The 72089-nt window shown below is 36.8% G+C and overlaps 1 protein-coding gene, 1 long non-coding RNA gene, 3 other non-coding genes and 1 pseudogene across 6 annotated transcripts; 5 read left to right on the top strand and 1 right to left on the bottom strand.

Moving 5' to 3' along the window:
* Nucleotides 1–5859: 5859 nt before the first annotated feature.
* On the top strand, nucleotides 5860–6020 carry LOC147508304 (U1 spliceosomal RNA). Its single transcript, XR_015219644.1, has one exon. It is a non-coding gene; the product is annotated as a U1 spliceosomal RNA (small nuclear RNA).
* A 38485-nt stretch (nucleotides 6021–44505) lies between these two features.
* LOC147508303 (uncharacterized) lies at nucleotides 44506–46221 on the top strand. Of its 2 annotated transcripts, none has more exons than XR_015216337.1 (3): nucleotides 44506–44862; nucleotides 45264–45324; nucleotides 46026–46221. It is a non-coding gene; the product is annotated as an uncharacterized LOC147508303 (long non-coding RNA). The 2 variants fall into 2 exon arrangements; XR_015216336.1 differs by having other exon boundaries at nucleotides 44522–44873.
* Nucleotides 46222–50002: 3781 nt separating this feature from the next.
* LOC147508302 (U1 spliceosomal RNA) lies at nucleotides 50003–50162 on the top strand. The gene has a single exon (XR_015219629.1). It is a non-coding gene; the product is annotated as a U1 spliceosomal RNA (small nuclear RNA).
* A 6175-nt stretch (nucleotides 50163–56337) lies between these two features.
* On the top strand, nucleotides 56338–56469 carry LOC147508301 (small nucleolar RNA SNORA69). Its single transcript, XR_015219672.1, has one exon. It is a non-coding gene; the product is annotated as a small nucleolar RNA SNORA69 (small nucleolar RNA).
* A 9284-nt stretch (nucleotides 56470–65753) lies between these two features.
* On the top strand, nucleotides 65754–65890 carry LOC147508300 (U1 spliceosomal RNA; annotated as a pseudogene).
* Nucleotides 65891–66775: 885 nt separating this feature from the next.
* LOC147508299 (uncharacterized) lies at nucleotides 66776–68709 on the bottom strand. The gene is made up of 5 exons (XM_086599120.1): nucleotides 68599–68709; nucleotides 68378–68473; nucleotides 67618–67721; nucleotides 67332–67468; nucleotides 66776–67069 (listed from the first exon to the last, which is right to left on the bottom strand). Exons 1-5 carry the CDS (start codon nucleotides 68656–68658, stop codon nucleotides 66987–66989), a joined length of 480 nt encoding a protein of 159 aa, XP_086455246.1. The 5' UTR covers nucleotides 68659–68709; the 3' UTR covers nucleotides 66776–66986.
* Nucleotides 68710–72089: the final 3380 nt, after the last annotated feature.

The raw sequence follows: 72089 nt of genomic DNA, 5'->3' as shown, positions 1-72089 counted from the left end.
GTTTAAATAAGTAATATGGAAGTAAGTTCACACTAGCTCCTAGGTCTAGTAGTGCAGTAGCCGTATATTTGTCACCTAAGGTGCATGGAACTGTTGGTCAACCAGGGTCCTTGTATTTGACTATACCATTATGTTCGGTGATGGATGGAAACTGTTTAGTGAGGAATGCTTGTTAAGGAACATTGTTTCTCCTTTTTGTGGTGCACATATCTTTCAGAAATTTTGCATGTTTTAGCAAAAATTTGAGGGCATAGAGAAAAGGTAAATTGATTGTCAAATTCTGAAAAGTTTCTCAAATTTCATCAAAATTTTCATCTGGTTTATTGTTTGCTAAACGTGCAAGAAACGGTGCCTTAGAGAGGAATTTGGCATAGGGGTCCACTTGCTTGTTTCCTAATTTCTGAGTTGTTGACTTTGTTGGACTTGGTGTATCCATCGTAGGTTCATTATCAAAAACGGATTTAGTGGAATCTTCAGATACCTTTGGTAGATCATCTGGCATACGTATTTGATTGCCCACAGTTTTGCCAGATCAAAGAGTAGTGATTGCGTTCACCTCACCCTGGTTTGGAGTACTTGTACTAGTTACATTGGTGAGTTCAAAGGCAGTGTTGGCTTGCTTAGGGTTTGGAACTTCTTGTCTAGGAAACACGCCTTTCTGACTTTTTTCTTGCGCTAATTGTTGAAGTGATTGTTGGATAGACGTTAATATTTGAGATTGTAGGTTCATGTAAGCTAAGAAGGTCTCGCTCGTCCTATCCGTAACGAGTGGTGCAGGTTGTGCAGTAGGTACTAGTTCCTGATTATTGCTGAGAAGTTGTTGATTATAGCCGGAACTGGGATTGGCTGGAACAAGGTTGCGGTTGTTTTAGTAGTTAGCATTGGAATTATTTTGAAACTAATTTTGACTTTGTTGGTACTGCTGATTATTTCCTTGGCGGTATGGAATAAAGTTGTTTGGTGGGCGAACAGGTGGATTTGCAAAACCTGGAGGAGCCATCTGTTGTGTATTTGGGCACCAAGTGAAATTCGAATGTTGTCTCCAAGGTGCAATAGGAATGTTGAATGCACAAGCCTCTTCTGATGGTTGAGAGGGGGAGGCATATAACAAGGGACAATAGGCATCGATGGATGGTCGATCGAGACAAAGGACACACGGGAAGTGTTAACGCTCGCGGACTTGTTTTGGAAGTTGGTCGTTTACTTGAACCGCTAGGGCATCCACTTTTTAGTCAAGGATTTCTATCGATTTTTTAATTTGGGATCTGGTTTGACTTCAAAAATAGATGTCGCTTTTGTAACAAGATGCTTAGATGATCTAGAAGAATCGGTGTTTCCCCCATGTGTACCTCTTGTTGCTTGTTTTTCAAGAAAGTATATGCTTCAAGAGCTCTTTTGTCCATGAAGCAACCACCGTTCATTATATCAAGTGTTTCTTTTTGATGATCGGAAAGTCCATTAAAAAATGAACGAACAAGGACAGCGGTGTCGAGCTGATGATGAGGACATTCTAAAAGAAGATCAGTAAATCGACTCCATGCTTCCGTAAAGGATTCATGAGGATTTTGATGAAAGAATTGGATTTTCTGAAGCATTTCATTAGTTTTCTTCTGAGTATACAATTGTAGCATGAAAGCTTGCACAAGTTTATTCCATGTTTCTATGGATTGTGGTTGTTGTCCTGCTAGCCACACTGATGGTTTATCAACTAAAGTGAAGGGAAACAACCTAAGTAAGACTTATTCGGTAGAGACAGATGGATGGTGAAATGTAGTGGCTACTTGTTGAATCCTACGGAGGTGATTGTATGGTTTCTCATGATCTAAACCATGATAAACAGGTAACAATCCAAAAACGTTAGGCGGGATTCAAAAATCGTCGGCAATATACTCGAGTTTGATGCATGAAGAAGGTCATTCCTATAATGTAGTATGGAAGTCCGAAAGGGGCTTCTCAGCTGGTGGAGTAACGAATGAGGTTAATGGCGACATAGGATCTTGATAAAGTTTATTAACAGATGAAGAACAATTTTGAGGTGAGAACTTACGCAATTGCCTATCGTATTTTCTCCTTCGATAGGTATGTTCAAATTCTTTAGTAGTACCAGATCATAATCTCATGCAAGTATCAAATTAGATTTGATGTACAGAAGGATCTTATTAGTACTTGAATTTTATTATTATCTGAAGCATTAGAATTGAACAACGTAGGCCTAAGCTGCTGCTAACATAGCAGTGAAGCTAGGAATACGTGTGTATAAACTAACAGCCAGGTCACAAGAAAGATATGAGGGAGGCTTTCCGTGCAAGCACGGTTCTAATTAAGTAACCTCAATCTTTCAAGTTTCCTAGACACCGTTGAAATGTGATTAAGATTTATTGATTTTTTTTTTAAAGATTTATGCAAGGTCCTAATTAATTAATTAATTATTATTATTTTTTAAAGATTTATGCAAAGGATACAGTACAATTATGTAAATACAACCTACTCATACATTACTAGATACAGTAGCATGTGAAGATACTCTACTAATACATATAGAAATAATAATAGGCAAGGTTGTATTATTAATAAATATTTCGATACGTACATGCAAATACACATCAGTAATACGTATATGTAGGCTAATAGGTAGATAGATATTACGTATACGTATGTTTACATTAAATGGCAAATTATAATTATTCATACGTATTAGAATACAGTAGCATGCGAAGATACTTCTCGTACGCTTATATATACTGATAAGCAAAGACGTAACAGATACGTAAAAACTAAACCGGCAACGTATTATGTAAATACTAATATACTACTCGTGTTTTGCATAATAATTCGATTTCGTCAATACTCATTAAGATTGCGAGTGTCATATAGAGAGCAACTTCACCCCATAGGGTTTAGAAATAACTTACCCAACTCAGATTTTAACCCTCGTTGGAATGTTCTCCTCTTTCTTGACAAAATCGACTTATTAAACAAGACCGTTCACTTATACGTAGATAAATACTAAACATGCAACAACAAGCACTTATACGTATAGATAGATATAACCATGCAAAATAGTACCATGGACATGTACATATACATTTAGATGTAATTCATAGTCACTCAACCGTATATAGATATTCACAGGCGTATTCACATGATTCATGCATATTTCTAACCTATTACGTAAATAATAGTCCATAAACGACTACATAATAACTACTATACATACATGTTACACATGCAAAAACAGTATAAAATTTGGAACCTGAGCGTCCCCAAGAATCCGCCAAGAAATGAAAGCAAATCGTTTCAACCCCGTCGACGTTCGAATCCCGAAGATATTTGAAGTTGCTTTACAAAAGTGAGAAGAGTTAGGCCTAATCATGGAACAATATAGCATAGGAGATGCTTGTGTTGAAAAAGGATCACCAGAGACCAATCACCCATACGCCGAAGTTATAGCTAGCGGGACGTGAGTCCGAGATCGTGCGCCAGAGGATTAGTGTCTGATCAAACCAATTTTTTTACAGCAGTCTTGTCTCAATGTATAGATTGTGCTCTAGGTCCTAACTTTTGGTTCCTGTAAGTGCAACCAAAAATCCAAACTCGGATCAGTACCAAAACGCGGGAAAATTTTAAAAAAATGATGAAAATGAAAGAAAAAGAAACGATGGATAGGAATAAGAGTGGGGGGTTTCCCCTTGGAGCAATTCCAGTTTGTAAGCAAAGGTCCTTGGGGTCTTTAGAATGGCAGCGGTGCCATTTTAATCTTCACACTTTTAGGTGTGTTAGAGATTTGATTTCTCTACTCCATTCGGTGTGACACAAATTCCTTACTCACGTGTCTTCGTTCGTTTAGTTTTGAGTAGGGATTCGAACCAACCTAAATTCTAGGACAACATACAACTTCCTTATGCTCTAAGTTTGGAAACTAGTGAGTAAGTTTCATTTTGATTTGCTAGCTAAGTTTGTTTTGTTTAAATCCTAATGGATGCTTAACATGTGAAACATGAAAACGGTAAAAAGCTACGAATTTTCACAAGATATTCAAAGAAAAAGAAGGGGTGGAGGATCATGTTACTCATGCAAGGTTTTATTATCTTACCTTAGTATCGGATTACTACCATCTCTAAGCTGTTTTGGATTCATTATAAAACCCAAACCGGCTTCAGAGTCAATCCCTAGCGAGATGAACTCATCTTTAAGTCCATTTCCCTAACATAAGGAGTTGAACTGGAATTTCATCTCTGAAACTCCATCTCAACTCCTGGACTCATAAAACCTAGTCTTGTCAAATATGGAATCATGAAGTTAAATAAGACCCCCACGCGCGGCTAGCCTAGGCATAAAAAGGGAGGCACACGCGAGTCCTTCTTCACTTCCAGGCCTCAAGTTTGCCTGGACACTACCATTTTGGGGTAGTGTGATATATGTGTCCTTAAGTCCAGGCAATGAATCCTACTTCTAAGAAATTTATACGAATCCTCACATGAGCATCATTAACCCTCCACCTAGGAGGGTTTTAGCTCATGATCCTTGGATTATTGAAGGCGACAAGATATATGTATGTAAATGAGAGAGAAAAGAAAGAAAAGAAGATTTAAGCACCTGATTTACCTAAGGAAAAATAAAGTTTATTCAAGAACTAACATGTTCTCCATTAACACTATTACAAGGTTTTACATAAAACAAAAACTAAAGAACTAAAACAAGACAATGAATGATAAAGGGAAAAGAAGTCAAGGAAGTAAATGGAGTGAATCCTTTTGTTTTGTTTTCTTCCTCTATTTGAAAGCATTCTCCTCTCATCCCACGTGAAACACACATATATTTATTTCCATCTTATCCACAAAGTTAAAACAAAGTGACACCTTGCTTTGTTTTCACTATTAGCACCTAATCTTATCTAACTTCATTAATTACATGCAAGGTGTCAACTTTGCACCAATTATTTGCCTTTGTCTTGACTTGCATGATGATTTCATCAATTTTACGAGACCAAGATAGTGGGTCTACATGCTGTGTCCAATGGTGGCCCGGTCTTTTGGCATTTTTACAACTTCCCGCCTTTGCATAGAGTTTGTTGCACTGATCGCCCCGAAGCAACTCACTTGTCGATTCGAGTCCCCGGTTCAAGAGATATGAGCTTCTGAAGTTTGATGCTTCTGTGCACGTAATCTCGTTTCTGACCTAATTCTATAATATTTGAGTCTTTGGGCTTTCGTCTGGATTTGTTGGGCTTCAAATGGGCTTAATCGGAAAGCTTATGTATACTCCCTATTTCGTGCTTAAACGCTGGCTTTATCATTATTTTTACATTAGTTGCTCCAACCTGCAAAAGCACAAAAATACGATTATTTCTTGGTTATTAAACACATAATTAACCAAATTTCTATGTCTCTATGGGGTTTAATATTACAATTTTTGGTGTTTATCAGTACACATAGTGTAAGTTTCATTTTATTTTTGGTAAAAGTAAGCTAATTTTTATCAAGTTTCACAAACCAGGGGGGATACCTCATTTTATTTACTTTGCTTGCATTATTAGTGCTAACTCAGGATCACCTCTGGAGTTACTTCTACATTCACACATGCATACACTAGTATCTCGCTTAGATAAGAGCTCTGGGCAAAGTTAGGGTCTTGAATCTGGTTCCCCATGGTAAACGGGGGAGATCTGGGCAAAGTTAGCGTCTTGAATTTGGTTCCCCATGGTCAATGGCTAGCACGTATCTAATGTTTTGTAGAGTGCATTTATGCACGTCTTCAGCAGGCAACATGTCAATCGTGGTTTTAGGCCCACATCGAATAAGCATACAGGATGTCATGTGAGACGATTGTGGAAAATCGAACTAAATAATACATGCAAACATACTTACCTGGACGGGGTCAATGGGTGATCAAGAAGATCCATGGCCAAGGTTAGTGACCTCCATTGCACTTAGGAGGGGCTCTCGCCTAAGATATCTCCAAGTGGGATGCTCTACATCATAATTTGTTGTAAAAGGGGAACGTGTTCGCGCAATCCCTGCTAAATTTGTATTTAAAGTTTTGAATCGTAAAATAACTAAATCCTCTCCTTGATTATGAGCATTATAGACTTTCTGATTGACAGGTTTCCAGATAAAAATGGTAATCTGTATCATTCTTTGTGAACCTAAACTCTCTGAATCATGGTAACTAAATTCTTTGTTTACGCTGGACTCAATATCAGATTTTAAGGGAAAAATCTTTTGAAAGGTTAATCAAAAGACTTCGATTACCTACCAACTACCAACTCGAAACCGAAAAATATTAGTTGGTATTTTTGTATCACGTGCATATATGGCTGCAATGTAAGTGATTTATTTGTTTTTCCTCATTAAATCTGAGGAATATATATATATATATATATATATATATATATATATATTGATCTCCTCGCTATGGACCGAAAATATATATATATATTGATCTCAAGCTATGGACGAGAACTTAAAATATTTTGATGGAGATCCATTGATCTCCTCTCTATGTAGATTAGTAGATCTGATGAATTGAAAGTTTTAACTTAATTTATACATTATTTGATTTCCATTTTCCCCGTCTCTAACTTGAGAAAATCCTTGATGCCTACCACATTGACTGATAGGCAATTGTGGGTTAGTAGCCTATGCCCACTTGGTCTAACTTTGGCGGTATCATGGGAATCAATCCATCCATATTTGTGATATATGTAATAGAGATTTAGCGATGTAATATTTTCATTCTTTTTTTAAAATAATAGAAACAAGATTCCACAAAGTTTTTATCCCTTCAAATAAATTTCCATTTGTTTGGTTTTTTTCTTTCCATATATCTTTGGGACTAGCTGCAAATTAACAAAAAGAAGGCCATTAAAAACAATGCTAGATCTCTACCGAGGAAGGTTCACATTTCATTAGTTTTTTATTGAGATTTTTTGAACATCACCCTCAATAGGCACTTATTTTATTTTTTTTTTCTAGCGGGAAGATAAAAAGCATCAAATAATTGAAGGAAAAAGCATTTGTTGATAACTTATGAAAGCTTTACTTTAATTACACACGAGAACAACATGAAAAGTGATGAGCAACGTAGGTCTAGGTGTGGTCCTTATTTTTAAAATCTCAGGACGAGGAATAATGGATCATGATGTTCCTTCCCTCAAGAAACTCTTACTTTCGTAATGTCTCCCAAATATTTGACTCGGTCTTACAGGGGCTTCACAATACAATTAAAAATAAGGACACCAATGAATATGGGAACAAGAGGTAATGCAAATTATATATCCTCTCTATTATTATTTTTTACGGTAATCATATACATTCTCTATTGAGGAACCTCAAGTAAAAGGTATAACATCAAATGCATGCCTTTTGTAATAGGGTCAAGAACTTGAACACTTGACACATGAAGTGGTGCCTCCAAATGAATATTCCACCCTCATGACCTTGCCCTTGCTTGATGTGTTTCTTCACCTGAAAATTTATATATTCCAATCAATTCATCTGTCACCATATTATAGATAAAATGCAAGAATTACGAAAAACAAAAGTATTGTTCTATAAAATCTGTGGTGGTAAAGAGAAATGGCAAAAGAAGTTCATAAGATCTTGGTGGAAATCAAAAGCTTTTGTATAATTGGTCAAGAAGTGTTAATCTTTTTAGGAAACTTAGATTTCAAAACTTTATCTGTAATTTGGATACTTTATATTTGTAAATCATTTTATTGTAGTTAGGTTATGTTGTAGGGTTGTTATTAGCCACCACTAGCAACCCTGCTAAGGATTAAGCTACTTTTTGGGAATTAATATATGTTTTATTAATCAAAAAAAAAGATGTAAGCTAGATGTGCCCTACTCCAGCAAATTGCAAGGTAGAAATTATCACATAAGTCGTTATATGTAGTTCATACAAGAAATATGTAACCGGGAAAGTTCCATTTTCTAGAAATTTCTTTGTGTCCAAGACTTGAATCGTATTCGAGAATAAAGCATGTTAAATAAGGACATCCTCCCCGGCTGCTGACGACACAAACTTACAAAAACAAGATCAAAGGGATAGCATGATTTTAGATGTATCGAAAGAGAATAAGAAAAGGAAAGAGAGATCCCTAAGACGAGGAAACTCGATCTTACCAAATTTTTGCCTTCAACAAGAAACACGATTTTGGAGAGCCGAATGACACGCTTTATGACACCGATTCGCCTTTATCTTTTCCCACGATTATCATCACCTACATAGCAATGTGATGAAAAGCGGGAGAAAAAAAATATATATATATATATATATATATATATATATATAGACCAAAATATCTATTGTTTTCTTTTACATATATATATATCAACATTCCCAATGCACCGGCGGAGACAAACATCCTAATTTCTTTGGTGCCAAAATAACCAACAAACGTGGGGGTTCTCCGTGTTTCGCTTAATCCACCTGCTCGACCTACCAATAATTTTTTATTCCATACCGCCAAGGAAATAATCAACAATACCAACAAGGTCAATTTCAAAATAATTCCAATGCTAATTATCAAACCAATCGCAGCCTTGTTCCATTTAATCCAAATCCCAACTATAATCAACAACTACCGGCGAATAATCGTGAATTACCATTTGCCTGACAACCTCAAGAAGAACGTTTTCCGGATAGGTCAAACGAGACTTTCTTAGCCTACATGAACCAATAGTCTCAAATTTTAACGCCTATCCAACAATCACTTCAACAATTGGCGAAGAAAGAGTCGAAGGCGTGTTTCCCGACAAGCGGTTCCAAACCCTAAACCAAAAAACACCTTTGAACTTTCTAATGCACTGGTGCAAGCACCCAATCAAGGTGAGGTGCATGCAATCACTACTTCACGATCTAGAAAACGGTAGATAATCAAATACGCATTATGCGGATGATCAACCAAAGGAATCCGAAGGTTCAATGAACCTATTTCTAATAATGAATCTACGGACGATTCACTAGATCAAATAAAGTCAACATCTCAGAATTTAGGAAATAAGCAAGAAGACCCTTTTCCAAATTCCGCCCAAAGGCACCGTTTCCCGACGCTGGCAAAGAATAAATCTGATGAGAATTTTATGGAAATTGAGACTTTTTAAAAATTTGACGATCAACTTGCCTTTTCTCGATGCCTTAAAACTATTACCAAAACATGCAAAATTTTAAGAATATGCACCACAAAAAGGAGAACTAATGTTCCTCGACAAAGCGTTCCTCACCCGAGCGGTTTCCATCCATCACCGAACACAATGGTATAGTAAAATACAAAGACCACGGTAGACCAATCCGGTTCCATGTACCTTAGGTGACAAATATACCGGCTACATTTATTGGACCTGGGAGCTAGTGTGAACTTATTTCTATATTACTTATTTAAACAACTAGGTCTTCATGAGCTCAAAACCTACCACCATGACTCTACGGTTAGCCGATCGTTCCATAAAGTATCCAAAAGGAATTGTGGAAAACGCCCATTAAAAGTCAAGACTTCTTCATCCCGTAGACTTTGTTATTTTAGATACAGAAGTTGCAGGTGATTCCATTTCTATCATCTTAGGACGTCCGTTTCCTAGCAACTGCTAATGCTCTTATTAACGTAGGGATGGTTCAATGACCATGTCCTTCCCGAAATCTATCGGTAGAGGTAAATGTGTTCAAATTGATGAAACAAATTCGAGGCCCCATTGATGGTGCGCAGGTGAATAGGGTTGACAGCATTCAAAGAGTATTTAACAAACTCGTTTCGGAAGATGAAGTGTACTAATTTCTTTCCTTTAGCTTAATCGAGTTTGAGGGGCGATGATTATACACAAGAAGTAAATGAGTTATTAGAGTCAATACCATTATTTGACCCTACGATCAGAATAATGTCCAACTTGGATGAACATCAATCGCTTCTTTGCATGGATGATGACTTTCCTCAAAGAATCTTTAATACCATCCGCCCACCCCCCGATTTAAAACCTCTTCCTTCGAATTAAAATATTGATAGCTTGATCCAAATGGTCATCACCCAGTTATCTTTTCTTCACAATTAACTGACGATCAGGAAGCTCATTTAATTAATGTCATTCAACAACATCGTTCTGCTATTGGATGGTCCCTCACTGACATTAAAGGCATTGCACCTGCTGTGTGCACCCATCGCAAAAATGCTAAGACGTCGCATGAACCGCAGCGTCGACTAAACCCTAATATGAAAGATGTGGTACGAGACGAAGTTTTAAAATTATTTTCGATCTGGTATTATTATTTACCCTATCTCTCGAGTGTTTGGGTGAGTCCAATACCGCGTTGTTCCCAAGAAATCGGCATTACGGTTGTGAAAAAATGATAAAGATGAATGCATTTCCGTGTTATTCCGGTGAAATGGCTTAATATGTATTGACTCCTTAAACTTAATGTCGTCACTTTCGTAGGATCACTTTCCACTCCCATTCATCGATCGGATACTTTCGAACGCGTTTAATGGGTCATGCATATTACTGTTTTTCTTGATGGTTATTGAGGGTTATTTTCAGATAGTCATATAGACCGGCCGATCAAGACAAGACCACGTTCACCATCTATTTGGTACATTTGCATATAAACGAATGCCTCGGCCTTTGCAATGCACTGGTACTTTCCAACGTTGCATGCTTCACATTTTCAGTGATATGGTTGAGCGTTTTATGGAAGTGTTCATGGGCGACTTCTCCATATATGGAGATTCTTCGATCGTTGTCTATCAAATCTTTTAAAAGTTTTACATCGTTGTGAAGAAAAACCTTGTTCTTAATTGGGAAAAATGTCATTTCATGGTTACAAAATGAATAGTTTTAGGACATATCGTTTCAAAGGGCGGAATCGAAGTCGACAAAGCTAAGATAGAAAAAATTGCTTCACTTCTTATACCAAAATCAGTTCGAGACATTGGCGCGATTTTTAGGACACTGAGGTTTCTATAGCGATTTATTCAAGATTTCTCAAAGGTTGCTTTCGACCTTTAACCAATCCTGCTTAAAGATGCCGCTTTTTATTTCAGTTTCAATTACAAACAAAGCCTTTGAAATTTTAAAACCAGATTAACTACCGCTCCCATAATTCAACCACCGATTGGTCTAAACCTTTTGAATTAATGTGTGACACGAGCTTAATTATGCTATTGGAGTCGTACTAGGGCAACGCGCCGAGAAGATAAGCCAGGTTGTCATTTACTATGTGAGTAAAACCTTTAATGAAGCTCAACGTAACTATACCACCACCGAGAAAGAGTTTTCGCCCGTTGTATATGCTTTGGATAAGTTTCTTCCTTACCTAGTGGGTTCTCTAACTATTGTAATCACATCGACCATGCGGTACCGTTATCAGTAGCGAAAAAAGATGCAAAACAAAGGTTGATCCAGATGGATTCTCCTTTTTTGCAAGAGTTTACTCTAGAAATTAGAGATAAAAAAGGTTGAAAATGTGGTTGCGGACCATTTACCGACTCTGTCGATTGATGTTGATACTAATACCGAACCTATCGTGATTCCTTTCGGATGAACACTTGTACTCTATTTTTCGTCCCTTGGTACACCCGACATAGTAAATTACTTAGTTACCGAAGAAGTCCCTTCATCTTGGTCTCGTAATGACCGGGAAAAAGTTCTTCTCCTTTGTGAAATTTTATTTCGGGATGATCCCTACCTCTTCAAGTATTGTTTCGGACCAACTAATCGCCCGTTATATCCACGATTGGGAAACACAATGATGTGTTATCCTTCGTCATGAACAATCTTGTGGTGGTCATTTTAGTGGTAAAAACTGCGGCCAAGGTCCTACAATGTGGATTCTATTCGCCAACTCTCTGTTTTAGAGATGGACATGAGCATTACAAAAGCATCTGTCCGCTGCCAGCCGACTAGGACGCATTACTCAACGAAATATGATGCCCTTAAATCCCATTTTAATTGTGGAAATCTTTGATGTATGGGGCATCGACTTCATGGGTCCATTTCCAAATTCACATGGCTTCCTATACATTCTAGTAGTAGATTGACTATGTATCAAAATGGATTGAGGCATTGGCATGTCGTCTTTAACGATCATAAAACGATCGTTTTGTTAAGTAAAGAAAAATATTTTCTCGATTTGGTGTTCCAAAAGCTATAATTAGTGATGGGGAAAACATTTACGCAATAAATTTTTGAATCATTAGTAAGAAATATGGAGTCACGACAAAGTGGCAACTCCAGTATCATCCTCAAAACCGATGTGGTCAAGTAGAAGTCTCTAATAGAGAGATCAAATCCATTTTGGAAAAACTATCAATCCATCTAGAAAAGACTGGTTCTACGATTATCCGATGCCTTGTGGGCATCTGAAACAGCTTTTAAGACACCTATGGGGATGTCTCCTTATCGCCTCGTTTTTGGAAAACCTTGTCAATCTGCCGGTTAAACTTGAGCACCGTGCTCTATGGGCCATCAAAAGCCTCAATTATAATAATAACGCTGCGGGCAGCGAAGAGAAAATTGTAGTTAAATGAGCTTGAGGAAATTCGAATTGATGCCTATGATCTCGGAAATCCTATAAAGCCAACATGAAAAGAGTGCATGACAAGCACATATTGAGAAAAAGAATTCAAAGTGGGTCAAAAAGTTTTGTTGTACAAATCAAGATTACACATTTTTTCCAGAAAATTAAAGACTTCGATGGTCGGTCCTTTCTGTCACTGCTCAATTTTTACGGGCTATTTCTTTGAAAACGAAAATGACAAATGTAATTTCAAGTAAATGGCAACGCTTTAAACATTATCATGAGTTGTGCTCTCCGGATGTCGAAGAGACTTCTTTACTCAATGACCAGTCTACATATACTAATAGATTCGATGGGTGTACTTCTTTCCATGTGTTTAAACAGAGAAAGTCGCCATTTGGGTAAAGCTGGGCCCTCTTCTATTTTCTTTTCTTGAAATCCCTAGAGTGTGTGGTTGGTTGCAGCCGGAACCATAGTCCACAAAAAACTCTACCGAACCGAGTATAAATGTCTTACGATAATCGAGCAAACGTGCCTCGCGGAAAACAATGGGTACCAAAATTTCAACTCCTTCTTTCTCCTCCCTTTTCTATTCTCTTCCTCATGAACTCCAACTCATCATTTGGTCCAAATCTCACCCATCTCGAATAGGTAATGGTTGTAGTACTTTTGTTTGAAAGCGACGGGCGAAAAGGATGGGGTGGTGTATGAACTGTCAAACTCCTTTTTGTCCAGGTCTTGATCTTCTATCCGAGATGAGCCGGTATAAGGTATATTATTGTCGACCGACATTTCGATGGGATAAACTTCGTCGTCGTCCCGTTGTTCCCACAGGTTGGGATTCATCTTGAGGATCTGACGTTAAAAGACTCCGATTCGTCTTGAGGATCTGACGTTAAACGACTCACATTCGTCTTGAGGATCTGACGTTAAAAGACTCAACATGTATATGATCGTTTTTCCCTTAGCACCAAGCATGGTGCCCAAAGAAAGTCATGATATGCACCATTGAACATTTCCTAGTTCGTGCAGGCAATGGATTCCACCAGGCCAACCCCGATCGGTTTTCTATGTGACTGTATCAAGGGGCGGTTTGAGGCTATACCATATGTACTAAGGGTAATATTATTACTAGACCATTGCACATTGGTCAGGGATGGTACCATCCTGAACCCTAGGCCCCTATAACATAAAGGTTAAACCGGGCCGGATCGGCAGAGTTAGGTTCGCCCAGCCGACATGAAAGTTGCCTCGAAGTTAAAGTCGTTGTGATGTGTTGTTTTATTTGAATTTCGGTGTTGTTGACCCGTTCCTTTTCGCCTTTGTACATTTTGTATATAAAAGTGTAAATAAATAAATAAAAATAATAATAATTGAGTTTGAATGTGATTATGTCATATTCCAGTGGATGGAATTTTTAATGCCGATCGTTTTGATATCTCATTGGTTCAATTTGGAGTTAAAGCTAATCGAAATTCCAAGTTTGAAATTCCGGAACAATTCGGGACATAAGGGAATTTCTGGAAATCATTTGGGCTTGGGCAAAATATTGGACCTAACCCATAAATCATCACTGACCAATACAAAGCCCACACGCGGGGCAACCACGTCCGTCCCTCCTCATTTCTTCCCCTCAAAATCCGGATCTTGGTCTCCCACAACCCTCGACCAAGCAGCGCCTCGCCCAGTTGAATGAATTCAGACGCTGGCCAAACTCCACCAAATCAAAAATCCTTCCTCCAAAGACCATCTCCTCCACCAATCCTAGCTATTTCAACCCTCAAAATATCATCACACCGTATGGCAGCACGAAGAGAATCACAGTTGAGAGAAATTTTGAAATCCTCTACAATTAGGGATGTTTCACCCATTTTCGATGAGGAAATAGCTAGTAGAGAGGGAATATCTCCATCGATCGAATTCCATTTCGGTACTCCAAAGATTTAGTGTTGAAATTTTACAACAATGGAGGTTTCGGGGTGATGAATTTTGGATTACGGTGGATGGGTTGGAACGTGAACTCCTTGGCTGGAGTTAATATCGAATACAAACCTGATTAGATAAACTCGATAGTCCGACTCATTATTGTCGAGTATCCGACTCTGAGGGATTTGATGTTTGACACACTTCTCGAGAGAGTACAATGATGGCTCGAACTAAATTGTACCGCCTTTCGACGAAACCAACTAGCCGTCCACTCAATGGTGGTTTGCAACGTCATTGGAACTTCAAAGACGCCCGGCGTGAACAAGACATTCTTGCACCTCTTTGTGGATCCTCCGGGAGAAGAAGCACACTTTTACGTATGGTCCATTTTCTGGGGCCATATTCTTACGACCACGTCAAAGCAGGTGACTCCTCTTGCTGTACTTGTCACTTTCGACTTATGCTTAATTTAGGGTTCAGGTCCGCTACTCCTTTCATTCCAACAAGGTCTTTTCGAGAATTTCGAATTTTTGAGACTTGTGTTACGGACCACTTGGGACCCAAAGAGCTAGAGATGACATTGAGCGTGATAACGCGTCTCCTCCTCCCCCCCTTCACCACCGATTGTTTTAATGAGACTACCATGCACGAATCAACACTCCATGGAAGCCTTAAGACACATGAACACTAGTATCGCGTAGGGATGTTTCTTCGAGGAAGAGATGATTACTTCCCCAAAATGACTTCCGGCCAAAGAAATGCGCCAATCGCCAAGGCCGTTTCAAGAGAATGATGTTGGCAAATCAGCTGCAATTCCAAGATCAATTGCTTCACGGTATAGCCACATTCGGACCGATCATTTCGGGTTCCGAAGTTAAGTTAAGTGGGCCATGATGTAGAAACCTGTGTTCATCTTACGCTAACCGGAGGATTCGAGAACTGTTTATTTCCCTTTATGCATTGCATTTTTAGTTTTCTTGTGATAAAAATATTATATATCGGCTGATTTCTCATAATTTTGTATCTCCAGACGTTTTAAATGAGAAATTATTTATGTTATGAAATTATTGTAATTCCTACTATATTAGTTGTCCCTTGATGCATTGGGCCTACTCTCAAAGCCCAACGGTCAGAACCAAACAGACTGATTCCAACGGTCAGAAATCAAGTTATAAATACAACTCTCCTTTTCCACTTTCACTCATTCCCTTCTCTCCCTCTTCACAAATTCTTTTTCACAAATTCTCAATTTCTTGAACATAATGAATCAAAGAGAGCGATGGGAAAAGGAGCAACGCGAATGGGCTATCACAGTATTCGTGATAACATTGTTTATCATTATTCTCCTGTCCTCATGCATAACATGATCCAGAACATCTAGATCTATGTAACCATCTCTTTTTCTGATTTTCATTTTGTATATTAGTATGGTGTGTTAAATAATTCTCACACATTTGTACGGGTTACGTATTAAATGGAGAAGTTCCGTATTAAATATTTGTGTATATTAGTTGTCTTTTCCTCTCTAAAAAAATAATAAATAAATAATAATAAGTAAATAAATAAACAAACCATAACAAAGAAAGGCCATCCAAAACTCACCAAAATAATTAATTGATACATATGGTGTTCAGAGAAGATCGCGCACGCTACAAGGTACGCATAACACTTGTCACACATGCAGCCCGATTATTCTATCCATATTCTATTACTGAGTTATGATCATCATTTCTGAAATTACGTGTAAGTCTAACTACCCTGTGAAACTTTCCTCCATATTTTCTAACATTGAACCATCTCATTAATTGTATTTGGATATCTGACATGAAAAGACTTACTGTGGATCCCCTATGATGTTGTTCATAATCACATGGGTCATTAACTACACTTGGACTCCAAATTGGTACAGACTCATAGATTGGCTATAAATCTCTTCTTTTTCAGCCATTCTTATTCAAACAATTTTCCCTATCCTTCCCGCATTAATACTACCAATGGATCAACCACTTAAAAAAATAGCTAAGAGAAAGACTACCCGAAAACTTTTCGAAGATGGCGGTTTTCTCCTTATTTTGACACCGAAATCATCGTCAGCGGATGGACGTCTCTTCTATATCATTCAAGAAAGCTGGTTATTCCCGACAATTGGTTTTGATGTTCTACCAATTTAGCGGATCTGAAAATGGAAAATTCTACTTCAATGCCTATGGACAATGTTCGGAATTGACTAAGGAAATGATCTCCGACATACTTCAAATCCCGGTGAATACCGGGGTCCCTTTTTCAAGAGTCATCATTTGATTCGCCAAAAACTTTACTACGCTACCACGTATCTCATGATGAAGTCGGAAATACACATCACATTGTTTCAATGCTCTTTGAAACATAATCAACGTGTTGTGCTCCACTGGTTGGGACACAATGTGGTAGGTGCATCACACCAATCGAAGTCACAAAGCCTCAACTTCACCTACTTTGGATTTTGCGGACTCAAAGAGATGACTTTTGTCTAATCCAACACCTCGGAACGTAATCACCAAGAAAACAAGAAGGTCAGCACCCCTACCCACTTTAGTAACGCAGATTATGATGCGTTGGGGTTATCCAGTAATTTCTCCAGAGACACCCCTTCAAAGAGCACAAATAAAAGTACTCCAAACAGATTACTCTGTTGGTTTTGGACTCGATACCGACGATAGAGGAACGTAAGCGACCCAAGCTCAAATTATGACCATTTATTTGATGAAAATGTCATCTTTGAACATTATTAATCCCATGGAAGGCATTAAACTTCTTCATCAGCGTTTGAGGGAACTACACGCTCTTCAGAATATCATCATCACAACTCTTGAGATTTCCAAGATCGTCAAGTAATGCATGATGTTGAGCGGGGAGGAGATCTTGGAAAATCATTCTCAGTCCTTGCAAAATCACGCTCTCCTAATGGAAAATCAAACCTGTACTCTCTGCCGTGGGCAGGGGACATTCGGATGCAACTCGCCAACAAATGGAAGAACTAAACGAACGGTGCGATATCGTCTCCAAGATCAACATAACAATCCATAATTTTCTACTATTACTAAGTCCATAAATAAATACTCATATATGTTATTACATTTTTTCGTCGTATTATGAATTTTGTCTTACTTTTGTGTCTTCTTTTGTATGAAATGCTTAATAGGATTATCATCATTTGCGTTGTGACTAATATAATTTAACATGTGCTTACAGGAGGGTCTATTCTCTTACATACTCATTTATCTATCCAGTTTGCCTTTGTCGTTACCTATTTCTCTACTTTATCCACTATGGCATCTTCATCAATTGCATCTTCATCAAACGTGGTACCTCCCAAACTCATTCCTGAGCAATCCTTTCAGTCTATGATGGATTCCAATACCTATGGTCATCTCTTCCGTGACTACATTACAAAGATCGGATGGTCTTCCCTAATTCTTCAACCTGACCAAACTTATTCTCCGAGTTTGGTTGCATACTTTTATGCTAATATGGAAGACACACCAGCATTTAACAATGTGCATGGTTTCTACTTAGACGGGTTCACAATCCAAGTTGGTGACACACCTCATATCTTTTCGGAACAACAACTTGCACTAACTTTGGATCTTCCATATCACGATCCTGTTGCATCATGGCATTACATCTATCATAATTCTTACCGTGCCTTTCAGTGGCAAGCGTTTCATGAAACTTACGGTGATGGTCTTGAGATTAAACGAGAAGGAAATGGACATGTAGCATGGCGTTATGTCACCATTCCCTTGGCAAGCATGACCATGAACATGGGGACTGCGATGTTATTTGTACTCCTGAACATTATGGGAGATTGGCATTTTTCTACTGCCAATGAGGCTGCTTGCGTTGTATTCGATGCCCAAGCTCAAGGTCATACATTATTTAACATCATAGGTTGTGTTATCTCCAACCTAAAATGAGCTCGCGACTTTTCGGGATCAATTATATACTCTTACCGGTCACGCTTGCCAAATTATGAAGACACATTTCCCCACGGTTTGCAGCTACTTTTCATGGTAGGTCAAGATAGATTCTATGTGCCCAAAGAAACGGAATCATTCGTTCATTGAGGTTTAGGCAATGGGGCGTCCTTTCGGTACACGAGGCATGTTCGTTGTTACCCAAAAAGATGAAACTATGAAGACACATTTGAGGAAAGCTGGAAACGAAGAATGGGCAGAAATTTGGCGGACTATTATCTTTTGGCGTGATGCTAAGGAAATGCATTTCCTTCAAGAGGACCTTGGAGAACTTCACATCCTATTTGGATGGTAAACTTGAGTTTGCCATTGTACATATATCTAGCTAAACCTTATGTTTGGTGTGCTATTATTTTTTCATGTTTCATTATGCTATTGTTTTTATTTAGGTGCTATGTGTTTAGTGTGCTATTGAACATTTTCTTGTTCTTTTTGAATAATATATTATGTTCTCCAACCTTTCTATTCCAGCAATCTAGCCCTAATTTTGCTCATAGTTCTCAGGTACTTTCTCTCTTTAATTATTGATACTTCGAGGACTAACCATCATTCTGTTGGGGGTGCTTTAACCCTGTAGCAAATATTAGGCAAATTGTAACATGTATATAGTTTTTATTTCATGTTAATAATTGTACTTAGTGACAAAGTCTTGTTTCCTTTTCAATGATGAAAATTATCTAGAAATCTCACATTAGTATCCGAATTAGGATTTGTTTTTTAAGAAACTTAAGATAATATGTATGCAATAGTTTATACATCTTTTCATGAACATTCATGTACTGAGTATCATTGATTGTACATAGCAGTAAGTTTCTTGAACCAACGGTTAGTTACTTAAACTATAAATCCTGTGAGAATCTAACCAAAAACCTTGACATGAGTGATTTGTGTGTGATGACACAAAAGAGTAGTTTTCCCGATTAGAGAAAATCACGCGATCTACTTACTTGATCACCACTAACCCTAAAGCGAGAATTTAGGCCATCTTTGGATCGACATAGCTAAAATTCTTACCTGTTACAAATTTTACCGCTAGTCACTCCTAATTGAACCTTTCATCAAACCTTTCACTTTCAAAAAAAATCCTTACCCATATATTAAACCAAATAAAATAACCTACCTAAGTGATGAGTATGAGAAATAGGATGAAATGTGGAAAGAATAAAGAGAAAGACTTGTCCCAAATAAAAGTCGGGTTATTTGCTTCGGGGAAAGAAAAATAGAATCATGTTCTTAAGTTAAAAAAAAAAAAATCATTAGAGGCTTAGGAACAAGGTTGGAAAACTTCGGTTAGAAGAAGGAAAGAAAACAAAGATTTCTCTAGTGTAAAAATATATGAAGACCCTATTCTCTCATACTCATAAATTTTAATTATCCATTTCCATTTTCTTGTACACTATCACCTAAGCCCCACAATACCTAATAAAGACCTCTAGCTCAATTAGGAGTAGGGTGGTGTGATAATAAGTAGTAGGCGTGATTAATCGACATCATCGGCTTCTCGATTTGTCATTGAGATGTGAGGAAATGTGTGCCCACCGCACACCTTTGGAGTTAACAAAAACCCGAGTGGAAAATTTTTTGAGTGAAATTGTGTTTTGACACATACCGTGAGAACCCATTTAGGTACACTCTCCAAAGGATTCAAAACAACCCCGCTAGTACATTTCAATGAAAAGTTCGCTGCATGCATGATCATATGTAGATGTTTTAATTATTGAATACATATTAACTTGAGTTTCAAAGAAATCAATCCTCGTTCCTGCTAAGGAGATGTATGGATATCCGAGATTAATTTAGGAAACGAGTTTACATCCGAGTCGTTGTTGTAGTATAAATGAAGTTTGTGAGTATCTTCTCTGGAAAACTCTCACGAGAGGCTATAACTTCGTCCACTAGGAATTCCTAGTGGTTTAAGACCTTGTTGCATATGGTCAATGCAACCGCGCACTCTCTGAAACGAGAATTAGTTAGGACTACACATTTTGGGCCACTTATCGTTTTAATGTCTCTTCTTTGCGAGGACAAGCAAAAGGCCGCTGTTTGGGGTAGTGTAATAAGCACCCAAAAGTGTATTATGAAACCCCCGTTGAGATATATAAATTTGGTTAACTATGTGTTTAATAATCATAAAATAAATATGTTTTCATACTTTTGCGGTATTCGCGATAAACATGGAAATATGGTTTAAACCTCGCAATAAAGCACGAGGAGCGACATGTATATGAATTTTTCCAAATCCGCGCGAAGCATCAAACTTCGAAGCTCCTACCTCTTGAACCGGGGACTCGAATCGCGACAAGTGAGCTACTCGGACAATCGTATGATGAACTCACGATAGGTGGGGAAGTTGCAAAATTGCCCAAAGACCGGACCGCCCATTTGGACTACACATAGTACCACTATCACAGACCCACAAGATTGGATGAGTCATCAATCATGGAGCATGTCAAGAAAAATGACAAATTATTGGTGCAAAGTTGACACCTTGCATGTAATTAATTAGATTAGGTGTTAATAGTGGAAAAAAAGGCAAGGTGTCACTTTGTTTTAATGTGGTGGATAAAAATGAAGTAAATGTGGTTTGATGTTTCACATGGGAGGAAATGAGATGTCTCTCAAATGAAGAAGAAAACAAAACAAGGGGGGGACACTCCATTTACTCCCTTGACTTCTTTTCCTTACCTTGTATTATTTTAGTTCCTTAGTCATTCTTATTATTTTTAGGTTTAGTTTTTAGTAAAAAAGCTTGTAATAGTTTTAATGGAGGAAAACTTTGGTTTTCTTCTAGAGAATAAATAAAAAGCAAGTGAGTTTAGTTAGTTTTTCTTCTTCCTCTTCCTCTCTCTCTTTTGTTCTTCAAGTTTGTAATCCTTTATTCCAAGGATCATGAGCTAACTTCCCTTTTGGGGAGTTAATCTAACTCATGTGAGGGAAAATAAGTGTTGTTGGCTTGGTAGGTTGTTAGGAAGAACAACTAGCACTACATCCTATCCCAAAATGATAGTTGGTGTAGTGTCTAGTTAGGAATCAAGTAATGAGCTTAGAGATAAGTCATCACTTGATTCCAATTGCTAACATGTATGAGTTTAGAAATGAGCCATACATGTTAAGGATCAAGTTTTCTTCCATTAGGGCTTGTCTATGAGTCTAGGAAGAATCAAATGAACCTTTTCAAATCAACAACTAAGTGTTATTTTCACATGAGGAGGATTAGCTCTCCACCTTTTCTTTGTTAAATTGTATTTTGTCTTAGTTTCATATTTCGAATCTTAATGTTTTTCTTTAATGTTTAGGAAATAAACCTAGTATTAATATAAACTTACTCACTAGTTCCCTAAGAGTAGCAACCAAGTTGTAGTTGTCCTAACCTTTAGGTTGGTTCGATCCTTACTTCCACTTTACGATACGAAAATCTTGAGTAAGGAACTTTGAGTTCGCTTTTGCATCAAATTAGAGAATCAAATCTCTAAAAACATAGAAAAAGCCAATATCATTGCCCAAAGCATAAAATTCGACATGGTATTGACGTGATGCACGATGAGGAGAACGTGGCAGAACACGTAATAAATGCGATTCTTGACAAGAAAGACAAAACAAATGATACAATTCAGGCACGAGAGGATTTGAAGAAAATAGGGATTCATAGTGGTCAATGGATGCAAACAGACCCAATCACAGGGAGATCTGTTAAACCAAAGGCCCCATTTGTCTTGAATAAAGATGAGAAGCTTGAGTTCTGCACAGTTTTGAAGAACTTGAAGCTTCCTGCAGGTTTTTCATCGAACTTAAAAAACGTTGTCACTTTGAGTCCTCTCGGTTTGCTTACAATGAAATAACATGACTATCACGTGATTATGTGTTACTTGCTTCCAGTTTTGCTTTAACATGCTTTTCCAAAACACCGCGATTTGCATAGAGCTATTCATCAGATTAGCTTATTTTTTAATCTTCTATGTTCGAAAGTCTTAATCCGAAAGGAAATCCAAGATGCCAAATACATGGTTGCAGAGGCATTGTGTGTATTGGAAAAGTATTTTCCAACCGCTTTTTTGATATCGCGATCCACCTCTTGGTGCATTTTGGGTGATGAAGGGCTGATTTGTGAACACTCAGATATCCTAGGTGGATGTTTCCATTTGAACGGTATGTAAAATGCCTTTACTTTTATTTCTTATTTAGTGGCAATTATTATTGACGAAACTACAAAGTACAATTTTGGTTTTGTTTATTTTAATAGGGCAATGAAGGAGTGTAAAAATATTCCGAGCAATAAATGTTATGTTGAAGGCTCCATTGCAGAGTCCCATATTGTTTCTGAGTCTGTTAGGTATGTTATGGAGTACATGCCAAATTCTCGGGATGGAAATCACTAAGCTACTCGTGAGGCGTTTCTAGATGAAGATGGAAAGTATAGTGATGAGGGGCCTATACTTGAGGGTAAAACCGTGATCCTAGGCAAGGAACAATGGATACAAATCCGTAGGTAGGTTCTTTTTCGACTCGACATCGAAAAGCTTGATGAACATTACAGATTTGATTGTTTTTGATAGATTTGACTCAAACATTTACTAGTCTAAAAAGTCATAATAAATAGTCGTGTCAAACTACATAAACAAATTGTAGTGAATATCGTGCCTTGCAAGCAACTGCACGTGTCAGAGGAAAAGGGGTAGCAAAGACAGAAGTGGAGATACAGATTGAGTTTATTATGTGGTTATATGACAAGTTATTGTTTTATATATAATTTAGTTTATTAGGATATTACAATTAGTATTTTAATTTTATCTTTCTAATTGTCGTTTTTTTTACTTCATAGTTGTTGGCTGCAAAAGACACAGATTGTGACTTATGGCGATTTGTCCAAGGACCATTGTTCAAAGCTAAAACATATAAAAAGTACAGTGTTAATGGTTTTGTGTTCTCTACTAGGTCGCATGACAAAACAGTTTCCACACAAGATAGTGGTGTTTGCATGAAAGCAATCACTACGTTTACGTCGAGTAGGAAAGACAAAAATCCAAGTGGTATGGGGTTATCAAACAGATAATAGAGTTGGACTATACGACCTTCCAGCATGTTGTCTTTTACTGCAATTGGGTGAGGGTGGAGGACAAGACCAATGGCTGTAAACTTTGTCCAGATTCTAATTTGGTGATGGTTAATCTCAATAGGCTAAAGAGTGTTGATGAGTACTTTGAGCCGGTGATTCTTGCTTCTGAGGCTAGTCAGGTGTTTTACTCGAAGGATTTGAGAAATCCTAACTGGTGGGTAGTCATAAATTTGCCTAGGTGATTAACAAGTCGAGTTGATGAACTAGATGCACCAACTGACTTCCAATCTATTCTTGAGGACCAACCTAATTTGCAGCCGTTGATTGAAAGTCTAACCTGATTGTAATAGTTGCACTATCATATTGTGAGATTTTTAGTTGCATGCGAACTTCTCATTTTCTACTTTTAGATATATAAACTCTTTCTATTTTGAAGTTTGTTTGTGCAGTTGGGTGAAAGGTGTGTTTGAGTTGTTTTTTATCTTCTTTTTTTAATCAAGAATAGTCTCTATAAATGTATACTTTTGAACTTTGTCATTTTTTTGTGGTATCCTAATTTTACCTATTTGTTCTAACATTTTTTTTGTCATATAGTAGGCTATTTAATAATGGCACCAGATCAATCTCAATCTATTGCTTCCCAGCCATCGAGTTCAGTCCCACTTCCATCTCAGAATTCAACTTCAGACTCTCACACATCTCAGCCTTCGGGAAACTCACCAACGATTACCAAGTTACCTATAGAGTTCGATGAGGATGGCGTCGCTGTGGGTCCTAACCATGCCAAATGGAATATCCAGGTTAGTATTTATGTTCAATCTCGTATTCCAATTCATTACAAGGATTGGAGGAAAATAGATGGAAGCTTCAAGGATAATGTCTAGAATAAATTAATGGTAAGGTTTACATGTACTTTAATTTCGATGATAGCATCCATTATTCTTGAATATTAGTATGTTTTCCAAATCCTATATCTACATGTTGTCCAACCCTATGTATGGAAATTTACTTAATATGAAATGAACAAAAGTATAACACCCCTTTTTTATTCTCCCTTTAATTAAATATATATAAAGTTAAATAATAATAAAAATAGATAAAAATAAAAAGGATAAAGATTAGAAAGAGATAAGGTAAAGAGGATAAACCCCATTCCCTATTTTTAAGGGGTTTTGAAAAAAAATGGTGTTTACAATGGGAGTTTACACCGGAGAGTTTTTTAAGAGAGAGAGAGAGTTTTACTCAAAGAAGAAAGGGAAGTTTCTTGTTGGGGATTTCTTGGCAACAGAGTATCACGCAGTGAGTAGTCTAAATCTTTTCTTTACATCTTTTGCTTCTCTTAGTCTTCCACTATTTTTCTTTATCACAAACGACAATCTTAAATACATATAAGCAAAATATTAGTAGTTTGAGAAAAGAATGAAAATTTTACTATAATTGATGGCTACAAGCATCTAATTTTCTGGATTTCCCTCGTATATCTATGTTTAAAGATAATTATTTGGAGCTGCTTGGATTTGTCGCTACTGCACGGACCCCTTGTGATATGGCTATGTTAACTAATACAGATTTGGGAAAAGTGGGAAAAAAATCCGTCTTCCCATGTCTTTGAAGAAAAGAGTTGTATGATGTTAATACTTCTCTACTCATGTTGTATGATGCATGTAACTAAATGTAGAGAGCTAAGTCCAAATCAATGCATAACATATATAACTGATTTTCATGGTTGATTAATGATTTATGACAATTAACAATCCCTTGTCTCGGAACTCCAAAAGTCTAATAGCAAAAAAGTGTGTATGATGAATTGATAATGCTAGTACCATATGTTGGCAGTCTTGTGCCACTATACATGTATCAATCAGTGTTGATTGATTAGGGCCAATAGTTAAGTCAAGCTCCTCTATAGTGGAATAGTGGATATGTTGATGACTAGATGCAATTAAGGTAGGACTGCATTGCTTCCATAGAGAGGTGCATGTCTGCAGGACCAACATCTCAGGACAAACTGAAATGGCTTTCTCAATACCAAACAAATCGTTAGAAATTATTTGAATGGGCATCCGTGCTGTCTCGTGAGTTACCTGACTTCTCATATATATAGTAGTATAGCGCTAGTAACATCTTTTGTTTTGACACACCATATGGTAGTATAGCGATGGTGAAGTTGTGAGTAGATATTTTTATCTTTTACTGAACTTATGATTTTACTTGACTAAATAGTCTATTTAAACATTTTACAAACTTTTGTCGAAAATATAAGTTTTATGTTTATTCTGCATACTGTCGAATTAGTCTGTATATTGTTGAAATACTGTTGAAACAAAGCTATATTAATAAAACTTTGAATATTAATGATTTAAATATTGACGATATAAATGTGTTATTATTCGACTTGTTGATTGTTGATTTCATTGATTGTTGGTATATTGAGTGTTATTGTTTTGTTGAACTGTTGATGGATAGTGGTTGATTTGGTGTTGTTTGGTCCTATTCAAGTCATGAATTTTGTTTGATTTGGAGACAAATTTCAGTGTGTTTAAAGATTGATTTTTGGTTTTCTTTAAAGCACGTTAAGTGAGTGTTATCCGCTCTCTTTCAAACTCAAAAAGCCCATAGCATTTCGGTTTATATAGAAGGAGTTACACCCTTCGGAAGTTGGCACGTCATAATTTTCTGATTGCAGAAATCCGGTCTGTGCCTGGTTTGGAATCGACTTTTCATATAGTTAGAGTCAGCAAAGTCTCACCAAAACATGAAAAAATAAGTTTTATGCGTCTGTTTTCCAACCCAATTGGTTTCGTCACATTCCGAGGTCTGTGGTGGTAGATATGATGTCTGGAAGTTTGGTTGACAGAAAATAGTGCGTCAGAAATCAGTTTCTACCCACTGTGTTCAAGTCCAGTTTTAGTTTAGTTAGAGTTTGAACTAGATTTTTATGAAAACATGAAAAAGTAAGATTTTGAAGTCTTCTTTCTATTCCAATTGGCATCATCGCATTCCGAGGCCTGTGGAATTAATTATGGTGTATGGAAGTTTAACTGGCAGAAAATAGTGCATCAGAAATCAGTTTCTGCATACTGTGTTCGAGCCTAGTTTTGGCACATTTAGAATGAGATTGAGTATTTTTGTAAAACATGAGAAAGTAATTTCTGTGTGTCAGCTTTTCAACACAAAAAACCTCGATGCGTTTGGATACCTGTGAAAAGCGTTGTGTCATTCGGAAGATAGTCCGTCAGAAATCTAGTTTGCTGAAAATTAGGATTTTTACTGTTTTCGACCTAAGTTTTCTTCTAGATGGGCTGAGGTTGGGCCTTCGAGTTCTACATGAAAAAGTATATCTACATACCTTAGTTTCTAAATAATTAAGTTACATGTCATTTGGATAAATGTAGGAAAAACTATACCATTGACTATGTGGCCGATAAGAACTACGAAGGCTTGATTCTAATCTTGAAAGATTTGGATACTTAGGCAGCTTTGAGCAAAAGTGCAGCCACTATATTATATATTAGTTATTAGTTATTGTGATAACTATATATGTACAATGTTAATACTTAATTGTGTACATGATTGTGGTTGTTTAAAATGTATTCACGAGATATTTAACTAATGTGTTATTCCTTATTAAACAATTTTATATCTATGATTTATATAATTGATAATGAGGTGAGTTGATTAGTTATTGTGTTTTGAATATTTAGTAATGATTCTATTGTTTGAGACGATGTTTGTTTTGTAATGAAAATATTATAATAAATGAGAACTCTTGAGTGTTAAAAATTCGATGTAAAAGTGTTCGGTGAAAATTTAATGTGTCGCCCACATCTTTAGATCTCTCCACGCCTCTTTGATGAAAAGAAATGAAATGAAATGTTTATGACTAATGATGTCATGTGAAAAGCCGCCTTAAAGAGGAACTAATGCATTCGCCTTGTGGGTTGGCTGTATTCCTTGAATGTACGAGAATGTAGGTGGGTATTCCTTGAATGTGGCGGGAATGACCCAAGGTATTTATTGAATGTGCCATGAATGACCTGTTAGTGTTATGATAGGTATTTCTTGAATATGGCAGGAATTACCTAAGGTATTCATTGAATGTGCCATAAATGACCTGTTAGTATTATGATGGGTATTCCTTGAATGTGGTAGGAATGACCAAAGGTATTCATTGAATGTGCCATGAATGACCTGATATTTTGTTATACTCAAAGGAGGCTTTGTGATTATGTGTATGAAAAGCCCAGAGATGGCTGTGACTCACAAGTTACGAGTTTACAAGATGAAAATATGTTTCCTAAAGGTGATATCCCCGCTTGGGACATATGTCTTGTAGTGGTACTCGGTGTGAGTGAGGCACACGGATATGTGTAATTTGGCAAATGTGTGTAGTGCAAATCGTGGAGTAGGAACTAAAGGTTGAGCTGTGTCTTTTAATAAATGAGTCAATGAGATAATTAATAAGCAAAGTAAAATATTGATTTTACATGTGACTGAGTTATTGCATATGAATATTTATGTATTATGATGTACATGATTTCTTACAAGAAAATGTATACGTGGTTTGTGTGAGTTGATACTCACGAGGGATGAATGTACTCCCTAGTGGTGATATATTATGATATGATGCATATAATTTCTTAAGAAGGAATATGAATATGGTTAGCGTGATATGATGGATATGGTGGTGTGATATGAATGTTAGTTAATATTGGTGATATATTATGCCAAATTATATATACCCATGATGGTTGCAGTGAGAGTGAAATAGATGTATACTATAAATGATTACGTTTGGGAAATCTAACTTTGTTTTGCATGAGGGTAGGACTTATTAACTTTTTATGCAAAGATGTTGTCCTACCCTAAGACGACGCGCTGGCTTAAAGGTAAAGTGTATCAAACTCATATTTAAATAAGTTATCATATGTGTATGTAATAAATTGAATGTAAGTGGAAATTATATTGTGAGTTATTTTGGAAAGTGAGCATGGTGAATACTGTTATCTGAGATTTCTTGGAAATGTATATTGGGGGTTGAAATTTTACTTGGGAAGAAATTGCATGCTGTTTTGAGAATACGGAACTAACTTGTCTTCCAAGTTGAAATGATTGAATAGTATATTTCTTTATTCGAAAGATATGAACGTATTGCTATATTATATTAGTCTTACTCATACCAGCAAATTCAATTTGCTGACCCATGTTTGCTTTGTTTTGCAACGTGGGTGTGTTTTTGGAAACATAGATGGTGGAGTGCAGTGGATAAGGACACATGATTTGGAGTTGCTCTTGGAGTCTTCTAGTTTAAGTTTTTCTAAAGTGTACGGTTTTGTTTTGAGGCAGATGTAATAGAGTTGGTTAGTTTCTTTGTAGTTTAATAATGTGATGAAGAGTTGTTCCTTTTAGTTTTCTTTTGATTTCAGTTTTTTTTATATCGTGTTTGATAACAGGGTATTGGGTTTTGTTTCACCCCGAGTTTCCAGATGATTGAATATCATTGTTTAAAATATTGTCTTGAAATTTGGGGTGTGACAAAAAGTCACTTTGTTCATGTAGAAAGAATTTGAGCCTAATGTTCCCCAAGCAACGACACACCGAGAAGTTGAAAAGGATTTTCCCCAAAAGTTCAGATCAACAAAGTATGCCCTGCGGAAAGAAATTTTGCATAAGTATGGGAGCGTGGAAGAAGCTATTGCAGCATGCCCAAATGGTAAGGACCCAAATCATTAGGCTGCGTTTGTTAGAAATGAGAGTACCACTGAAGTGAGAGCTAGAAACGCAAAGAACGCAAAGAATGCCAAAAAGAATATATATTGACATACTAATGGGCGGGACACATATGCCCATAAACTGGATAAAATGGTAGGTGTCTATTCTTGCACTAACGATTTCTTATCATGTTATGCTAACAACTATTAAGGATTTTTTTTGTAGGATAAAGAAGATCCTAGCAGAAAACATGGACGGGTAGATAGTTGGAAAAAAGGACATGAGCGTCGTGATGGAACTATATTAGCGAGCGCTCGGACCCATTATGTAAGTTCTAATAACATTGAAGATTGAACTTACCTGTGTGTTGGTATTGTATATAGACTATGTTGCATATTGTATTACTCATATCGGTGGATAATATTGTAGGAACAAGTGGAGGCTTCTTGATAAACAAAAAATGAATAGTCTACCTACGAAATGAACTACGAATCCGATCCATAAGTAAACTATAACTTAATGATTGATGCTCTCTTGTTTATCAAAGATTTATTTCTACTCTCAACCAATTGAGATATAGTGGAGTAGACAAGTTCGTTCCACTCCTAGTGCTCTAGCATGGATGTTTTCTAATCTAACTAGTCGTTTTTAAGTCTATGAGAGTTTTACGAAGGGAAATTATACTACGATGCAACTACCCACAAGATGCAACTAGTCGGTTATCAGAATACTAAGGGAATGCTACGTTGATTCTATGATAAGGAGTTAGAGGGGGATTGATTCCACCTTAACTCAACTTAATCCACTAACGACGAATTTAATCGTCAGAATCCGAATTGAATCGAATGCAGAACAATTGGTTATTCCTAATCCCTAATTATACATGGCATTTCTACCAATTCATAACTAGCATGTGAACAATTAAACCCATTCTCATGGTGAACTAATCATTTCTAGAGTGGAATAGAAAATACTGACGCGACTACTAACGATAATCGGAATCAAGCTTTCATCAAGGCTTCACAACCCCCTCTAATGGAGGTTTAGCCTTGAATCATTCCGCAATCATTTCCATTTATATTAAAACTAAACATAATATAAAGCATTGAAATTTATTTAATTAAACAATAATGAAATCTAATTTAATGACTAAATTGAACTAAGGACATAAATTGAAATTAGATCTAGAATTGGAATTGACAAAATCGAAATGGATAAAGAATACTACTTTATTGATCTAATCAAATGAAGAACAAGATTCAAGGTTTAATCTAATGAAATGAATTAGATATTGAAACTATACTTAATCAAAAACAATTAAATAAAACTAGATCTAGAAGCTATTTTAATGGCTACTTTCTATTCTAAGCTAACTATTATTTTCTAACTACTGGCTACCATTAATGAAGAGCTAAGCTTTTGTTTTATACATCCAGATCCAAAATTCGTGCATGGGCTTGGAGCCGGGGTTTGGGCAGAGAATCGTGCCCAAAACCCAATTCTTTCAAATTCAAAAGGCCTCTTCAGCTGCAGTTGACTTCCACAGACTTTTTTCGTCCACTTCTGCTCCTCTGATTGGGTCAAGGCTTGGACCATTACAAAGCTCTTCCGAGCCGGTCGTTTTGACATAAGGTATGCCCAATTCAGGTCTGAGTCCAAAGATACGGCTTTCGGAAGTTCTCACTGACTTTGCTCCTCAGATCTCGCTAAAGTGGTACATTTCGCACATAATGGACTTTGAAGACCTGAAATGCATAAAAACGCGTAATCGGTGTTAACTCTTACTTATTATTCACATAATTGGTCTGACAAGATGATTATTAAGGGGTTAAAACTACAGTTTTGGGCTCTTATCAAACCACCCCAAACAAAGATTTTGCTTGTCCTCAAGAAAATATGAGAAATTAGAATAAGTGACCAAAATGGAGTTCTAACTACTCTCGTTTACTGAGCGATTGCATTGACCATATGCAACAAGGCCTTAAACCACTAGGAATTCCTAGTGGACGAAGTTATAACCTCGTGAGAGTTTTCCAGTGAAGGTACTCACAAACTTCATCTATACTACAACGACTAAGAAAATAAAACTATTGTTTCCTTATTCATGCCCAACTATCTATACATCTCTAGCAATTATATAAGAATAACCGGTCAAAACCCTAAGTTAATATATGCATAATAATCAATCATCTACAATAAACATATATACAATGAGTAGTACTATCAAATGTTTAGCGGGTTTGTTTTACAGAACTTCGGAATAGCGTCCTTAAGTAGGTTCTCACAATAATAGTCAAGAAACAACACTCTGATTTTTGCACTCAAGTTTCGCTACTCTCCGATTAATGCAATTGGGCACACTTTACCTTACAATCTCAATGACAACAAGGAAGCGGGGTCAATCAAACACATCGCCACTTACTATCACACTAACCTATTCCTAATTGAGCTAGAGGTCTTTATTAGGTGTTACGGGGATTAGGAGATGGTTTAAGAAGGAAGGAAATGGATATTCAAAAGGACAAGTCCGAGATAATAGAGTCTTCAGATTATGTAACTTAGAGAAAACCTTGTTATTTTCTTTTTGCTTCTATACTTTGTTTCCATCCTTAGCCATATTTTTTTTTTTTTCTTTTCTTTGGCTTTTTTGACTCCTTTTTTATTCTTTTTTTTTTGGAGTTTTTATTTTATTTCTATTTTTCTTTTCTTTGGATGGAAACTTTTTTTTCTTTATTTTCTGAAGCAAGTAACAATTTTGTTTACGAGTGTTTTTCTTCTTCTTTCTTCACTCATTCTATTCTCGGACTTATTCTAAATTGGGTAGGTTGATTTATTCTTTTTTTTTTTTATTTTGTTTTGTTTTTTTTGTAAATGGGGTAAAGGAATTGTGGTGTATGGAAGGCTAAAGAACAGGCTCAGAGTGGTGACTAGCGGAAAATAATTCATAGGTTTGAATTTTCTGGCTATATCGATCCAAAGAAGCGCCTAAATTCTCACTTAGGATATGGTTTAGTGATCAAGCAAGTGGACGGTGATTTTTCTATCCGGATTTTACTTCTCCCCTTGTGTCATTTCTCAAATGTTTCGGCTTCATATAAGGCTTTAGGCTATATTCTCACAGGATTTGTAGAATAAGTACTCTAGCCTAGATTTCAGAAACTTTCATCGCTAACAATCATAGATACTCACATAATATATTTATAGATAGATGCAAAGATTATTACCTACGATTAACCTAAGTTTCTAACAATTATTCGATGCAACAACTATGTGAGACTTCTAGATTGTTAAGAGCATGGAGAAAGAAAACAATACCAATATTCCTAAGTGTATAGCATAAACTTATTTATTTTATTTTTAAATTTTTGAAATTTTAACTTTCGAAAACAAATGCATATTATATATATCTATATCCTAACAGGATGTCTTAATTACACGTGATTCTATGCCCCCCAAACAAGAAGCATGCTTTGTCCTCAAAGCATTGTAAATAAAGAGGGTAGGAAAAATACCATTGAAGAAGCGCGGAAATTCGTAAACATCCGCAAAACAATGTTAGAACGCATACTAATATAGGAAATAAAACCGATTACAACTCTATAAGAGTTCCACCCATTATGGGGTTAACATAATTAAATTGCTTGGGACATAAGCGCACACTAATGTAAAACTAAAACTTACCTCCACTCCGTTGTTATTCGTCATCTTCGCCATCCTCTACTTCTATAAAGAAGTGAGGTTCCTTCGCGGCCCTGCCATGCTATGATAATTTGCCGGGCTTCACGCCATTTATCATCTATGGTTGCTAACCTATTAAGTGCCACTTGGTCCGATGGGGTGTAGGGTGCAACCCGGTGAGGTTGTATCCGCCACCCATGCCAAGTCATTGCACGGAAAGATCGAATAATACTATTGGTGGGTCGCGACCGCGGTCTACCTTTTAATCCAATCCGTGAAACGTGTACAAAAAACGGGGAAAGAAACATAGCATAATACGTGAAATTAGAACAGGCATAAGAAGGTACTTATGCCTCATAGTATAGGCTCGTGCTAAACTAGACATCAAAGTCCCGGGAAGGTCATAGAACCGGGCCCATTGGCTAAAGCAAGGAAAACGCCGCAAGTGGCGCCATTCACGGAAAAAAAAATGCCATTCCCCTAAAATGTTTAGCATTATCCAAAACATAACAGTTCCTATGTTCATGGACAGGGCTACCAAGGGTAACGCGTTATAGTCCCCTTGGTCCTCAATCTGGAAAAATGCCCGCCCCATAAGCCTGCTGCAAAGACTCATAAGTGTAGACATGCATATTATCGAACCCAATAGCACCATGGGTCTTGTATCTCGGCCGGGCATAGCAAGTCCAAGAACAAATGCTAGCAAGAACACGGTAATCTCCATTGGTTCATTGTCAATGTTGATGGAGAACACTTGTTCTCCGTCCGGTCTCTCAAAGAAAATGCAGTTATTATAAAAATAAGATGCAAGTCTTTGGAGAATAAAGTTCAGCCGGTCTTACCATAAGAGGTTCCTACCAACATATGTGATCACCTCATGCAAACCAAGCACCGTAAGTAATGCTTTGGAACAAATCTTGAAAAGACTGTTCGGTATCAATATTGGAGATGTCATCTCTAAATTACGCTTTGGAATAGCTGCGAATGATTCGGATACTACACTCGAAAACTGGAAAATTTCTGGTCGAGAGAAGTCGAGCGCGCTGGCGTCATTAACTTAGCTGGCGCCGCTTTTGTATTTTTGATTTCCATTAACTTAGCGCTGGTCGCTCGACTTGAATGGGCGCTCGACCTCAAATTTTTCTCGACAGAATTTTAGGGCGCTGAAGGCCTTCGAAGGCTGGCGCCGCCCGAAGTTGCGAAATGCGAAAATGAAGTCTAAAACGTGGGAAACGCGGGTTTGAAGGGTGAGTGATGGAGTTTAGGTGTAATGTGAGTTGTGAGGATAGATTGTATCAAGTTTAAATAGGCTTAAAGTTGCTAGAATGGATCGGAAAGTTGCCAAAACTAATTTCGGCGGTTCGAAATCCTAAAATCTCCAAACTTCAAAACGGAAAACAACTCATATCCCGGATTCTAATTCAAACCCAAGATTCTTATTTGGATATTATGACCGAATGTACCTATTTAATCTAGATTTCATCCTACAATGATTCTCAATCATAGATATGCCTATCGCCATATTTTCACCTTTACTCATGAAGAAATTCTAACACTAGGGTTTTTATAAAAATAAAGCGTGAAATGATCAAACCACCCCCAAACAAGTTCGGAAGGTGGGATTAATATGAAACAAGCACACAAAACTGAAAATAACCCCTTATATTAAAATTTTCATTCGAGTATCACTACAAAAATCCACATTCTTGAAATAAAAATTACATTACAATAAAGACAACAAAAGTAAATAAAACAACAACTACTAAACATAAATAACCGGGACTATCACCGCTCATCCTCTCTAAACACCTCGCCATCGGGTGGCGGAGGGGATCTCTACGGTGGTGGCTCCTCGAACTCCGAAAGGTCCCAGCTAGCCGTCCTCCGGCCGACGACGCTCATGCCTAGCATTTGGTGTCCTCGAGGCAGAGTCGTATGAGGTGGGAAGCGTGCTAGCATCTCTACTCTAAACCGACGATTGGCTTCCATCATCGCCCCGCTGCTCCCATCTCTCATCCTCCCCTGGGTGCGGAGCTCGGTTCGCGATGAATAGTCGCCTGTCGAAGTCCGGAGGTCGGCATGTAGAGTGTTGAGTGAACGATGCCCCTATGAAGCATAGCCATGCGCCAAAGATCATCAGACCAACACCTCTCGAATGCATCCATATCAAAGCAGGTGCCATCCTCCTCTTCCTCCTCCGACTCATCCCGGCCGTCCCCGGCCTCCTCCTCTTCCTCCCCGCTCCCTATCCTCGGCAATTTCAGACTTGTTGGACACACTCCCTATAGATACGCGGGTTCCGTGCGGGGTAATGTAAATCCTCTCTCGGGCCGGAGTTGCCTTCATCTTCAACATGATCTTAGTGATAAGCGCGGGGAAGAGGTGCCAACGACCGTCCGATCCTCCCGATTATGTTGAGCAAAAACTCCGGGATACGTAAATCGTGACTTCCGCCTCTCGAGTATCCATAGGACGATGGAGGCAGGTCGGACCGATGTCACCGACCTTGTCCTTGCCAAGGACATTCCGACCAATCCATTGGTCAGCCGTAGCCGGTTAGTTGGTTGGTCCTCGAGAAGCCCTTGGCGCACACAATGGGAGTTTGGATTGTAGCTCCCATTGATGTGAACGCGCCCATCAACGGCTCAACCCCATCAAACTGGGGATCCCAGATACGGCAGATTCAGATTGATTCTAGGCGGAATGCCTAGAATCTCACCAATGACCAGTAGTCAACTCCCTCCTCTTCTTCCTCACCAACACAAAAATCTTACTCCCCTCCAACTCCGGGTATTGTAGAACCGCCCGACCAAGTCTTCATGGTAGAAGTCTTGGTCGAAAGTACCGAAGACTATTCCAGTCTCTACTAGCCATTTCACCGTAAAACGGTAGCGAAATGGTCGGCGTGATGAAAAATCTCCTCGATAATAATACGGCGTTGAGCCATTTAGAGTTTGATTACGGGTTTGGGGTTTGTAGAGGTGTGGTAGTTGTGGTTTAACTTGACCGACCTAAAGAAAAGTGGTGGTGGCGCGGTGGCGGCAGCACCAAAAAATTTTTTTAAATTTCGGTGGTTTTGATAATAGAAATCGGTGGTGGTAGTGATGGTTGGTGTTTTGAAGTCGATTTGAGGTTTGGATTTGATTTTTGGCGTGGGTTGTTTGTATTTTCTTTTTATTTTGATTTTCTTTTAGGTTTGGAGCTTGGTAATGGCGTTAATGGAAGATGAAACGATGAACTGGTCGTGAGAATGTAAGCCTTGCCAGCTTCTCCATGGGCTGGTGGTGGGCTGAAGTTAGCCCAAGCCCAAAATCAAAATTTTCGATTTTTTCGATTTTTTTTTTTTTTTGATTTCAAATCAAAATTCCGCTTGTTATCGGGTCCGATTTTTGCGAATGAGATATGGAAATGATCGGGGAGAGAATTTCCTATCCAATGATCCATAAAACACTCTATTCTGACTTTAGATGACATACGTGATAGTGGAAAACGCCTCGAAATGCGTGCATGACGTAAGTTATGCGAACGAATGAAATCTAAATTAATAGATTATGTCAATCCGAATCGTAATACAATAAAACGGCCTAAGCAACTCTAATGGGACATAAAACATTTTAGTACGGAAATTTAACGAACACCCCCAAACAAATTTTTACAACGGCTTAGAAAATTTGTTTTTAGCATGGGTCTTTTAAAGTCGATTCGAGACTTCATAGATTACTATGTTTATTTATTTATTTTTTTTTTATTTTAGTTTTAGAAGGAAAAACAATAAGCAATAAAGACATAATTCACACCATAGAGAAACATGACTCAAAAATCCGAGAAAAACATGCAAGAGTGGAAAACGTGAACTATGTGAACCGTGGACTTAGGATCCGGTACTTACAGCCACACACTCCATAGGGAGGGCCCGGTTACCTTAATGGTGCACTCACCAATATATTGGAATGAAAGGAAATGCACCAACACAGAAATTGAGTCGTTTATAGTCAGGTACTCAAGACTTTATCTAAGACATATGTATGAACATGCAGGTTGATCATATATCAACAACCAGAAATAGTTGTGGATCATTCCATAAATAAATATCGGAGGAAACATATCCAAACACAATGAAACACCAAGATTTCCTCACGACCTGACCTAGTGGAATCCAAACGAAGTCGGACAACCCTATTGTGTAACCTATCATGCACCTTATTTTTCATTTTTGAATGAGTGGGTGTTCTTGTAAATAAGTGTGGAAAAGTGAATGGTTGTGAAGGATATGGTGGATATGGATAAGTTTTAGAAAGACAGCCTGTACACAATGAGGATGTGGTTTTAGCACCGAACTCATTCATTGTGTGTGTAGGGACTGTCTCAAATCTAAAAATGAAGGTGTCACAAAGTTTGTCCTTCTGAAGTATCTGTTTGCTAGGAGGATTTAAAAATTATAGAGCAATGTAAGAAACACGAGGATCGAAAGTGCAAACTTCGGGGTTCCTTTGAAAGGGTGGAAGGAGGGGAATCGAGGTGGATGTTGTGCAAGTTAGTTCTTGATAGGGTGAATTGTCACCTACTCGAAGAAACTCATCAAATTCCTCATCTAGATTGGTCATATCCACATTACTATGGTAGTCCTCTACATCTTTGAGAAAGTCATCTATCCCATTCTCATCAATAATACGTGTATCGACTAGTGTAGGAATGGAAATATTGGAGTCTGACTGTCCAAAGGAAATAATTTTGGGCATATGACTATCAGGGAACGTGTTGTTGAAATAATCTCGAGCACGCCTCTCGATCATGCTAACCTCTCCATCCATAGATCTAATCGGGTAATCGTGTCCTTGTTTTAAAAACATTGACTTCAATGACAAGATGGCCAAAAGACAGGGACATTGAACCATCACGCAATTAATGAGGGCATTGGCGGTTGCCAAGAAAAGGACGCCTCTAAAATGATCGGACAGAGTCGTTAGCTTAATTACGTATCGAGGACTACAAAATCAATGGGATAGTAGAAATCCGAACTTTTACCAACACATTTTCGACTACACCCTTAGGATACTTAATAGACCGATCAGCTAATTGCAACGCGTCATTTTAGTGGGTTGCATCTTGTCTAGACCTATTTGTCTATACAAATAAAATGGGAGTAAGTTAACACTAGCCCCCGTGTCTAATAAAGCCGTCGTCGATAGGAATCTCCTAAGGTGCATTATCTGAAGAGGATCGACCGGGGGTCCTTGTACTTAACAATCCCATTATGTTCAGATAAGGTTGGGAATTGTTCTGTTAAAAAGGCGTCTTTTGGTATATTTGTCTTACGCCTAGTAGTACACAATTCCTTAAGAAACTTAGCATGATTGGGTAGCTTTTTAATAGCTTCGAGGAAGGGAAGGTTTATAGTTAGATTCTTAAAAACATCCCTAATCTCCTCATAATTTGTATCCTTAGTTAACATGGCTAATTTTTGTGGAAACGGTGGTTTCGTCCTTATATTAGCAATTGTATCACCTGGATGTTTTACCGTAGCTTTCTGTTTCTTTGGTTGTGTTGTAACTGGTACCTCTACAGTGGTAGGCTCTTCAGTTTCTATTTCAGTATCTAGTAATATAGCAGGTGTAGGGGCTACTGGTGGGGTAACTATAGGCATAGTTACTTTGTTATCAACCACTCTGCCAGAACGGAGAGTGGTGATGGCATTTATCTCACCTACATTTTCAAATTCATTACTAGTATTATCCGTTACCTCAAAGGCTGTGTTTGTTGTTTTAGGATTAGGTATTGCGTTACCTGGAAACACACCTTTGGTTTGGGCTTTATCTTGAGCCAACTGTTGGGTTAAATTAGTTACGGATTGTAGAAGCTGTTGGTTGGATTGAGCCATTGTTTGAAAAAGTTTTTGGCTCACTTGTATAAAGGTGTCAAGACGATCCGGTTGTGTGGGTGTAGTGGTCACGGGTGGTGTGACTGGAACTATTTCCCGTGAATTATTTATTGGTGGATTTTGATAGTTATTATTTACCGGAACGATACCTCTATTAGCATTATAATTATTATAATTACCTTGACCTTGTGCTTGACCTTGTCGAGGTTGCACTTGGTTGTTATAATTATTAAAATTACCCGACCTCGCCCTTGTCGTGAGTGGGGCTTGGTTAAAGCTTTCATGAGGGCCTAACATATTGATTATTGTACCCTCGAGGTGTGACTTGTTGGTTATTTCTCCAACCAAATTGGGATTTTTTGTCTCCAAAGGGCGTTAGGTTCACTATTAATGGAACAAGCTGCTCAGGCTATATAGGACAGTGGGATTCGGGATGCTCAGGACTCCAACAGAAACTACATGGATTTGAATTTACATTCATAACGGGGATTGGCTTTTGTTGTACAGAAATGGCATCTACCTTTTTTGTGAGGGATTCAATTAGAGTTTTAAGCTCAGGATCTGATTTAACCTCAAACATACTGGTAGCCTTAACTGTGGAAGAAGAACTAGCGGAGCGGGAGTAATCGTCACTACCCCCCCAATTATTATTACGGCTTAGTTTGGTCCTCTAAAAATTTATAAGCCTCCAGAGGCTCCTTTGTTTAAGAAACTACCCCGCTTCATTATGTCAAGGACTTCTTTATGGTGATGTTGAAGTCCTTTGAAAAGGCACTAACTAACGTGTCTTTCGCTAAGTTATGATGTGGACACTCTATAAGCAGATCGGTGAACGATTCCAAGCCTCTGAAAATGTTTCATGAGGATTTTGTCGAAAAGAAATGAATCTTAGAAAGCATCTCATCCGTCTTTAGGGGTGGGTAAAAATGTTCCATAAAAATTTGAACAAGTTTAGCCCACGACAGTCGAGAATTAGCGCTTTGGGCAGGTTAACCAAGACGCCTTTATCGGCTAAGGTGAAGGGAATACCCTTAATTTAATTTGTTCAACCAACCGTAGGATGGTGGAATGTTGTTAGGACTTGTTCAATCCCACGATGTCTTTGGAAGGTTTTTCATGGTCTAAACCATGAAAAGCGGGTAACAAATTAAAAATATTTGGAGGGATTCTGAAATCCCACCGGGTTTGCTAGAACGATGCAAGATTTGGGGCTATCGCTCAAGGCTTTGTAGAAGTCCGAGAGAGGAGTCTCTCTTTCTTCCCCATTATATCGGTATGGTGTGTGTGATAGTAGTTAGAGGTGTAGTGTGTGGTATACTAGATAGACTTGATTGTTGATGTTGTTGTGTATTTACGTTCGGTGTTTTATGCGACCGGACCTTAATCTCATGCAAGACTAAGTCGAGCTTAACTACACATGCAACACTCCAAACAATTACGATATACTAGTATAAACCTCTAACAGGAGATGCGAGGTGTGGAAGAAAGGAATACCGACAAGGCCCTTGCTTCGCTTATGAATAGCGTCTTGTGCGGTGCTGTTCGTGTTTATAAGAGAATAGAATAGAACGAAAGCTTGACAACTCGAAGTTTGAATCACCCTGTGGAAATCCGGAATTTTCAGGGAAGGCGCTGGTATCTTATCTTGGCTGGCGCTCTATCTTAAAGGGCGCAAGCCAAGGCAAAGTCGAGGTCGAGAAGATAGCTGGTCGCTGCTTGTTGTGCTGGCGCTTTCAGTGTAAAACGAAGTCCAAGTAAGATAGCGGCGTCGCGCTTCTCTTTTTTGGCCTTCAGTCGTTTTCTCGCGGAATTTTTCCAAAACTGAAACGGCAACCACAGTATGAATCAAACAAGGGTGGGTGGGTGAAATGGGACTTAAAAATTACTAATTCTATTATGAAAACAATGCTAAAGTGCAACTAAGATGGCAGCGGCGCCATTTGATAAACTATAAAATGAATAGTCTACCTACGAAATGAACTACGAATCCGATCCGTAAGTAAACTATAACTTAATGATTGATGCTCTCTTGTTTATCAAAGATTTATTTCTACTCTCAACCAATTGAGATATAGTGGAGTAGACAAGTTCGTTCCACTCCTAGTGCTCTAGCATGGATGTTTTCTAATCTAACTAGTCGTTTTTAAGTCTATGAGAGTTTTACGAAGGGAATTATACTACGATGCAACTACCCACAAGATGCAACTAGTCGGTTATCGGAATACTAAGGGAATGCTACGTTGATTCTATGATAAGGAGTTAGAGGGGGATTGATTCCACCTTAACTCAACTTAATCCACTAACGATTTAATCGTCAGAATCCGAATTGAACCGGCTTGAAACAATTGGTTATTCCTAATCCCTAATTATACATGGCATTTCTACCAATTCATAACTAGCATGTGAACAATTAAACCCATTCTCATGGTGAACTAATCATTTCTAGAGTAGAATAGAAAATACTGACTCTACGATAATCGAATCAAGCTTTCATCAAGGCTTCACAACCCCTCTAATGGAGGTTTAGCCTTGAATCATTCCAATCATTTCCATTTATATTAAAACTAAACATAATATAAAGCATTGAAATTTATTTAATTAAACAATAATGAAATCTAATTTAATGACTAAATTGAACTAAGGACATAAATTGAAATTAGATCTAGAATTGGAATTGACAAAATCGAAATGGATAAAGAATACTACTTTATTGATCTAATCAAATGAAGAACAAGATTCAAGGTTTAATCTAATGAAATGAATTAGATATTGAAACTATACTTAATCAAAACAATTAAATAAAACTAGATCTAGAAGCTATTTTAATGGCTACTTTCTATTCTAAGCTAACTATTATTTTCTAACCACTGGCTACCATTAATGAAGAGCTAAGCTTTTGTTTTATACATCCAGATCCAAAATTCGTGCATGGGCTTGGAGCCGGGGTTTGGGCCGAGAATCGGGCCCAAAACCCAGTCTTCGATTCAAAAGGCCTCTTCAGCTGCAGTTGACTTCCACAGACTTTTCGTCCACTTCTGCTCCTCTGATTGGGTCAAGGCTTGGACCATTACAAAGCTCTTTCCGAGCCGGTCGTTTTGACATAAGGTATGCCCAATTCCGAGGTCTGAGTCCAAAGATACGGCTTTCGGAAGTTCTGCTGACTTTTGATCCTGTATCTCGCTAAAGTGGTACATTTCTGCACATAATGGACTTTGAAGACTGAAATGCATAAAAACGCGTAATCAGTGTTAACTCTTACTTATTATTCACATAATTGGTCTGACAGTATGATTATTAAGGGGTTAAAACTACAGTTTTGGGCTCTTATCACTTCTCATAAAAGAAGAAAAGAAGCAAACGCGGGTGGTGAGGGCAGTGTAATGGAAGTAGACTTCGATAATGATGAGTTGTCTCAAGTCTTTGGGCCCGACAAAGGGAGTAGAACTCGTGGAATCAGCTCCAACAAGTCTAAGAAGCAATTGCAACGCATGAGGTATTGCCAAGGCATTATTATGACAAAGCAAACTCTTCATCCAATTCGAGTTGCGGGGAAATGAATGAGATGAAGTCTTCCTTAGTTAATGTCATGGGCGTGTTAAAGGTGAGTTTGCAGTTTGCATTTGTGCTTTATTGCATACAATATCATTATGTATAACTAATTGTTACTATAAATTATTGTGTCAGGATGTACTTAAGGCTGTGAAAAGCAATGGAACACCGACTGCTCAACCACTATGCGGCCCAACAACACCAGAAACTGAAGTCGGTTCCAGTTCTATTCATCACTCGACTCAACAAAACTTGATGAATATGTTTGCAAATTTGAATCCTCCTTCTGGGACGCTTGGTTCTTCACCAAATGTATCTTTATAAGATATGGATGGTGTAGTGGTTGCTAAGGGGTATGTCATGACAGAGACAACTGGAGATTGCAATGGCAGAAAAGTTCTCGCAGGTAAAAAAAAAGGTCTACATAGAGGAAGTCTTGGTTGGTGATAGATGCTCTTGTTTACGATGGGCCCCAAGATGGAGTTAGATTTTTGGATGGCTTTAGTGCAGGAGGTCCTTTAATTTGGATCGAGTCAAGGATGCAATTTGCTTAATAAGTTGTTTGGGATATGCAAACTTTCTGAACTTGGAATTTTTCAGTATGGTTTGGTTACTTTATGTTTTGAATGTCGTTTGGTTTTTGTTTAATATGGATGTCATAGTGACTTGACAAACTTATGGTCTTTTTTTGGTATGGATGAGTATTGACTTTAATATGTTTGTACTATATCTATTTATTAAATTTGATTGCAGTATATGTATGCTTGTTTGCTTAGCAGGTTGAAGAAAGTACTAACCCATTTTTAACTCTGCCTGTGCAAATCAATATAATTGGTTTGCACTACCGATCCCAAGCCCGGATAAAGGAGGAGGGAGGATGGTGGAGCCTTGGACTATTTTTCACATTGGGATTCTCAAACTAAAGGTGGAGTCAATAGAGCTGATGGAGATGAGGAGATTCTGCATGTTGAGTTTTTGTTATTTTCCCTACCTTCTAGACTTTTTAGAAGCTTGTGTAGCATTTGAGCAGTACCGTAATAGGCTTAATGTGGGGTGCTTGTAACATGCAGGTCACAGTTTGTAGTCACTTGACTTTTTTGGTTGCACTTTCGGATAAAGGTAAATATTGTTCTTATTGCTTTTACAGGGTTGTCCAAGCCCGGATAAAGGAGGGAGGATGGTGGTGCCTTGGACTCATCTCTTCCAATCTATAGATTTTAATTTATTTGATATTCTGGATCATGAAATTGGTATTTCTAGTCTGCGTTACTTAAATGTGTTTTAAATCGTCACGGGATGGCCGGAAGCCTATTCATGTTGCAGCTCAAAGAAGCAACATTTGTTGAAGTTCTTTTTACAAGTGACATCTCCTGTTCAAGTTATTTCCAACTGGATTATTAATGGAATCATTGAGCATATGCAATCTGATGGCCACAAAGATCAAGTTTTTTCAATGCTTTCGCCTAATAAATCCTAGCATCTATCTCCAACAAGATGTTCGTGGAGAGTTATATGTTCGGTTCGAGTTGGGGAGAGGTTGTTCTGTCCGTTTAAGCTGTCAAGGGCATTAGGTTTGTGCCCTAGCGCCGCCTTAGGGAAGTCTTTAACAACGGCATGCAACTACTTACATTATCGCAGGGAAGCCTTGATCAATTTGGACTGCCTGTGTGTTTGTGTGTGAGAGAAAGGAGGGGTGTTGTGGCTATGTGTGTGTGTTAAAGAGATAGAGAGGGGGTGGCAGGCACCCTCACACACACACACACATTTCTGGTCATAATAAAGAATCAGAAGGTCAGTATTTTCTGGACTTTTAGGTATATTCATAGCCATGGTACCGTATATTATATATAGAAGAATAACAGTGGAAACCACCATCTGCTAGTCCCTCACTCCTTATAGAGAGTTGTAATTAGTATCTCTTAAGGAAATGAGCGTAACAGTTTGGTTAAGGCAGTATATCACAGTGATTCGTTTAAGCAGAGGTTTTGTTTGCCTTCCATTGTTTTAGTGACAAAAATGTTGTGTGCATAACCTGCCTATATATCATTGTGTGTTCTTGTCATGTAAATCTGTAGTAGTTATTCTTGATTGTCGTGTTATCTCTTATATTCTTATCTACAAAAATGAGAACACTTATAAAATGAAATTCACATGTTAAACATGTGAGTTCATTAATTTGTTTAAATGCCGCCAGAACGCAATTGCACCAAAATGATTCCTCTTGGCGAAGCGACATACCTTTTGGTGGTTTTAGTAAACAAATTCTGACAAGATGAGAATCTTGTGTTAGAGGCTGTCTACTTAGTGAGCTCTTGCTAGCTGGCTCACTAACCGACCTCTGGCACCACATCTCACCCTTCCCCCTCCAAGCCTAAGCCCTAGCTCCTCCTTCATTTTAGTGATTTGAGCATTCCGGCCACCTCAACATAACAAAAGACCTTGTCCACACCTTGATTACATTTATACCTTTTGCTCCGAGAGAACCTAATTTCAGTCCTCACCATGAAGACAAGTCTGCAAACATTTCTAAACCTCTTGAGGGAGTATGTGAAGGGTTTGACTGATGCCTATGTCCTACTTTGCAGTTTTTGTGCCGGCTTATGTGCTTGTCATCTATCTTTTTGTATTCTGTTTCTTTTCATGCTCATTAATCAGCTTTCTTGTCCTAAGTTAGATTTGTTTTGTTTTTCCAATTGAATTTCTAATTGACGATCTCTCTTTTTTTTCCCCATTTTATGTTTGTAGTGTTATTGCGTGAAATTTTATTTGACAATTGATTGAGTCCTTAGGACAAGTCTTTCAAAAATTGTTGATTGGATATGACCTTGATACAGTTACTTTGATCAAGTTGGTTTTTGTACTGATGCACTTAATTTATAGATAATATACCTTGTTTTGTGCTTTTGCTTAATGGTGACCTTTGCTTATTACTCTATTTTTTCAGGAATTAACTGCTGCGACCTACCATCCTACTCATGATCGAACTTCTGCACTACCAGATCAAGGTAATAATGTCGATGCTGGCATTCTAGTTCTAGTTTATGTTTTTGTAATTCGTAAGATATAATTATATGTTTTTTCCCTGTTTAATAGGTAGCTAGCACCATTAACTATATGATATGTAATTTGGTTTTGTGACTATGGAACTTACAATTGAAATGCTAGTGTGAGTTGGATGTGAACTTGAGGTGATTGGTTGATAAGTAAAGTTCCATAGCAATATGGATTCTCATAGTCTTGTAGACACACTGGCGTGGTTGTTATGAGCTTGAGATGTTCAAGGATGGTCATTAAGAACTACTCGCTTGACGTTGCTTTAGTAATAGTCTAGGTTTACCTGTGAAAAGCTAATGAAAATGTACAAACAACAAAAATGTTCATCTGGAGCGTCTGAAGAAGGATTCTTTTTTTATATACAGAACATACTAATAGCATGAGAGTGATAGGCTATGGCTAAATTTGTTGCACCAATATTACAAACAGAAAGGAGATGCTTATGCAACTCTGCCTACTACGTCTGGTATTTATTGTTCTTTAGTTGAAGAGTTTGGAATGTGGTATATCATTAGTATTACGGCATAGAAGGAAGGATTCTGGCTATAATGAATTAACATCTAATTTTCCAATCTTTTCTCGCTATCAACAGTTACTGGAAGATTTATGTAGCAGAGTGCGTCTACCTAACAGTTGTATGTTCTCTTGGCAGTAATAGCAACTGAAGCCACAAATATTCTTTTGAGGAAGTTCTATCAACATGTTGAAGATAAGGTATGCTTTCCCTAACTTTTGGGGATTTTCCAATCTTTTCAGAGGAACCTTGAGTTCACACTTGACCTTCTTGCTTCTCATGTGCTTCATGACTTTCTCAACCTTCCTGATGCGGCAGTAATACCCAAGGACGAACCACCCAACCTTCATTTTCATATATGAGACAGTACAAACCCACACCATTAATGAGTTTTGTGCTAAACCCATTTTCTCATCCTCTTCACCCTTTCCTTCTAGAACTTATCCACATCCCAAGTATTTTCTAACACCGTCCATTTTCTCACAATCATTCACTTGGGGACCCTTTCATTCGAAGTAAAAGAAGACAGTACATACTCAATTAGGTTCTAGGTCAACCAGATCTCGCTTTCATTCCACTAAGCCACGTCATCGTAGAAAATCTTGGTGTTTGATTTTGTTTGGGGGTGCATTCTGTGATTGTTGTTTATGGAAAGACCCACAATTCTTTCGGTTGTTGATATATGGTAAATGACATGTACATATATATTAGATAATAAAGTCTCGAGTATTTCACTATAAAAGACTCATTTTATTCTTCGGTGTACTTCATTCCAATCTTATTTTATGGGAGTGCCCTATTAAGGTAACCGGGCCCTCCTTTTGGAGTGTGTGGTTGTAAGTGCTGGATCCTTAGCCAACGTTTCATGTGATTCACACATTCCTCTCTTGTACTTTTTCTTATTGTTTGAGTCGCGCATGTTTCTCTATGGAGTGAGTGTCTTTTTTATTTCTTCCTAGTATTTTACTTTTCCAAAAATCAAAACTATAAAAATTAAAAACTTAAAACCATAAATATATATTAGTAAGTCTAGGGAATCTGACTCTAAAAGACCCAAGTTTTTGTACAATACCACCTCTCTGGAGTATAAACCATTTTTTTTTCAATCTTAAAAAAAGTTGGGTAAGTTTTCAAATTTTGTTTGGGGGTGGAGTATTTTGGTCTTTCATTTCAAAACTTTTTGCCACTATTTGCATATCATGCTTATTCCAGTAGAGTCCATGTTAGTTAGTATGTAACATTTTGATTATGCTTCATGTTATCATATCATCTTTATAATATTGCTATTACAGGTACTGCTAATTTTTGCCACATTTATATGACAATCTCTTTTATTCTCTTTATACTTTGAGGACAAAATGTTATTCTATTTGGGGGGTGGGATAGAAACATTTGCAAAAATTAAGCACTTTTAGGATGTAAATTATGCACTTTTCTTTATATAAAGTTTTAAAAAACCATAAAAATTATTTATACTATGCACTTAGTGATAATGATATTGTTTCATTTTCGGTGATGATATTAGTCTAGAAGTCTCACTTTAGCATTTGAATTAAGAGTAGTTTTTAGAAACTTAGGTTAATATGTAGGTAATAAACATTTCATATTTTCATAAACGTCTTGCATAAGCATCTATATATGATTATACTTGGCAGTATTTTTCTGAGACCTAGGTTAGACTACTTAATTTACAAATTCAGTGAAAATCTAGCCAAAAGCCTCATAAGAGTGAAATATTTAAGCTAAGTGATAACACAAAAGAGTAGTCAATCCGAGTAAAGAAACCACACGTCTACTTACTTGATCACCACACCATATCCTAAGCGAGAATTTAGGCCCTCTTTGGATCGATATAGCCAGAAATTCGAACCTATATTAAATTTTCTGCTAGTCACTCCACTGAGCCTTTCTTTTTGCCTTTTCATAAACGATAAATCATTTACCCATTATAAAATCCACATAGAAATAAATAAAAATAACCTACCCATCTGAAGAAGTCTGAGAAATAGGATGAAGTGAAGAAAAGTGAAGAGAAAGACCTGTACAAAACCAAAATTAGTTAGTTGCTCCAAAAGAAAAAGAAAAAGTTAGAACTCCAAAAATAAAATCAAAATGAGTCAATAGCAAAAACAAAAGGGTTAAGTATGGAACAAAAGTTTAGAAGCAAAGTAAGAACAAATGTTTTCTTTAGTTACATGTTTTGAAGACCCTATTTTCTCAGACTTGTTTATTTGAATATCAATTTCCTTCATTCTTAAACCATCACCTAAGCCCTCGCAACACCTAATAAAGACATCTAGCTCAATTAGAAATAGGTTAGTGTGATAGTAAGTTGTAGTTGTGTTTGATCGACCTTAGCTCATTTGGATTGTCATTGAGATTGTGAGGGTTTACTATCTTACCTTAGTATCGGATTACTACCATCTCTAAGCTGTTTTGGGTTCATTATAAAACCCAAACCGGCTTCAGAGTCGATCCCTAGCGAGATGAACTCATCTCTAAGTCCATTTCCCTAGCATAAGGAGTTGAATTGGAATTTCATCTATGAAACTCCATCTCAACTCCTGGACTCATAAAACCTAGTCCTGTCAAATATGGAATCAAGAAGTTAAATAAGACCCGCGCGCACGGCTATCCCAGGCATAAAAAGGGAGGCGCACGCGAGTCCTTCTTCACTTCCATGCCTCAAGTTTGGCCGGACACTACCATTTTGGGGTAGTGTATTATATGTGTCCTTAAGTCCAGGCAGTGAATCCTACTTCTAAGAAATTTATACGAATCCTCACATGAGCATCATTAACTCTCCACTTAGGAGGGTTTTAGCTTATGATCCTTGGATTATTGAAGGCTACAAGATATATGTATGTAAATGAGAGAGAAAAAGAAGAAAAGAACACCTGATTTACCTAAGGAAAAATATAGTTTATTCAAGAACTAACATGCTCCCCATTAACACTATTACAAGGTTTTACATAAAACAAAAACAAAAGAACTAAAACAAGACAATGAATGATAAAGGGAAAAAAAGTCAAGGAAGTAAATGGAGTGAATCTTTTTGTTTTGTTTTCTTCCTATATTTGAGAGCATTCTCCCCTTATCCCACGTGAAACATACACACACACATTTATTTCCATCTTATCCACAAAGTTATTAAAACAAAGTGACACCTTGCTTTGTTTTCACTATTAGCACCTAATTTTATCTAATTTCATTAATTACATACAAGGTGTCAACTTTGCACCAATTATTTGCATCTTTGTCTTGACTTGCATGATGACTCATCAATTATTACGGGCCGGCATAGTGGGTCCACGTGCTGTGTCTAGTGACGGCCCGGTCTTTTGGCATTTATACAACTTCCTGCCTTTGTGTAGAGTTTGTCGCACTGATCATCTGAGCAGCTCACTTGTCACATTCGGAGTCCTGGTTCAAGAGATAGGAGCTTCGAAAGTTTGATGCTTCTGGGTACGTAATCTCGTTTCTGACTTCATTCTGTACTGTTTGAGTCTTTGGGCTTTAGTCCGGATTTGTTGGGCTTCATATGGGCCTAATCGGAAAGCTTATGTATACTCCCTATTTCGTGCTTAAACGCTGGTTTTATCATCATTTTTAAGTTAGTTGTTCCAACCTGCAAAAGCATAAAAATACGATTATTTCCTAGTTATTAAACACATAATTAACAAAATTGCTATGTCTTTATGGGGTCTAATATTACAATTTTTGGTGTTTATCAGTACACATAGTGTAAGTTTCATTTTAGTTTTGATAAAAGTCAGCTAATTTTTATCAAGTTTCACAAACCAGGGGGGGTGCCTCATTTTATTTACTAACCTTGCATTATTAGTGCTAACTCAGGATCAACTCTGGAGTTACTTCTACATTCACACATGCATACACTAGTATCTCACTTAGATAAGAGATCTGGGCAAAGTTAGGGTCTTGAATCAGGTTCCCCATGGTAAACGGCTAGTACGTATCTAATGTTTTGTAGAGTGTAGTTGTGCACGTCTTCAGCAGGCAACATGTCAATCGTGGTTTTAGTCCTACATCGAATAAGCATACAGGATGTCATGTGAGACGATTGTAGAAAATCAAACTAAATAATACATGCAAACATACTTACCTAGACGGGGTCAATGGGCGATCAAAAAGGTCCATGGCCTAGGTTAGTGACCTCCATTGCACTTAGGAGGGGTGCTCGCCTAAGATATCTCCAAGTGGGATAGTCTACGTCATAATTTGTTGTAGAGGGGAAACGCGTTCGCGCGACCCTTGCCAAATTTGTATTTAAAGTTTTGAATCGTAAAATAACTGAATCCTCTCCTTGATTATGAGCATTATAGGCTTTCTGATTGATAGGTTTCCAGATAAAAATGGTAATTTGTATCATTCTTTGTGAACCTAAACTCTCTGAATCATGGTAACTAAATTCTTTGTTTACGTTGGACTTAATATCAGATTTTAAGGGAAAAATCTTTCGAAAGCTTAATCCGAGGACTCGGACCACCAACCAACTACCAATCGGAAACCGAAAAAATTATTAGTTGCGATTTTGTATCGCGTGCATATATGGCTGCAATGTAAGTGATTTATTTGTTTTTCCTCATTAAATCTGAGGAATATATATATTGATCTCCTCGCTACGGACCAGAACTTAAAATATTTTGATCGGAGATCCATTGAGCTCCTCTCTATGTAGATTAGTAGATACAATAATTGCAGGTTTTAACTTAATTTATACATTATTTGATTTCCATTTTCCCCGTGTCTAACTTGAGAAAATCCTTGATGTGCCTGCAACCCAACTAGACAAATTGACGGGTTAGTAGCCTATGTCCACCTGGTTTGACCTAGCAGTATCATAGGAATCAATCCATCCATATTTGTGATAGATGTAATAGAGATTTAACGATGTAATATTTTCATTCTTTTTAAAATAATAGAAACGAGATTCCACAAAGTTTTTATCCCTTCAAATAAATTTCTTTTCTTTTTGTTTTCCTTTCCGGTATATTGTTTATTTTATTTTATTTTATCTAGCGTCACAATGGATATAGAAGTGCCTTGGCTCATTTCAAATTTCTATTGTTAGTTGCGCAGCCACGAGCCCAGAAAATGCTGCCAAAATATTGAGTCATTTGAGTCCAGTGAGGGTTACACTTGGCCCACATTACCAAATATCTGTCTCTATGCCTAATTTATCAAAAGTTCAATATTAACATAAAAATTAGTGAACAAGAAATCAAGAATACTAAACTTGACTGGAAAATCCAGAGCAAAATTTATGATATTAAATAGATATCAAAATATAAGCTTTCATTGGCAGACATGGATGCACAACAAATAAGCAAAAAAAAATCATAGTTTAATGACAAGTAAAATGTAAATATCACTTAGCACCACAGAATCTACGAATCACAGCAAATCTCAGTAGCATCCCAATCCAGTCAAACTTCTGCACAGATACACTTGTCAGAAGTTCTATAAGTTTGGCATGCCCCTTCCAGTTTTGGAATCGTAAGTCTTTTCCAAGACAAGCTCCATTGGCGTATCTTTGGGACCAGCTGCAAATTAACCAAAAAGAAGGCCATTAAAACAAGTTCCAACATGCTAGATCTCTACCGAGGAAGGTTCACATTTCATTAGTTTTTGTGAGATTTTTCGGAAACATCACCCTCAATAGGCACTTATTCTATTTTTCTTCTAGCGGAAGATAAAAAGCATCAAATAATTGAAGGAAAGAAGCATTTGTTGATAACTCATGAAAGCTTTACTTTAATTACACACGAGAACAACATGAAAAGTGATGAGCAATGTAATAAGTACCTATAGTAGGTAGGTGTGGTCCTTATTTTTAAAATCTCAGGACGAGGAATAATGGATCCTAATGTTCCTTCCCCTCTAGAAACTCTTACTTTCGTAATGTCTTCCAAATATTGTGATTTAGGTTGCATTCACAATGGTTTTGCAGAAGGGTGGATTGAATTGATTATTTATGCAGGTGTGACCTACTCTGTGATTTGGCTTACACCAGTGTAAGTATTGAGTAAGTTTTAGTTTGGTTATTCTATTATTAGATACAGTTGATTTAGTACGGTTTGAAGCTAAGGCGCCTCAGTGGAGGAACTACCTGCGCCTTAATTATTGTATTTAAGAATATTGTATTATTTGTTGAAGTATATTTTGTATTTTCGGGCAACTCATACTAGCATTGTTTATAATGCTGACCCGATTTGCATGTTTGCTTATCGGGTGTGTTCATAAAATGAACCCAGTTAATAAGTCTTGACAGGATTAGTGTTGAAGACAGTTGGTTGCTGCTTGTGGTTTGCGCTAGCGTCGCATTACAGGATATATTTTGTTTTCCCTTGAGGTGCAATAGATTTTCAGTTGAGATAATGTTTTTGTATTTTCATTTGTAATTATAATTAAAGAGTTGTTTAAAGGAAATTTGTAACTTAATCATATTTGTGAATTTTTGTAATGAAGAAGACTTTTGTTTATTTGAAATTATTTTATGGGTTTTTGGAAGTTGAGAGTGCATCACACCTCGAAAATCGAAGAGTCGAGAACAAATATTGTTTTTCTGATTTTGTCGAAATTCGGGGTGTGACAGCCATAGTCATGACATGAGTGTAACGCCCCAAAACCCTATAACCCTGTCAAACACCTTGACGAAAGACATAAAAAAATTCAGCAGAGTCTCCTCTGCATTTTCAACATTTCATAGACATAAATCTTATCATAACTTAAAAATCAAAACAATATATTTCTCATTGATCAACTCAGTTACTTAACTGTCTCGACCAATGCCAGAGCAGTTAAGTAAGCGGTTTACAAATGGGACTTAATATGCCAAAGTACTTGAATGTCTCGGCTAATGCCAGATCATCCAAGCACCTCGTACAAAGTCATTACCGAAAACACAAGCTAAATATACACATCCGAGTCTCATAACTATCAAAAGGTTTACGTTTTTAACAAATGATACTTACTATAAAAGTTAATTCTAAAAAGAAATAAAATAGGTATAGAGTTAATACCCCATGGACCTTAGTCGTCTTTTAATTAGTGCTTTCAACTATCAAATTCCTGCAAAGCTTATAAAGGTGTAATAACCACACATGGGTTCAACATGGTCATATACATGCATCAACCGTCATTCTAACACCATGGGTTCAACGTGGTTGTGCCACTTTTGTCAAAGTACGTTCAACATAGCATCACTTGAGTCACATGGGTTCAACATGAAGAACAATTATAATGACATAATGAATATCTCCCATGTCTAAAACGAATTAAAATAGTACGAGAGATAAAGAAGAAGTACATGATCTTTACAACTTTCACTATAATGAGTGAAACCTATCATTACATTATCCTTGTCGCCAAATCAAACAAATAAACCTCATGGTGATCTAACGCACGTAATCCATAACCAACCATTAACTAGGATCACACCTCAGATACTATTAACTTAGGTAAATCAACATTTAATAGAACTAGTAGGACGATTAATGGATGCTCACAGATAGCACCAACCAATAGAGCAACAAATAATAATGCACCCAGCAGTTAAGCTACAAACAATTTACACTTACACATATCTTATGTTGTCCAATATAACGTTAAACCTAAATAGTTCAGTTTCAGTTCTTACTAGTGTAAACACGTGAACATCCATTGTCACACTTAGCACAATCAATCATATACTATTCAGAAATCAAATGATGATCGAATATCTAAAAAGACAACCAATACTATTGATCATAAAGTGACTGCGCCAAATGGCTGCCTACGTACCCTTCAAGGGATCAAGCCATACGTAGCTTTTCCTTTAGAGCTCGACAGTTAAACACTAGAAACTGACAATGCAAATAAAAGGTCTACACCATGTAACACATACCTTTACTTTAGAAATGTATCACACAATAATATTCATTCATCAAAGCTACGTACTATAGCAAGAACTATATATGTGATAATAACGTGTACTATCAACTTCGTTGGCACTCAACAAAATGATGTGCATGTTAAGATAGGCAACCACTAACAGACCATATATAATAAGTATTATAATGTTTATGCCAAGTATATAAGATTAAATTAGTTATGGTCATACATAAAATAATCACCAAGGTCCTTTGTCTTCCAAACAGTTAGCTAAAGACACGCATAAAGCAACTTAATCCATCATCCCATCTTAATAACACAATCAAACACTCTAGCAACTCAAAAAGGTTTAGACACACACCAAATCAGTAAAATTTAAAGACCAAACCCAAATTAGACTTGAGAAATAGAGAGAAGATTTACTTACCTTCAATTTGTGCATGAAATCCCTCAATTCAAATAAGAATGTTTTTAAACATAATTTGTCCTCTAAGAGGAATCCCTCTTTCCTTTGATATTCCAAGATGATTACGAAAGTGTAGGTTGCAAAACTCCTAATTCTGCTCATTAAATTCGACTATCACACTAATTTCCATTTTTGCCGAGAAAAAGAGATCTAATGAGTACCACTGAGGATCAAGAATTGAGTACCACTGTGAGAGATTGAGATCCTTTTTCGAACCCCACAATTCTTCTCATCCATCCTTTTTTTTCCCGAGAGAGATCAGATCTTGAGCCCTCCTGGGTTATCCACTAAAAGGCCCATAATATGGGGTTTTACAATGAGTCCATATGTTGTATGTAATATTGTCACCCAAACAATGAGTAACCAACACATGCACTGGATGGATTGTATGAGTGATGATCAACAAAAGGGCCATTTTGGAGGAGGAGGACATTGAACAGAGTAAATAGAAGAGAGGAAGCTAGGAGAGAGAGAAAAAATGAATGTTTTGACTTGAATAGAAGTGTGACTCTGATACCATGAGAAAATATGTAGAGTAACTTCCTCGATCATCTTTTTTTTTTTTTGCTCTATGAGCTGTGAATTTTATTAAGTATAGGAAAAGGGGGGAGGAGTTACAAAAAATTAAGTATAAAAGAAACAGAAAGAAAATGAAAAATTTAGGCTTAGTACAATGATAAAGTGTGCTTACAACCCTACTAGCTAGGCCTCCAGTATATCACTTCATCAGTACCTCTCCCCTTAGTCAAATCTGAAGTATGTACTAGTTGAAGCCTCCCATTTATATAACCATGGGGGCTTACCTTGATACATAAAAGGTTCTTCAATTCAGAAGACATAGTCGTTGCTTTCTTTGCCACCTGGTCTGCTGAGAAGTTTGCCTCCCTCCAAGTTGATGATATCATGAACTGATACAACTCAGCTATGCATGATATCAGTAACTTCCTCATCAAAAGATAGTTTTCTTTATTATGTAAAGGTATTTAAATAGGATTTAAATAAAAATTACAACTGAGTTGAGAGATTCCCTCTGCGTATCAATCTAACTAAATGAAAGATTACATAGTTGAACAGAAAGGATAAAGTCCAACTCTCACTTATTAAGTAGTTTCCTGATTTGTTCGAGTGACGTGAAATGGTTAACCACGTTTTTTGGGAAATTTTTCGAGTGAACTTTAAGTCAATTTGAAGTTGAATTTGAATCTTCATTTTGTTATATTTGTTAGTATGACTATTTGTATCATTACGCACAAATGTAGTATTCCTTTAATGTTGTTAAGTTGTAACCACAAGGAAACACTAATTTAGAAGCAAACTCACAATTATCTATAATGGGAAACTTTTACTGCGTACTGAACTACTGATACCCACTACATCTTTATGGTTGTGCATATTTCTCATTGTAAATTTGTAATCGGAAAATGTTGCTTTAGTAAATAAGTTCTCACTTGGATAAATGTGTGGGTGCACAAATTTGAGTATTCGTCTTATAAATTGGTTTACAAATGCTTTGTTTGAATAGACAAGGAGTAACTCTAGAGGACAAATCGCAGGAAAAAGTAACTCAGGAGGACACCTTTTTTTTTAATCACTCACAAGGACTGGGTAAATGAAAGGTCAAGTATACCCTTGACGCGAAATTAAAAACGGCTCAAGTAGATGAAATGTCAAGTATACCTCTGGTACGAAATAATAAAAGGTCTGACCCAACCGAAATAATCTGGTGTATATAGTATGAACAATGATTGTTCATACCTATTTGGGATATGAACAATCACTATTCATACATTAACATGAGCTATGAACACTCATTGTTCATATAAACAATCATTGTTGATTGTTCATATCTATTTGGGGTATGAGCAATCACTGTTCATTCCTCAACATAATGTATGATCAGTAAAAACATATATTGGAGTATGAACAATCATTGTTTATACCTCAACATGAGCTATGAACACTGATTGTTCATACCTCAATATAATGTATGATCAATAAAAATATTTATTGGAGTATGAACAATTATGAAGTTCATACCTATTGTTCATACCTATTTGGGGTATGAACAATTATTATTTATACATCAACATGAGTTATGGACAATTATTGTTCATACCCATTTTGGGTATGAACAATCAATGTTCATACGTTCATATATTCATATGAACAATTATTGTTCATACCTATTTGGGGTATGAACAATCATTGTTTATATGAACAATTTTTGTTCATACCTATTTGGGGTATGAACAATTAATGTTCATACCTAAACATAATGTATGATCAATAAGAACACTTATTGGAGTATGGACAATCATTGTTCATACTTATTTGGGGTATGAACAATAATTGTTCATATATTAAGAATAATTATTGTTCATACTTATTTGGGATATGAACAATATATCAATGTTCATACCTCAATATAATATATGATAAATAAGAATACTTATCGGAGTATGAACAATCAACAATCATTGTTCATACCTATTTCGGGTATGAACAATAATTGTTCTTATTGTCGATACCTATTTGGGGTATGAACAATCAATGTCCATACCTTAACATAATGTATGATCAGTAAGAACACCTATTGGAGTATGAACAATCACTGTTTATACCTCAACGTGAGCTATGAACAATCGTTGTTCATATCGTTGTTCATATATCAATATATTGTATAAGGTACGTTCACTTATTTGGGTATGAACAATCATTGTTCATATATCAACATAAGGTATGAACACTTTGTTCATAGTGATAAGAGCCCAAAACTGTAGTTTTAACCCCTTAACAATCGTACTTTTAGACCAATTATGTGAATAATAAGTAAAAGTTAATACTGATTACGTGTTTTTATGCATTTCAGGCTTTAAAGTCCATTATGTGCAGAAATGTGCCACTTTAGCTAGATAAAGGAGCAAAGGTCGGTTGCTAAGGAGTTATGTGATTAAAGGCCAATTTTCAAGAAGACAAAGCCTCTGTAAAACCCGGTCAAAAGATGAAAAGTCAAAGTCCACGCGGGCAGAAATAGTGCACAAAGTCAGCAGAACTTCCGAAGACCATATCTTTGGACTCAGACCTCGGAATTGGGCCTACCTTATGTCAAAACGACCGGCTCAGAAAGAGCTTTCCAATGATCTAAGCCTTGACCCAATCATAGGAGTAGAAGTGGACGAAAAGTTTGTCAAAGCCAACTCCAGCTGAAGAGACCTTTTTGGACTGAAAGAATTGGGTTTTGGGCCTGATTCTCTGGCCCAAAACATGGCTTCAAGCCCATGCACGATTTTGGATCTGAAACATATAAAAACAAAGAAAAGCTTAGTTCTTAAGTTATCTAGTTTTATTTAGAAAACTAGTTCCTTGTAATGGTAGCTAGGGTTAGATTAGAATAATTTAGATCTAGATTTAGTTTTACATTAATTCATTAGTTAATTCTTGTTCAATTTCAGTATTACATTATTGTTATTCATTTGATTAGATTAATAAAATAGTTTATTATTATTCAATTTGTTTTTTGTCATTACATTTATAGATCTAGTTTAAATTCTTGTTGATATCATTTCTTAATTATTAATTAGATTTCAATTATTGTTTGTTAAATTAGTAAAGTTGGAATCTTGATATTATATTTAGTTTAGATTCATTTGGAAATGATTGCGGAATGATTCTCGGCTAAACCTCCATTAGAGGGAGTTGCGAAGCCTTGATGAAAGCTTAATTTGTGTTAGCGTAGAATAGTCGTAATTCCTTTCCACTCTAGAAATGATTAGTCACCATGAGAATGGGTTTAATCGTTCACATGCTAGTTAAAATTGGTAGAAATGCCATGTGTAATTAGGGACTAGGAAGAACCAATTGTTCTGCAAAGCAGTTCATTCGATTCTGACGATTAAATGGATTAGCAAGTTAAGTTGAGTTAAGGTGGAATCAAATCCCCTAATTCCTTATCATAGAATCAATGTAGTATTTACGTAGTTGAATTATCATATCTTGTTAGTATAAATTGAATCCAGTAGTATAATCATTAGAATAGAAATTTCACATAACACATTACTCTCACCATTGTTCTTTGTGTTTGTTCAATTGAATTTGTTTAAGTCTTGAGAGTTAAGAGTGGAACGAATCCTGACTCTATATATATTGCATGAATCTATATGTGAGAGTAGGAAATAAAATATTGATACCGTAAGAATAAGGTTAGAGTAATCTAATTGAGTTTTTACGGGTTATCACATAGTAAAACGACAAAAATGGTAAAATCAAAAAATATTTATTTCAAATCCAGGCCATTTGTCCTTGAGGGTTATTTTCACTCAAAAATTGGTTTTCAGGGTTATTTTCACTTGATATTTGTCCTTGTGAGTGATTATAAAAAAACTCTGTCCTTTAGAGTTGTTTTGAATTGAAATTGGGCTTTGGGACCAATTTCTTGTTGAATAGATGATATGAGATAATGTTACTTTAAATAACATGGATTTGTTATTTATTGCACTGATTGGATTAAAGTTAATTCCAATTAGTTTGTTCATTGTTGTGGCATTCGTTGTTACTAACAAAGAAGAATTGTTTGCAATATGCTCGTGGTGATAAAGTGTCTCAAGAAGAATGCTTGTCGCTACTATTTTGAAAACTGTAATACTTTAAAGACATTCATGAGGTATAATTTTAATTTCCAGGCCGGTTATGCAGGGGAAAAAAAGTGATCAGCTTCAGAGCCTATTCGTACATCCATACACATATCCTCTCCAGTCTCCAAAAATTGATCAGTTGTTCTCACAATAATGGTCCTCAATTCATTGGTGGTAAAGTGAAAGAGTTTTTAGAATCATACAAGATTAAGCACTTTACATCGGCACCTTACTACACTTAAGGGAATGGGCAAGCTGAAGCAACAAATAAGACCATTATTGATAACATCAAAAAGAAGTTGGAGGATAATAAAAGTTTATGGGTTGATGAGTTAAACAATGTGTTGTGGGCATACAGAACAACTCCAAGAGTAGCAACGGGGGAATCGCCATTTACTTTAGCTTATGGTATGGAAGCAGTGACTCCAGCTGAGGTAGTAGTATCGACATCAAGGACAATGCTTGTAGAAAAGGGGTTGAATGGTCAGGGGATGCAGGCAGAAGTCTTGAATTTGGAAGAGAAAACGGAGCAAGCAAGAATGAGGCTTGATTCTTATCACAGGCAGCTCAGAAAAACATTCAATAAGAAAGTTAAAGAAAGAAATTTCCAAAAAGGTGACCTAGTGCTAAAAGAGGTTACACAGGCGACAAAAGAAAAAGGAGCTGGGAAGTTATCGGCAAATTGGGAAGGTCCATACATTGTCCACAAGGTGGGGATAAATGGAGCATATTATCTAAAGAAAGCTGATGGTGAATTGCTAACAAAACCTCAGAATATCAATAATCTGAAGGTATTCTATCAATAGTGTATTTTTTGAAATATTATGGGAAATTAACATGTGTAGCATGAATTTTCAATTCAATACAAATGGATTCAAGTTTCAAATTTCAATTTTCGTATAAAAATATATGGTGTTATCATATGATAAAAAGTCCTGGTATCAATAGAATTATTGATATCAGACATATCGGCAAAAAGTCATGATATCAGAAATAGTGGTAGACATCGGGCATAAAAAGTCCTCGTATCGATAGAAATATTGATATCAGGCATATTGTCAAAAAGTCCTGATATCATAAACAATGGCAGATATCGGGCATAAAAAGTCCTAGTATCGATAGAAATATTGATATCAGGCATATTGTCAAAAAGTCCTTATATCAGAAACAGTGGCAGATATCGGGCATAAAAAGTCCTGGTATCGATAGAAATGTTGATACCAGGCATATTGTCAAAAAGTCCTGATATCAAAAACAGTGCAGATATCAGGCATAAGAAGTCCTGGTATTAACAGACGTGTTGGTATCAGGCATATTGTCAAAAGTCCTAGTATTGATAGAAATGTTGATATTAGGCGTAAGAAGTCCTGGTATCGACAGACGTGTTGATATCAGGCATATTGTCAAAAAGTCCTGATATCAAAAACAGTGGCAGATATCAGGCATAAAAAGTCCTTAAATTGACAGAAATGTTGATCTCTGGCATATTGTCAAAAAGACCTGATATCAAAAACAGTGGCAGATATCAGGCATAAAAAAGTCCTGAGATTGACAGAAATGTTAATCTCAGACAGATTGTCAAAAAGTCTTGATATCAAAAACAGGGGCAAATATCAGGCATGAACGGTTCTGAGAAGTACATAAATGATAATATCAGACAAGATATCAGCAAAGGATGAGTCATTAGAGATCATTCGATAATAAAGGTATGTGGTAATGATTTATGTTAATCTAAGTATCGCCGATACTCTCTTTTTGGTGGAGAATATCGAAAAGTATATTTTCTTTTTTGATACAAGGCTAAGTATCACCGATACTCTCTTTTTGGTGGAGGATATCGAAAAGTACATTTTCTTTTTTTGATACAAGTCTAAGTATCACCGATACTCTCTTTTTGGTTGAGGATATCGAAAATTATATTTTTCTTTTTTGTACAAGTCTAAGTATCGCCGATACTCTCTTTTTGATGGAGAATATCGAAAAGTATATTTTATTTTTTGATATAAGTCTAAGTATCGCCGATACTCTCTTTTTGGTGGAGGATATCGAAAAGTATATTTTCTTTTTTGATACAAGTCTAAGTATCGCCAATACTCTCTTTTTGGTTGAGGATATCGAAAATTATATTTTTCTTTTTTGTACAAGTCTAAGTATCGCCGATACTGTCCCCTTGTTAAGGGTAGCCAAAAATTTGATTTTCGATGATGGTAAATGTAAATGAGAGAAAAATATAAATGATGGCAAATAGTCAAGGCAAAAATCCAATGGAAGTTAGAATTTATAGCAATCAAAAAGTATAACTTGTTCGGAAATTACAACTTTGGAGTAAGAAGATGATAGTTTAAAGAGGAGGATTGTTGAGAAGGGCATCAACATCAGATAGGGTAGCCTCAGTATTTTGAGCAGCATCAGGAGGAAGCGGCGAGGTGGTATCAGCCACAGTAGTTGCATCTCCTTCTTCATCATCAGAAATTATATTGTTTTCTACAAGAATATTACGTGGAACAAAAGGCTTGCAGATATCCAACTTATCACCTAGAGAATTTACAGCTACCATGACAGTATTGAATTCAACATCGGCAGCTTCAAAGGCTTCTGCACTTTTCTGTCTTTCGGCAGCAAAATCTTCAAGCACCTTATTCACAAGTTCGGCATGTCCAGCCTCTTTATCCGATGAAGTATTCTCGGCTTTTTCAGATTGCTGCTTCATATTAGTTTTCAATTGATGGATTTCCTTCTTGAAGTCGCTATTGTCTCGGGTTAGTTTGTCGAATTCTAATTGCTGAGTGGTCAGAGTTTTTCTAATACGCCCGATCTCGCAATCTTGCTTATGAAGAAGATCGAATTGGGCCATGGCAAGTACTTTCGCCTATAAAAATATCAAAAGCAGATAAGCACCAAGTAAAAAAACGAAAGTGATATGAAAGGAGAAAAGACAAGACATGAGTACCTTCTCCATATGATCGTAAAACTCGGTAAGGCACTCAGTGGGGTTGATGTTGAGAGTAGCAATTTGATCTTTGGGAAGAACACAGCTGCTAGCTAAGGCAATACCTAACTCATCCTTATGAGTATCTTCGAAAAGCGAGGCTATTAAAGGGATATCGCTACCATCAGTAAGGCAAAATTTAGGTCTGAAGACTTCATTGGCATCGGCTGACTAGACGGAGTTAAGGTTTTGACCATCGGGAAGGCCACTTTCACCCCATGAGTGAGTTTTTCTTCTTTTAGAAGGGACAGTAGTAGCTGGAGGGGGAATGGTGGTGTTGTGGTGAGAAGTAGAAGGAGGCTTATCTTTAGGAGCAATAGGAATGGAAGAAGGAGCAGGTGGTTTATCAGCAGCAGTTGGTGTTGAGGAGGGCTTAGATGCTTTCTTTTTCCCTTTCTCAGATAAGTATCGACCAGCGTTGGCATTCATCGGCATTCGAGGAGCCATATCTATATACAATAAAAGATGCTCATTAAATATAGTTTGCAATATCGGATATTCATAAAAGTCGGGAACCTCTTCTTTAATATCAAGGAAAAGATTGGGAGTCATGGTGCAATTGTCATCTAGATAGTCATAGAAACTTTTGGGAAGGTTAGGAGGTAAGCCATGCAAGGCAAAGGAAGATACGAGAAAGGGAAGATCGTCTGAGGAATTGTTTAAAGGAGATTGAGGGAGAGTTGGCGACTGACCCATTTTTTGAAGAGCTCGGTGTTTGAGTACGTAAAAAGGTGCGCAATAGTTTGAGATGTCAGGAAGAGGAACAGTAACTTTGGGATTCCCTTCTTTATCGGCACCCGTTTAACATTGACATCGGGCGGTTCCTTAAAAGCCTCGATTACTCTGTCTGAATTTCCTTGGCTTTTGCAAAATGAGGAAGAAGAAGCGAGAACGCCAAAAGAAAAAAAGGTTAGGTAGGAATTTCACTATTCTTAAGATAGAAAACGAATCTAAATGAGGATATACCTGAAGAGTTGAAGACTTGATGTTTCAAAGGAGGATTTGCTGGGATATCGGCGCTTTCCCAATTACCCAGAACAACAATCGGATACTGGGTCCACTGTTTGTCACTATTGCGGTTTTTTCAAAGGATGCCCCTAATGTTTTGGTTGGTATGTTTTTTGGGATAAAAATATAAAATAATTTTTTCACAAAATCTATAGTGCATAAGAATATTGGATAGCCTAATACGGTCAGCTTCATATTTATCGGGAGAAAGGTGGCTATTGTAGTAATTACAGACAAACAGTAACCTCCAGAAGTTACCCGTACCCTGACCAGGGGAAAAGTTCAAATGGTTCAGTACTTCACGATCGAGGTTGGATAAAGGAAATCTCAATCCAGCGGCGAGTTGGCCAACAGTGACAATGATTCCATTTTTGGTACCACTCTGACATTGAGTAAAAGTCTGAGTACCAGCGTAATGTTGTAAATAAAGGGTGGAGGGAATTTGATAGGCGGCTTGAACTAAAGCTAGGTTTGGTTGCTTGATGAAAAAACCACAAAGTCCAATGCTCCATCGGCTGGTATCTTCAATAGTATCACGCTCAGATTCAGAGTTAGTGGTTTCAAAGGGATGGCAGGGAACACCTTCTACAACATAAGATAGCTCCCACGACATTTGAGGCCGAGATTTATTGGTTGAGGTAGAGGCAAAGTTTTGGCTGTAGGGTCTATCATCAAGAAGCATATCGTCAGAAAGAATGTCATCCGATATGGTATCCTCATAAGGGAGACTAGCATCAGAGATGATATCTTCACTGGCCATTGAAACGACTATACACAAAGAAGGAATGACAAAGGTATTTTTAATATCGGCAATTCGATATTTACAAAGCGTTATTAGCAGCATGATATTAGAGTATCGGCAATATCGATATAAGGATTGAATCATTGGAAATACCGATGTATAGATTTGTGTTGGAATAATATAGTGTTGGAATATCGGAAATATGGTGGTACATGCCGATAGTAAAACCAGAACAAACAAAAAGATGAAAACAAGGTTGTGAATAAAAAGATTCGAACTTTTACAGGTTTTGGAGTTTAAAATAGTAATGTATGTCAGTACATAAGCATTAGCACGCGAGTATATGCAAAATAAAGGATTTCAAATGTAAACAAATAAAGTTAAGATAAAATATCGTATCTAATATTACTAAGATGAGTATATCAATTCATGTTTTAGATAGATTAACGAAGTGCAGGATGAAAGAACATACCTTATGGGTTGCAAGAGTGATGGATTTTCAAGAAGACGAGATAACTTTTGGGAAGGTTGAAGAAGAAGAAAACCAGTGTTGTTTGCTTTGAAAGCGTACTGAAGAAGCTAAAGAGGTTTTGTGTTTGGAAGCGTACTGGAGAAGCTAAAGAGGGAAAAACGGTTCAGGTTTAAATTTATAATATTGAAAAATTGGGTTGGGTTGATATCTGGGCCCGATAGTTTTTCATATCCGTTATCTGATATAGTTCCTTCTCGAAAATTTGAAATTTCAAATAAAAATTTCAAGATTTCAAGAGGGGGCGATGTAGTGGGCAAATATCGTACCTATAAACATGTTCATTTCAGTATTTTAAAACTCGAGATATTGGCATAAAGGCCAATATCTCGGTATATCTAAATGGGTGTTTGAATTGTGTTGCAGGTAGAAAGCGGGAAATGAAAAACAAAGACAAGGGACACATGTCAAAGATTGACTGGGTCCAAGACAAATCAAGACACTATATAAAGACTAGAAGAGGATCAGAAAAAGATTCATGTTTTCATTCAATCCAGAATACAAAAAAGTGTAAAAATAGGGGAGAGAAATAGAGAGAAAGAAAGATTGTAAAATTCTATCGCCAATCAATAAAACTTTGATTCAATTCATCTTCTTCATTCATTCTTTTCATTCATTCTGATCCATTAGTAAGATTGTGTGATCTTAGAACATTTAAGAAAGGTGTTCTTAGACATCACAATGAATGTACTGGCTTGTCCATGATCCTCTGTACATGACTGCATGTAATGCCTACCAAACCAAATTGTAATGTTCATCACTATTGTAGGTTTAGGACAACTCCATGACCACAATGTGGTGTATGATAGTCCATTTGTAGCTTTTGGTTGTTTTACAGTTTTACCATTCAAAATTCCTACACTGCTACCCGAGAAAGTCACCTTGCACTTTGGGATGGGCTGTGTTTTTGAATAAATGGAAAAAACAAAGTGTGTTCCATTCATTCACCGAGAACAAAGTAACTTACCTTTGTGAGTTTGGGAGTGCTCTAAAATGTAGAGTAATCCTACAAATTCAAGCAAAATTGGAACTGCAAGGTGTTCAAAACCAACGAAAAATGCAATTGTATTGGCGATGAACTTCCAAAGGCTTGAAGTTTGAACTTCTTGTTTCAAACAGGGCATTCAAACTAGATTACAACGGTGTGTATAAGCTTAGAAACTGAACTAGCCTCTTATAACACCTTTGAAAAGTACAAAAATTGTTCAAAGGGGAGTGATCTAAAGTACACATAATGTAAGTTTCATTTTAGTTTTGGTAAAAGTCGACTAATTTTTATCAAGTTTCACAAACCGGGGGGAGGCCTCATTTTATTTACTTAGCTTGCATTATTAGTGCTAACTTCGGGGATCAGCTCTGGAGTTACTTCTACATTCACACAAGCATACACTAGTATCTCGCTTAGATAAGAGATCTGGGCAAAGTTAGGGTCTTGAATCAGGTTCACCATGGTAAACGGCTAGTACGTATCTAATGTTTTGTAGAGCGCAGTTGTGCACGTCTTCAGGAAACAACATGTCAATCGTGGTTTTAGTCCCACATCAAATAAGCATACAAGATGTCATGTGAGACGATTGTAGAAAATCAAACTAAATAATACACGCAAACGTACTTACCTGGACAGGGTCAATAGGCAATCAAGAAGGTCCATGGCCTAGGTTAGTGACCTCCATTGCACTTAGGAGGGGCGCTCACCTAAGATATCTCAAAGTGGGATAGTCTACGTCATAATTTGTTGTAAAGTCCCTGCATAAATTTGTATTTAAAGTTTTGAATCATGAATCATGGTAACTAAATTCTTTGTTTATGCTGAACTCAATATCAGATTTTAAGGGAACATCTTTCGAAAGCTTAATCCGAGGACTCAGTACCTACCAACTACCAATCCTATTAGTTGGCGTATTTTGTATCTGTGCATATATGGCGTGATTTATTTGTTTTTCCTCATTAAATCTGAGGAATATATATATTGATCTCCTCGCTACGGACCAGAACTTAAAATATTTTGATCGGAGATCCATTTATCTCCTCTCTATGTAGATTAGTAGATACAGTAATTACAGGTTTTAACTTAATTTATACATTATTTGATTTCCATTTTCCCCGTGTTCTAACTCGAGAAAATCTAACCCGAGAAAATCCTTGATGTGCCTGCAGCCCAACTAGACGAATTGACAGGTTAGTAGCCTATGTCCACCTGGTTTGACCTGGCAGTATCATGGGAATCAATCCATCCATATTTGGGGTAGATGTAATGGAGATTTAACGATGAAATATTTTCATTCTTTTTAAAATAATAGAAACGAGATTCCACAAAGTTTTTATCCCTTCAAATAAATTTCCTTTTGTTTGGTTTTTCTTTCCGATATATTGTTTATTTTATTTTCTTTTATCTAAGCGTCGCAATGGATATAGAAGTGCCTTGGCTCATTCAAAATTTCTCTTTGTTAGTTAGCGATACGAGCCCAGAAAATCTTTGCCAAAATATTGAGTCATTTGAGTCCGGTGAGGGTTACACTTGCCCCACATTACCAAATATCTGTCTCTATGCCTAATTTATCAAAAGTTCAATATTAACATAAAAATTAGTGAACAAGAAATCAAGAATACTAAACTTGATTTGGAAAATCGAGCAAAATTTATGATATTAAATAGATATCAAAATATAAGCTTTCATTGGCAGACATGGAAGCACAACAAATAAGCAAAAAAAAAATCATAGTTTAATGACAAGTAAAATGTAAATATCACTTAGCACCACAGAATCTCTAAATCACAGGCAAATCTCCTGTAGCATCCCAATCCAGTCAAACTTCTGCACAGATACACTTGTCAGAAGTTCTATAAGTTTGGCATGCCCCTTCCAGTTTTGGAATCGTAAGTCTTTTCCAAGACAAGCTCCATTGGCGTATCTTTGGGACCAGCTGCAAATTAACCAAAAAGAAGGCCATTAAAACAAGTTCCAACATGCTAGATCTCTACCGAGGAAGGTTTACATTTCATTAGTTTCTGTGAGATTTTTCAAAAACATCACCCTCAATAGGTACTTATTCTTTTTTTCTTCTAGCGGAAGATAAAAAGCATCAAATAATTGAAGGAAAGAAGCATTTTTTGATAACTCATGAAAGCTTTACTTTAATTACACACGAGGACAACATGAAAAGTGATGAGCAACGTAATAAATACCTATAGTAGGTCTAGGTGTGGTCCTTATTTTTAAAATCTCCGGACGAGGAATAATGGATCCTGATGTTCCTTCCCCTCTAGAAACTCTTACTTTCGTACCGTCTTCCAAATATTTGACTCCAGTTTTACAGGGCTTCCTGTACAATTAAAAATAAGGACACCAATGAATATGGGAACAAGAGGTAATGCAAATTATATATCCTCTCTATTCTTTTCTTTTTTTCCGATAATCATATACCTTCTCTATTCAGAACCTCAAGTAAAAGGTATAACATCAAATACATACCCTGTAATAGGGTCAAGAACTTGAACATTTGACACATGAAGTGGTGCCTCCACAGTGAATATTCCACCCTCATGACCCTGCCCTTGCTTGATGTGTTTCTTCACCTGAAAATTCATATATTCCAATCAATTCACCTGTCACCATATTATAGATGAAATGCAAGAATTGCATAAACAAAAGTATTGTTCCTATAAAATCTGTGGTGGTAGGCAGAAATGGCGAAGTTCATAAGATCTTGGTGGAAATCAAGAAGCTTTTGTATAATTGGTCAAGAAGTGTCAATGTTTTTAGGAAACTTAGATTTCAAAACTTTATTTGTAATTTGGATACTTTAGATTTGTAAATCATTTCGTGTAGTTAGGTTATGTTGTGGGGTTGTTATTAGCCACCACTAGCAACCTGCTAAGGATTAGCTACTTTTTTGGGAATTAATATATGTTTTATTGATCAAAAAGAAAAGATGGCAAGCTAGATGTGCCTACTCCAGCAAATTGCAAGGTAGAGTATCACATAAGTCGTTATATGTAGTCCAATACAAGAAATATGTAACAGGAAAGTTCCATTTTCTAGAAATTTATTGTGTCCGAGACTTCGGAATCGTATTACATAATAAAGCATGTTAAACAAGGACATCCTCCTGATACTGCGACGACACAAACTTACAAAAACAAGATCAAGGGATAGCATGATTTTAGATGTATCAGAAAGAGAATAAGAAAAAGGAAAGAGAGATCCCTAAGACGAGGAAACTCAATCTTACCAAATTTTTGCCTTCAACAAGAACACGATTCTGAGAGCGAATGACACGCTTTATGACACCAGTCTCGCCTTTATCTTTTCCCCTGATTATCATCACCTGCATAGCAATGTGACAAAGGGCAAGATAATAAAAATAACGCCCGAGCAGATGGAAATTAAAAGAAGAGAAACAAATATATATATCAAGTTAGATAGACCAAAATATCTATTGTTTTCTTTTACATTGTCTCCTCTAAGAATTCTCCAGTTCTGTATCAGTTTTTGAGCTGCTTTCCAACCCATGCCAGAATAAGATCAAATCAAGCTATTTACTTTTCGCTCTGCACGAGTTATGCATATGCAATAACGAATCGAGAAAGTTCAGCGATACTTGTTCCCTTTAGAAGTCTTAGCATATATGTCAAAGCTAATAAAGCAAACAACTACGATTGTGTTGATATTCTAAAAGCTAAAAAGTCCGCTAACATTTGGAGACTACATGAAACTCTTTTCCTCTAGTGATCATGCTTTTTATCTTTGTTGACTACAAATAATATACTAGTTAATGGCTTTTCCATGTATACAATATCCTATCATGTATAAATAAGTTCATTCCACTACCACATAGCCACCTTCAAAAGACTTTGGCCCTAGCAGACTTACTTAAAAAGATAAAGCGACAACGTGCTATCCATTGCTAGAAACACAACCAATTACTTATTTTGCACAAGTTCACTATGATGCTCCATACATGAAACCACGGGTTATATAGCCATAGGCTTAAGGTAAAAATGAAAGAACTTCTCTTAACTTCTTGATTAATAACTAATAATCAACAACGAGAATGAAAACATACATACTAATAAAGTTCAATCACATAATAAATATAACGCATTACACCTAAGAACTGAGCAACCCCAATTTTTTTAATGAATTGAAGATTGAATTTTTCTATTTTTAAGAAAAACTTCGGGTTTTTAGTTGAAGTAACAATGGCATACACCACTTCACGAAAATGAACAATTGATGGTCGGCGAAAATAAATCCACCAAAACCATAACCAAAATCGAAGTTAAGAGGAATAATTGATCCGAAACGAAATTGAAAGGGAATAAGATATTACCTGAACAAGAAGGAGAAAGAAAACAACCAAATGAGATGAGTAGGAGAAGAAGTCGACCAAATGACCAATCTTTACTAAAAACAACTCAAAGATTTAATCTTTGAATATGAATTTCACAAAATAACGATCTACTAGTTTTCTCCCTCTCTCTATTTTGAAAATTTTCGATAGGTTCCTTTCTCAATCCTGCTAATATTTCGGAATAAGCGGGTATAAACCAAAATTTTGGGTTGGGGCCTCTTAAAATTTTGGGTTGAGTCGAAACTCTAAGTAATGTGTTGCAATCCAGAATCCTTAATCAGTAGTGTGCTGTAAGTAGTGTACTCTAAGTGGCCGATACGCCGTTAAGCTAGTGCAGCGAGCAAGCCCACTTAACCTTTTATTATTTCATGGATGCTCCTTTCTTTACAAGAAGCCTTTTGTCTGAGGCTCTAGCAACTCTGAGCAGATTGTTCAACCTTAACTCCAAAAAAAATATGGCAGTTGCAGCAACGACACCACTTAACATCACAACATCAGGTGCAACTACCAATTGTTCCTACTTATTAGCAGTTACTTCAAAACTAGTAACAACCATTAAAACTGTGTATTCATCTTTGAAAGGGACAATCAAAATGAAATCGAACACTTTCAAGCAAAAGTAAATGCCTTCTCAAATCCTTGCTTAGTCGGCGCAAGTCCGAGGAAGGATGAGGCGGTGTATACTTTCTTAGATGAATCTGAAACACACAATAGAATCAATCTAATATAGATCCATAGATGCAAATCATGTATAATGAATTCAAACAAAAAAAAATGCGCGTTTTAGGATCTTCTTACCTTTAGAAATAAAGTGAGAGATCTTTGTTCGAGTGAGAGATCGAGAAGAGAGATGCTATTCGAAGTGAGAGATCGAAAAAAGCGAGTTTTATTTGGAGAAAATAACCGGGCCGACATTTTGCCTTTAGCTTGACGAGGCGAGAGAAAGAGATGAAAAAACAGTTTTTTGTCTTAAAAAAAAAAGTTTTACCTAATTATCATAAAAACCGACTTTTGGATGAAAAACATTTTTTTATAAAATAGAAAACAAATGCATTCATTTTTTTTCAAAAAGCGTTTTTTTTTTTACTAATAAACACTTTTGCCAATAAATAAATAGTAGAAGCGGGGAATGAGCCCCGAGAAGCTCAATTTTCACATTCGGACTCACGAAGGCTAATGGCCCCTATTATTTTCTGAGCGTTAGCGACCGTCGTTTATACCGGTTGTGGCTGTTGTTTTTTTATCAATTTGGTGTAGTGATTGATCTTTCAAAGGCTTGGACTTTTTGTGTGTGCTTGTGAGATGTGAAAGACAGAATTATACATACTAATACTAGCTAGGAAAACATTCTGATAATCAATCAGGTGCATGATGTTGCTCATAGATTTCTTATGGGGAGTAGGGAAAATGTATGGATTCAAACTGAAACTTTGTTTGATGAAGTGAAACGCATGGACGCTTCACCAGCATCTGCATTTCACAATGGGCTAACTGACGTGCTATGACATTTTGGTTAGGTAAGCTACCTCTCTTGCATGTTCAAGCAATTGACTTAAAAGTGCACATAATACCGTATGAGTTGGTCTCCAACTCGGTTACAAAGTGTCCGACATAAAGGTCTTTGTCTTATGACCAATAGCTAGGGTTTATACATTTGAGTGGATTGATTAGTTAGTTGCATACTTGTTGCCCCATAAGTTGATTCTGGTAGTGGTTGGAAACACTCTTTAGCACCTAGTCTTGCTACTATAAGTGTTTAGCAATTCCATTTAGTGTTATCACTTTAAATTGAAATAACGTTTTTTCCTTTCGTTATTTTCTTCGAATTGCAACTTTGATTTTTGCAGATTAAGTTTGGACAAGGCTCGATGAATGAAACTCAACCCATGCAAACCGTTCTTGTTGAGACATATTTTTGGTTAAATGTATGTAATGTTTTGAGATGGTGGAATGTAAAGGATTATGTATTGTGAATGAATCACGATCGGCTAGTTTGTTACATTAGTGATCACGGTGAATTGTTTTCAGTGGAGTTTGATTGTATACATATTAAATGATTTATTTAATTTTTAGGATATTAAATAATTCTTATTAAATATATTTTTTCCATAAAATGTATATTGTTATGACAGCTTTGCCAAAACCGTCACAAATTGAGCGAGGGTTTTTGGCAGTTTTTGCTGAAAATTATGAGCGGTTGTACTACATTTAATGGCCGGTTATTATGTAACGATCAATATTTTATTGCCTATTACGGCGGTTTTAGCCCTATTTTTGACATAACATCTTTGAAGTACATAACGTTTTTACGAAAAGCGTCATAAGTTTAATGACGGTTTTTGTAAACTTTTATAACGGGCTCTGTAATGACGGCGATTGTTTCTTTAATGAAAAAATGTCATTAAACCTGTTTCATGACGGCTTTTATATTTTACTTATTTTTTAAATATTTTATTTGAGCCGTAATTACAAATCATTTTTTTAGTAGTGCGGAAAAAATGGAAATCAAATAATGTATAAATTAAAATAAAATTTGCAATTAATGTATTTACTAATCTACATAGAGAGGAGATCAATGGATCTCCGATCA

Source organism: Coptis chinensis, chromosome 3 (assembly GCF_015680905.1).
Source record: "Coptis chinensis isolate HL-2020 chromosome 3, ASM1568090v1, whole genome shotgun sequence".
In the NCBI taxonomy this organism is placed as follows: domain Eukaryota; kingdom Viridiplantae; phylum Streptophyta; class Magnoliopsida; order Ranunculales; family Ranunculaceae; genus Coptis; species Coptis chinensis.
The sequence above is the reverse complement of the archived record's forward strand: the minus strand, read 5'-3'. Positions and strand labels throughout refer to the sequence as shown.

Bases quoted from the DNA above. Each gene is read 5' to 3' on its own strand.
- LOC147508299 (XM_086599120.1), bottom strand. From the start codon at position 68,658: ATGGGTTGGAAAGCAGCTCAAAAACTGATACAGAACTGGAGAATTCTT. The intron at 68,474-68,598 runs GTAAAAGAAAAC...ATTGCTATGCAG, and splicing joins GAATTCTTAGAGGAGACAAT to GTGATGATAATCAGGGGAAA. The intron at 67,070-67,331 runs GTATTTATTACG...GTTAATTTGCAG, and splicing joins CACACCTAGACCTACTATAG to CTGGTCCCAAAGATACGCCA.